The sequence below is a fragment of the Amphiura filiformis genome, chromosome 8 (assembly GCF_039555335.1).
Source record: "Amphiura filiformis chromosome 8, Afil_fr2py, whole genome shotgun sequence".
NCBI lineage: Eukaryota > Metazoa > Echinodermata > Ophiuroidea > Amphilepidida > Amphiuridae > Amphiura > Amphiura filiformis.
Genome location: NC_092635.1, coordinates 23,731,257 through 23,803,345, shown reverse-complemented (window position 1 = coordinate 23,803,345; position 72,089 = coordinate 23,731,257). Strand labels below are relative to the sequence as shown.

At 35.7% G+C, this 72,089-nt stretch overlaps 1 protein-coding gene across 1 annotated transcript; it reads right to left on the bottom strand.

Annotated features, from left to right (window-relative positions):
- Window positions 1–26,904: 26,904 nt before the first annotated feature.
- LOC140158824 (phe13-bombesin receptor-like) lies at window positions 26,905–46,740 on the bottom strand. Its single transcript, XM_072182054.1, has 2 exons — window positions 44,120–46,740; window positions 26,905–35,502 (listed from the first exon to the last, which is right to left on the bottom strand). The coding sequence occupies exon 1, from the start codon at window positions 45,189–45,191 to the stop codon at window positions 44,133–44,135; it is 1,059 nt and encodes a 352-aa protein (XP_072038155.1). The 5' UTR covers window positions 45,192–46,740; the 3' UTR covers window positions 26,905–35,502; window positions 44,120–44,132.
- Between the last annotated feature and the right edge of the window lie 25,349 nt (window positions 46,741–72,089).

Below are 72,089 nucleotides of genomic sequence, written 5' to 3'. Positions count from 1 at the left end.
GGGGACCAATCACAAGCCAGATCCATTTAAAGATGTTAAAATCTATCAATTGTGCACAAATTAATTCTAAGTTTTAAGCGTATGCACAATGGGCAAGTGGACTACGGAGAAGTCTATGCCTTATCATGATACTATCGCAAAGGATGTTATCATGGTTATAAGCAAAATATTAAAGAATATCCTAGAGAATTTCTTATCAATAAATTCGTTTAATATCAAAGAGTTTGAGGTGTTACTGGTTATATAATACTCAAACTCATGTCTTTAGGAAGGTTCCACCTAATAAGTGTTACAAAGCACTAGATAGATACTCATCATGTGTCTATAGTCAAATCATTGGCAGTGAGCAATTACAAACAAATGAGTAAATGGCGTTCTTTAGTAGTTAAATTTTGCTCGTTAATTTCCGTATGATTGAGTATGCATTCCGATTTTCGAATGTTTAGATTACATAATTTGCAGCGTGTATATTGATATGTTTCTTGTAAATGTACAAGCTGTTATGACACCATTTTTTAAATATGTGTAAAACAACTGTAGTTAGGTTTACAAAACGACTGGAAGTCTAAGACTAATTCAATTAGTGTTGACCAGGTCAACTTTTACTTTTACTTGTCAGTGTTTTGTGTCACATAACGTAGGTTTGTCAACTTTTACTTTTACTTGTCAGTGTTTTGTGTCAAATAACGTAGGTTTAACTTCAGTAAACTTATAGTATCAAGTTCGTTTCGGCAAATCGTGCTTTTTTGGGGGGGGCGAGAGTATTACAAACATTAATTTTAATTTTAATTAGAGAAGCGAAGACAACGTCACTTGCACAAATAATTGTTTGAAAATCAATCAACATACCAACAAGAACAGATTTATATCTTACATGAAACAGCTCTTAACCAATAAGTAAAGTAAACATGTGTGCGGCAATTATGATGTAAAAGACCGGGATAAGTTTTTAGAACGGAATGATCTAAACTTAACCTGTTATGTTAACCTAATTGCAAAATTGATGGTTCAAAATTATTACGAAACATCATATTATCATTTACCGCCAAAATTCAATGTTCAATTTAATTGAATATTGTACATTCTAATGCACAGTTCAGAGAACAGACTGCGATACTCCAACTAAATTGAACTCTGCGGTTTGTGACATAGTTGATATACGAATAATTTCATGCTGACATCTACAAAATTTATTTATCAGTTGAACGAGTTACTCTGACATATTTCAAATCAATTTTAGCATAAACTACTCAGTTTACTTACCTGATTGCGTTGCATATTTAAAATTGTCTGAAAATGCAGTTGAGAAAGTAAAAACATGCCTAGCAGACGGTAAAAATAGCTTTTAAACTTCTGTATTTGGTAAACTTATTGAAACAATATGTTTCATAAAAGGGAAAGAAAGCTGAAAAACGTCACAAGTACGTTCACTGCATGCTAAACATGCTAATAACATGTCTTAACATAAACCGGCGGCAACAAGAGTGGAGACATCCATAAGTAAGGATTTTCTTTAAGATTTGTGAAATTCGTGAAATTCATTACAAAATCTGATATATGTAGTATATATGGCAACCGGCATGGCCGCAAGCTTTTGTACTAAAATCTGTATATAAAGATGAGAAAGCAACATTTGAGATGCATTAATAAAATATTTTGTTTCCAATTTAGCATTTAAATATCCCATTGTTTCTAATCTTTGGAGGGGAAATTAATTCCAACATCCAAGCTGCTTTTTGCCTAATTGGAAGGAAGGGAGAGAGAAAGAAGATGAAGAGAAAAATTGTTTTCTCCGACCCGGTTTTGAACCGACCACTCGGGTGCCAATCACCACATGAGAAAGCAACATTTGAGATGCATTAATAAAATATTTGGTTTCCAATTCAATATTTAAATATTCCATTGTCTCTAATCTTTGGAGGGGAAATTAACTCCAACATCCAAGCTGCTTTTAGCCTAATTGGAAGGAAGGGAGAACGAAAGAAGACGAAGAAAAAGTTGTTTTCTCCGACCCGAGTTTGAACCGTCCAGAGGTAGCAAGCCTCGCGTGTGATCGTCGCCCGGCCAACGGTTTCGTGCGTATATGGCAATTGACAGGATTATATCACGCAATCGGATCACGTGGTCGCTTCGTGATGGTTTTGTAGGGTCTAATAGCGTAAGGGCTAGAGCAGACCTACACGAAGGGAACTTTAGTCATAATTAACCCAACATCCAAACTGATTTTTGCCAAAGTAGAATGAAGGAAAGAAGGAAGGGAGATGGAAGGGAGGAAGACAGACCCAGCATTGAACCACCAACCCCTCTTTGGTATTAGGTAAATGAGAACAAATCGTACATGCTAGACATTTTTGTGATACAAATTCGCTAAAAAGTGAAAAACATGGGATCTCGTTTGCTTGAGATCTCAATTAAAACAACAAATGTGTCACCAAACGGTATCAATTAATATTTGGAACGATTGCCGAATAGGGTGCAACTTTACCAGTCTTATTACAAGACTGCACTACCCCAACCCTAAACCCTAACCCTAGTAACATGGCAAAGAAGATCGAATTCCATTGAGCCCTGTTGACCTAGACCTATTTTGTATTGTTACCTTTTATCAAAACATCCAAAACATTGCAACTTTTTAATTTTGATTTATTTTTGCGAAAGAAACAATTTGAGACCAGTTAGATTAAATTTGGAGCACATTTCAATTGTAAACGACTGTGGACTCCATTTGACCTTTGACCTTTTTGCCTATAACTTAAGAACTGTACGTCGAAGACTGGTCAAACTATACTTTTTCTGAATCCCTATAATAAGAGCAATATATTGGTATTGTTTTAAACAAGATTTGACTAACTTTGAAATTCCACCCTCTGCATAAACGGCCATATTGGATTTATGCAAATTAGGCACTGTTCCACTACTTTTGGGGACGTTTGATATATTCTTTAATATACTTTTCTGAAACGAATGGTAATTAAATGATTTCTGTTGCAATTAGTGGTTGGTTAAACTCTGATGTCCCTTAGTTTGACTAGCCTTGCTTTTACAGTCTATTGGTGGGATTGGCCTTCATGTGTACAACATGTTGTCAGTGATGAGTTTTGAACCAATGGCGTCGAGCTGTCCTTGCCATTTTAAGCCAAGGCATTATAATTTCGCAAACGAGGCCTTTTTATGCCCTTGCAAAATGACATTGACCCGGGAAGATAAACCCTCAAGACTACCTTACATTAATGAAATATCACTTGATAATAAACTACGTGATAAAGAATATATATATTGTTGATGATGGATTCAAAATTACCATGATAATCGTAAAATGCCGGAAACCTTTCATGTCTTGACAATCAAATTTCAGTTAAATGCGTGCTGCTCATCCCTTTTAATGTCCCATGTGTACGAGCAGAAAAATTATGAACTCACCATGCACTTTATTTCAGTGGAAGCCGCGAACTTTACAACGAAAAGTCCTGTTTGATGTCAAGTCTTTAAAGATAAACGTGCTAAAGATGTTTGTTGATTCAATGCGGATAGATAATAAGATAAATTGTTCAGACTCGAAACCTCTAAAGGTATATAAGTTTGATCATAAACATTACTATCGGGAAGGTAATTTGTCTCGGCAAATGCTGGTAGAGAGATATGGGATGTTGGGAGAGCTAGTGTTAACCAATAAATGGAAGTTGAATGTATTAAAGTGTTGATTTAACATCTCTAGTGAAGTGAGATTAGGTTGCTTCAAAGCTGGTAAATCTCCAAAGGCGCAACCTTGACGAATATCATCAATAAAGCTTTGTGTTTGATTAAATGATGCACAGACTCTAGAATCTATGCATTTAAGGGCTGGGGTATGAACGTTTGGACAGTATTTATTTTGGGACATCAGAGCACATCAGACATATCGAATTGCATTCTGAATACGAAGAATGTCATTCTGATATCAAATAATTTTGATTTTTTGAAATTCGCAATTTAATACACATTTTATGGCAAATCATTAAAATTGATATTTTTGATATTTAACAGTACTTGAAGTAAACTTTATAAATCTGATGATTTATACTTAAAGTGTATGTAGGTGGGATGAAAAGCCGACGATCAATTGAAAATGTTGACCTTTTGTATTGAAGATATGGATTTTTTTCCCCAAAACACCACAAAAAAATAGGTCTTTTTGGGAAAAAAATCCACATCTTCAATATGAAAGGTCAAAATTTTCAATTGACCGTCGGCTTTTCCTCCCTGCTACATACACTTTAAGAATATATTATTAGATTTATATAATTTACTTCGAGGACTGTTATATATCAAAAATTTGAAAAATATCACATTTTTATAATTTGTCATAAAATTTGTATTATATTGTGATTTTCAAAAATGAAAATTATTTGATATCAGAAAGACATGCTTCGTATTCAGAATGCAATTCGATAGGTCTAAGGTGCTCTCATGTCCTACAAAAAATACTGTCGAAACGCAATAAACGCTCATTTTAGATCCCTTAAGACTCCCTCATTTCAAATATATAGTTTTGGTTTCTCTTTTGTTCAGAAACCAAAAATCAAGGGATTAAAAAGTAGAGCTGATCTGATCTGCAATCATAACACTATTATGCTACGAGGACACAGTATAGGGTATATAACCAGAAGTATACAATAGCCTATTGTGCTAACATAGTTATTAGGCCGTGTAAAATTAATATTTTGGTTCTCGTCCCTCCCTCCTCAATTTCTGGGATTTGACAGATTTTTTATTTTTTTTTAGATTTTTCAATTTTTTTAGACTTTGGAATGATTTATGAAATCTTCATACATATAAATAAGTTTATTAGAGAACAAGCATAACTTCCAAGTCTTTTTGTGGTACTCTAGGGGGTTTATCCCTCAGAATCTCACATTTGAAAAAAAAAAAAAGCCTCATCGTTTCCTCGAGCACTGTTGGAGAAGACCGAAAACTACTGACAATGCTAATTTTACATTGAAAAAAAAAAAAAAAAAAAAAACACCTCCCTCCCTCATCAATTCATGAAAATCCTCTGGACGAGAACCAAAACATTAATTTTATACGGCCTTATCATGATTGATATCGGAAATCTATCCCGCGGACGACAGTTGATGCTCTCTGTCGAAGGTATTCAGTATCGAAGTTACGTAATGTTACTATGTCAACGGGATCACGCGCTAGAGTAATGAACCACGATCGAAATGATCACCACATAAAGTATATGGCACTCGAAGGCATACCAAAGTAGCGTGATCCGGTAACCAAGAGAATTACGTAACCACTTCGATGCTGAATAGGTGGCATATTACACTCACGAGTTCTAGGCCTAGAAATCATATACATGCGCGTATACTGAAGGATGGGGTGGGGTGGGGGAATTTGTTTGTTTGTATGAAACATAAACGATGCATGGAGATGATTTGATTATGAATTAGTTTATTATCCCCGGAAGCACAACCCATACCTCTTTAAGAGGGGCTCCCTCCTATATAACCACCTCTTTCCTAAATTACCCCTTCCCCCTCCTCCTCCCCTACATTCGATATCTTCATCTAGAGCTCTCCTCCCCCTTCTCTTTCACTTCCAATGCTCTCTCTCATATGTTCTCTCTCTCCCGGCCCATATCCCTCTTGCCTTCCAACCCCGCCCCCCACACACACACCCCAATCTTCTCCCTCTATCTTCTACTTTTTGCAGTAAAAATTGCTTCAGTAAAAGTCATTAGGTTATTAGAGGTCATATAATGGCCTTCCATCGATTCTGGTACATGGGATTAAGGACATGAATCGATTTTGTTTATAGCACCTATACAATTACAGTAGTAGCCCTTTTGTAATGTCGAATGCAAATATTTCGATGGTCTATATATTTTCACAGTGAAATCAGCTTAGGCTATTTCGTAGTCTCAAGCCAATGCTTTCAAACTAAATCAATGCTTTCAAATGTAGACTGTTTTGTTCGACTTCTCTGCTCGTGAATATTGCACTGCGAAATTTAAACATTTCTTTTGTATACTTAGATGAGGTAACTCGAAAATCCTGTAATTTTATTCGTCACACCACTTATAAGAAACTGAAACCAAAACCGAAACTACCTGTCACAAATGTTTAGTTTTAAACAAAAGGTAGAAACAAAGAGTTCGATATCTTGTGATTCAAGTGGTTAGGCAGGACAATAGGAAACCACGTGACCAAAACCAAAACCAAAACTAAAACTATATATTTGAAATGAGGCATTCCCTCATTTCAAATATATAGTTTTGGTTTCTCTTTTGTTCAGAAACCAAAAATCAAGGGATTAAAAAGTAGAGCTGATCTGGTTTGCAATCATAACACTATTATGCTGGAAGGACACAGTATAGGGTATATAACCAGAAGTATACAATAGTCTATTGTGCTAACATAATTATTATCATGATTGATATCGGAAATCTATCCCGCGGACGACAGTTGATGCTCTCTGTCGAAGGTAGGTGGCATATTACACTCACGAGTTCTAGGCCTAGAAATCATATACATGCGCGTATATTGAAGGATGGGGTGGGGTGGGGGATTTGTTTGTTTGTATGAAACATAAACGATGCATGGAGATGATTTGATTATGAATTAGTTTATTATCCCCAGGAAGCACAACCCATACCTCTTTAAGAGGGGCTCCCTCCCTATATAACCACTTCTTCCCTAAATTACCCCTTTCCCCCTCCTCCTCCCCCTACATTCGATATCTTCATCTCGAGCTCCCCTCCCCCTCCTCTTTCACTTCCAATGCTCTCTCTCATCTGTTTCTCTCTCTCCCCGGCCCATATCCCCTTGCCCTCCAACCACCCCTCCCTACCACCACCACACACACACACCCCACACACAATCTCTTTTCCCTCTATCTTCTACTTTTTGCAGTAAAAATTGCTTCAGTAAAAGTCATTAGGTTATTAGAGGTCATATAATGGCCTTCCATCGATTCATCGATTCTGGTACATGGGATTAAGGACATGAATCGATTTTGTTTATAGCACCTATACAATTACAATAGTGACCCTTTTGTAATGTCGAATGCAAATATTTCGATGGTCTATATTTTTCACAGGTGAATTAGCCTAGACTTATTCGGTTTTGTAAACCACGTCTTTCAATGTAGATTACCATGCTCGATTTCTCTCCTCGTGAATATTGCACTGCGAAATTTAAACATTTCTTTTGTATACTTAGAGTAGGTAACTTCAAATCAAATAATTTTACGATCCACACCACTTATAAGAAACTGAAACCAAAACCGAAACTGACTGACACAAATGTTCGGTTTTAAACAAAAGGTAGAAACAATGAGTTCGATATCTTATGATTCAAGTGGTTAGGCAGGACAATAGGAAACCACGTGACCAAAACCAAAACTAAAACTATATATTTGAAATGAGGCAATGACTGCCTCATTTCAAATATATAGTTTTAGTTTTGGTTTTGTTTTGGTCACGTGGTTTCCTATTGTCCTGCCTAAACCACTTGAATCACAAGATATCGATCTCTTTGTTTCTACCTTTTGTTTAAAACTAAACATTTGTGACAGGTAGTTTCGGTTTTGGTTTCAGTTTCTTATAAGTGGTGTGACGAATAAAATTACAGGATTTTCGAGTTACCTGATCTAAGTATACAAAAGAAATGTTTAAATTTCGCAGTGCAATATTCACGAGCAGAGAAGTCGAACAAAACAGTCTACATTTGAAAGCATTGATTTAGTTTGAAAGCATTGGCTTGAGACTACGAAATAGCCTAAGCTGATTTCACTGTGAAAATATATAGACCATCGAAATATTTGCATTCGACATACAATAGTGCCACTACTGTAATTGTATAGGTGCTATAAACAAAATCGATGCATGTCCTTAATCCCATGTACCAGAATCGATGGAAGGCTATATGACCTCTAATAACCTGATGACTTTTACTGAAGCAATTTTTACTGCAAAAAGTAGAAGATAGAGGGGAGAAGATTGGGGTGTGTGTGTGTGTGGGGGTGTGTTGGAGGACAAGGGGGATATGGGCCGGGAGAGAGAGAAACATAGGAGAGAGAGCATGGGAAGTGAAAGAGAAGGGGGGAGGAGAGCTCGGAGATGAAGATATCGAATGTAGGGAGGAGGAGGGGAAAGGGGTAATGAAAGAGGTGGTTATATAGAGGAGCCCCCTCTTAAAGAATGGGTTGTGCATAATTTTCATAATCAAATCATCTCCATGCATCGTTTATGTTTCATACAAACAAACAAATTCCCCCACCCCACCCCATCCTTCAGTATACGATGTATATGCTCGTGATCAGAGAGCATCAACTGTCGTCCGCGGGATAGATTTCCGATATCAATCATGATAATAATTATGTTAGCACAATAGGCTATTGTATACTTCTGGTTATATACCCTATACTGTGTCCTCCCAGCATAATTTAGTGTTATGATTGCAGATCAGATCAGCTCTACTTTTTAATCCCTTGATTTTTGGTTTCTGAACAAAAGAGAAACCAAAACTATATATTTGAAATGAGGGAGAGCATGAAAAGAATACAAAAAGAATATGGATTAGTTTATGCAGCAATGCCAGGTGGTGATCAGTATGATTAAATGTATTTTTCATATCATCGTTTATTTGAAATTTAAAGTCTAGAGGACTGGTGGTGTGAAAATGGTTAACTAGGGGGAACGTCCGTTCCCTCATTTCAAATATATAGTTTTGGTTTCTCTATTGTCCAGAAACCAAAAATCAAGGGATTAAAAAGTAGAGCTGATCTGGTTTGCAATCATAACACTATTATGCTGGAAGGACACAGTATAGGGTATATAACCAGAAGTATATACAATAGCCTATTGTGCTAACATAATTATTATCATGATTGATATCGGAAATATATCCCGCGGACGACAGTTGATGCTCTCTGTCGAAGGTAGGTGGCATATTACACTCACGAGTTCTAGGCCTAGAAATCATATACATGCGCGTATATTGAAGGATGGGGCGGGGTGGGGGGATTTGTTTGTTTGTATGAAACATAAACGATGCATGGAGATGATTTGATTATGAATTAGTTTATTATCCCCGGGAAGCACAACCCATACCTCTTTAAGAGGGGCTCCCCTCCCTATATAACCACCTCTTCCCTAAATTACCCCTTTCCCCCTCCTCCTCCCCTACATTCGATATCTTCATCTCGAGCTCTCCTCCCCCTTCTCTTTCACTTCCAATGCTCTCTCTCATCTGTTTCTCTCTCTCCCGGCCCATATCCCCCTTGCCCTCCAACCACCCCCCCACACACACACATCCCCCACACCCCACACAATCTCTTTTCCCTCTATCTTCTACTTTTGCAGTAAAAATTGCTTCAGTAAAAGTCATTAGGTTATTAGAGGTCATATAATGGCCTTCCATCGATTCTGGTACATGGGATTAAGGACATGAATCGATTTTGTTTATAGCACCTATACAATTACAATAGTGACCCTTTTGTAATGTCGAATGCAAATATTTCGATGGTCTATATTTTTTCACAGGTGAATTAGCCTAGACTTATTCGGTTTTGTAAACCACGTCTTTCAATGTAGATTACCATGCTCGATTTCTCTCCTCGTGAATATTGCACTGCGAAATTTAAACATTTCTTTTGTATACTTAGAGTAGGTAACTTCAAATCAAATAATTTTACGATCCACACCACTTATAAGAAACTGAAACCAAAACCGAAACTGACTGACACAAATGTTTGGTTTTAAACAAAAGGTAGAAACAATGAGTTCGATATCTTATGATTCAAGTGGTTAGGCAGGACAATAGGAAACCACGTGACCAAAACCAAAACCAAAACTAAAACTATATATTTGAAATGAGGCAATGTTTTAACCCCTTCGAAGTATACGTTATAATCCGTCGGTCCCGTATACGGAGAGAAATGCATGCTGGTGCATTTAATTCGTAGTCTAAGTGTTTCCCTTGAGTGTTGATTGTCACAATCCAATTTATCCAGAATTTCATAACCTGATTTAAAGTACTTATCGCGAGTTTGTAAAAATATGATACTAGCTGTGGTGTAAATATCTGATGGACAGTGCTCAGGTAGATTAAAAGCCCTAAATTTAAGATATGCATATGAAGAGATAATTCTGTATATACACTTACTGGCGTAGGATAAGTTACCAAGAAATGGCCCCATGTAACGTGTGTTAAAGCAATATTTGTAACATTTACTGAGGATGACGGCCTCAATGATTTTCAAAATTGTTATTTTTACACAAATTATTGTAATCTACTTTAAAAAACTAACATACTTTGCAAAAATCAAGGCTTTAGGTGCTGTATTTGTGACAAAACAAGAGATGTTGAATAAATGACGTGTTTTATTCATATGAACATTATTTCATAACGCTATACGTACATGACGTAAAGGCTGGTCATGAGACATCAAAAGGACCGCCCTCAGTCTTGATCGACGGAGTAACACATTGGCGATATAGAAGCTGAAATTAAAGAGCGGTTACTGTGTTTTGTCTCATTTGTTCGGCTAACATTTAGAGGGGACATAAATTTATCTGACAGTGAAAACGTGTGGAAAAGAAATGCATCTCTATAGGGGGCTGTAATTTTCTTCGGAAGGGAGGGGTCATGAATATACTGGGGGTCATAGAATTTTTAGACCAAATATAGGGGGTTATAATTTTTTTTTAACACCCAAATTAGGGGGGGGGGGTATAGAATTATTAAGGGCTGGTGGCTCAAAATTTTCGCATTCTTATAATTTTATAATGGTATGACATTTTTGTTGTAATATTACCAAAATTCATCCGCACGGCATCGGTTTTAGTAAATTTTCGCCCTACCATATTGTAACTTTCAGCTTCGAGGGCGCACTGTCATTTTAAGGTGTTTACGGTTTAGTGCGTTATAACGAGAAAAGTCTCAGGTCAACCTATGTTGAGGTTTTGATCATTTGACATCTAAATCATATAATGTCACCTGATATTAGTGGCGTTTAGCTGTGAGAGTTCTGAATATGAGAAAAGTCCACTCGAAATAGACATTTTCCCATTGAAAACTGTGTAATCATGGTAATAGATAATTAGTGGTATTGAACTACTAACAAGCTTTTAGTAAATCAGGTTGTTTAAAAATTTGTAGTGACCCGTATTAAAAGCAGCCGAGTTTTAACAATTTTGCATACTACATCATTTCGCTTGTTACTGCCACATCGCCACATCTACAGACTAAGATTTATCACCAGCAAATTACGAGTAAACATGTTACCGTGGTTTTGAGACTCATAATATTAAGGGATAATAACTGAAAGTAAGAGAATAAACAGTGATAAACGATGCTCGTGGTGGTTGTAAGTAGAATATTTGTTACAGCCAAAAATGGGTTGCGTGCGAAGAATGTTTACTCGCGTAATTGCATACCTCTTCAATGAATAACTCACTGACAAAATTTCAATTACATTGTCTTTTACCAGAATCAATTTTATATGCATATTATGTTTGAACAGGTTACATAAGCTTACAAAGACCAGTTTAATTTTCTTATTGCCTTCTCTGTCAAGGGTAAGAAGAAGTTTGTTAGTTAAAGGGGACATGTTTAGGATATGAATTTCCTCCATACTCGCAATGTAAAACAATACAATTAGAAAATTAACATGATTTATCATTATACCAATATTTCATTAATTATAATGTAATTCGGTGAAGGAGACTGTCGATCGGGTCAATGATTAGCATATGGTTAGATGGGTTTTTGGTAGGGCTCATGGATAATCATGATAATCACCTAGATAGAACATTAGAGAAAGGAGAGGTGGCAATGCATGTTAATGATAATAAACTTATTTTAGTCCTTTTATACTAAATTTCAAATTTTACACGTTTAAGAGGTCCTGGAAATGAGTATCTCAAGACGTCTTACTCTGTGCTTGTTCGAGGATGGTTACGCTTAAGGGATTGTAATACATGATTTACCGACAAGTGACTCGTTTCTGAATCAAGCATTATGAAAAATTATCATTCGAAATCGACAAAAGATATTTCAATAATAAATGGTCCCATTCTTTCTCTGGAGCTTTTTTTAACATGAATGTGAAATAGCTTCAACAATGGTTCACTGGAAAAATAGTAATTGGCCTAAAAAAGGGCGAGAGGTATATTGACAAATTCATGCAGGCTAAATTCAAAATTGATAGAAAACGTATGTTTGTTGAAGACAACGTTTGTGCGTAGAACATTAAAACAAGCCAGTGTGTGTGCGGGGGTGGGGTACATGTGAAACATGAACTTCTTCAAGTAATTATCTTTACTAACTGCATCCTTACCAAGAGAACACAAATGTGAAATAGCTTCAACAATGGTTCACTGGAAAAATAGTAATTGGCCTAAAAAAGGGCGAGAGGTATATTGACGAATTCATGCAGGCTAAATTCAAAATTGATAGAAAACGCATGTTTGTTGAAGACAACGTTTGTGCGTAGAACATTAAAACAAGCGTGTGCGGGGGTGGGGTACATGTGAAACATGAACTTCTTCAAGTAATTATCTTTACTAACTGCATCCTTACCAAGAGAACACTATTAAACATTGTGGTTAAAAACCTCTGAGGGCATCGTTTTCTAGGTTAAGGTGAAGTTTTACACCACATTTATCACTGTCGACAATCAATCATAAATATGTCGATAGTGAACCAGATAACAATTAAAATCTAGAGCTCGTGAACACAAGAACTTAGGATTTAAAATGCAACAGATGGTTTGTCTTTTTGTTCACGATTTGCCATAGATATGCCAGCTGGTGCTAACATGTGGATTTCCGTGTCTCGCTTACTACTGTTCGCAGTTTATTGGTTACTTTATGTGTTGCTTTTAGGTGACAAATGAATGTGAGGGTGTAACATTATAATCATCATCACCATTATCATCATCATCATCATCATCATCATCATCATTATTATTATTATTATTATTATTATTATTATTATTATTATTATTATTATTAGTAGTAGTAGTAGTAGTAGTAGTAGTAGTAGTAGTAGTAGTAGTAGTAGTAGTATTATTAGTGTTATTATTATAATTATTATTATTATTATTATTATTATTATTATTATTATTATTATTATTATTATTATTATCTTGATTTTCATTCCCAATCATATGAGCACGATTTATCAAGTAAATTGATAACTTGATTGGATAGAGCTTTTTCATATATTATATAACAGAATATTATTTGTTAATTTGAAAAACTTCTGTATTTTTCTGGGATCTTTGTTTTGTTTTCTCACAGAGATTTTTTGTTTGACATATGACCGGTCATGAGCACTCCTATGGTTCACTAAGAAGGCTTATCTTCGGTGTACTTCTGAAATGTTATTTGCATTTCTTTATATAAATACCTTGTCAATGATTTGTATTTCAAGGCGAATTATTGTAGCAATGCAATATGCGAGGATTTCTTTCAATAACACATTCAAATTATTTTTGTTTTGCAAGCTCGGTTACCTGTATCATATGTCACTATTGTTTTGTGGGTTTGCGGTTATATAGATATACGCTTTAAATGATCTACTCATATTTGAATAGAAACTTCACAAAGTAAACTATTCAGATGGATACATAACAGATTTCTCTTCAATATTTCTCTATCGGATATTCTAATCAAAATGACAAGAAACTCGTAAAATGTGGCAAGATTGCCTTGCCGTTTAAAACGGCGATCTGGTCAATAGGATGAATAGATTCTTGTCAAAAATGAACCAACTTCAAATCAAATCAAATTTGAGTAGTCTTGTCAGTACAGAGGGAGACTAATAATGAGTTGCCGATCTTGTCAATATGAATAGTTACTTGTTAAAATGAAACGGTAACTATTAATTTGGAGAATATTGTCGGTTCAAATCAAGTGATAAAAAACCTAATGAACAGTATATCTCATTAAAATGAATAGATCAAAAATAAATGAGTAGGGATTCTATTCAGAAACTGAATAGTTCGAAATTAGGGTGTAGGCGGTAGAATGTCATAAACTTACGATATCCTAATAAATACAATCACACAAATCAGCGTTTCTTTATCTTTTGGAAACAGATATATGTGACGTGTCATGTCAAAAGGAGACACTTTTGGGCAGGATCATAAATGGAGAAATAACCAAAAATCTGGCCGGGGGTGATTTTTTCACAATTTGGGTTTGTTGCGAATTTGTGATGTTATTAATGTTTAAAATATTGTCTGATAGTGTCAGACCGGAATATAACTGGCATCTTGTATTTTTTGAGACATTTTTCATAGTAATTCCTACTCTCAACATTGTCAATAATATTTTTAAAGACCGATATCTCAATTTCCAATTTTATAATACCATAACTTAACAACTCAATATCTTCACTTAGGAATGACCGATTTCAATGGGGAAAATGGCGTTGTGGAGCAAATTACCTCTATATTTAAGATATGTAAAAACCTCCAAATTGATAACCTGCCCAAAAGTGTCTCCTTTTGACATGACACGTCACATATGTACATATTGCACATGAGTATACCATTTGGCGAATTAGATGCATTATACACTCAATATTGTAAACTAATGGGTCAGTCCATGTCGAAACAGATTGAGTGTACACCCACCCTCTTGGATTTTGCTCTCTTTTGGCTCAGGGGTACCTTTCATGGATCCCTAGGTGAGGTCACAAGAAAAAAATTCAAATTTCATTTCGTTTGCGAATGGCGGGCAATCAAAGTTTGGCGACCTCGACCAAAATTGTGAATTTAAGGGGTCCAAATGACAAAGTGCTCTCTTTGAGGGGCACTTTCTTCTTAATTGAATCAGTTGTGATCCTCTTTTTGAATGTGGTCACTCACTGGCTATGTCTGAAATACCTAATGCCAAAAAAGATAGATTTCGGAATTTCGTTGGGATTTCAGAGGGGGTCAAAATCAGCACTTCGTACTGTTCAATCAAATTATCTTGATTTTGAAGGACACATGATAATGTCACAGTGCACTTATAGGTCCTAATTATGTTCAGAATGGATTAACCATATGCCAATGTCTATGAGCAATTAAAAAAAAAGAGAAATTTCTAGACCCCTACAGAATTTTAGGCCACCCCTAAAGTGGTTCAGCCACAAATGGCACTTAAAGTCGGCAAATTTTGACCCTAATAACTTTAGGTGTACACCAGATATGAATTTCTAGTCTTTTGCATCTGAAAGAATGTAGTTTAATGTTATTAGGAACATAAGATTTGTTTTGTATTTTTGTGTTTTAGTATTAAGTTGACGCTTTCAAAAATAGTCATTTTTGCCTAACATACCATGCATACAGGATACGGTACAAAATGCCAATTTTAGTATGATATTTTTTATATTTTTGATCACTTTATAGCCATTTGTATTATTTATCCTGATATTTCAAGTTGCTCTTGAGTCAAGTAATAAGAAAAACTACTTTCTAATCCTCTGTATGGATTTTAAGGGGTCAAAAATGCACTTCCTGGCAACGATGCACATGCAAAGTACAGGTTATGGGGGTCAAATTTTCAGAATGCTCCCAATTATGTCAAGTAATATATCAAATTACTCGTATGGTCATGAGGATTCCAAAAATGTATAGTTTGTTATGTGTCAGACCTTTCAGGAGGGCGCTATGACGAAAAAATGTTCATAGGTCAACGACCTTTTGAAAGTATCAAAACACAAAAATACAAAACAAATCTTATGTTCCTAGTAACATTAGACTACATTCTTTCAGATGCAAAAGACTAGAAATTCATATCTGGTGTACACCTAAAGTTATTAGGTGTCAAAATTTGCCGATTTTAAGCGCCATTTGTGGCTGAACCACTTTAGGGGGGCCTAAAATTCTGTAGGGGTCTAGAAATTTCTCTTTTTTGAATTGCTCATAGACATTGGCACATGGTTAATCCATTATGAACATAATTAGGACCTATAAGTGCACTGTGGCATTATCATGGGTCCTTCAAAATCAAAGATAATTTGATTGAACAGTATGAAGTGCTGATTTTGACCCCCCTCTGAAATCCCAACAAAATTCCGAAATCTATCTTTTTTGGCATTAGGCATTTCAGACACAGCCAGTGAGTGAAAAAAAAAAAAAAGAGGGTCACAACTGATTTAATTAAGAAGAAAATGCCTCTCAAAGAGAGCGCTTTGTCATTTGGACACCTTAAATTCCCAATTTTGGTCAAGGTCGCCAAACTTAGATGGCCCGCCATTCGGAAACGAAATTGAATTTGAATTTTTTTCTTGTGACCTCACCTAGGGGTCCATGAAAGGTACCCCTGAGCCAAAGGAGAGCATAATCCAAGAGGGTGGGTGTACACTCAGTCTGTTTTGACATGGACTGACCCTAATGTAAAAAAGACCTGATAAATGTATTCATGAATGTTTCCAATCACATCATTGACATTTCTAATGATAGTAAATCGGTAATAATATAGCCTTATAATATAGATTTCATGAATTTATTTATGAATGCTCTGATTAAGTTATTGACATGTGAAATGATAGTGCGTTGGTATTAATTATACTCCTGTGTTATGGATTAACTGATAACATTTAGTAAAGTAGGTAATGGGGCTACGCATCCTGCACAACAACAAGTAAACACAATGTGGAACGATTGCTAGCTACGAGAGGAAATTGAATATAATCAATAAGAAACAAAGAACGGTTTACCTACCCAAAGTGTTACTATTAAACAAGACAACAAATAAACGCAAAACCCAACTTGAAAAAAAAAGCAAGAGAATGGGGAGTACCAAATGAACACTGCGTTTTTACTGGGTTTTACAAATGTCTTATACACACTTGTCTAAGATATAAATGTCATGGTGTTAAAACAGATCGTAGTCCAAACGTTAACAACTCTGTGGAATTTACATTATTCATTAATCATTTGAATAACGATGGTCACGAGGTGAATAAGCTCCAGCGAGAGTAACTATGTAAGTGATTTAACTACCAAACAACTTCAAATACAAATCCCCCCACACACATTTCAAGCCAGATTGGTGCTAATGACCATGAATGATAGAAATGATATTTTATGATTTTGGATAAAAAATGCCTCTGGTACCGATGATCTACTGACTGGTACATTATAACCTGCCGGCGCATCTCGCTACATGTCAAGGCCAACAAAAAATAAAAGAATAAACAAAATTCTTTGGCGATGTTAAGGGATGAGTCTATAGGAATAACGACCAAACAAAGAAATTCTTGTTTAAGCCGTAATATTGTAGTCTTTCAACCCTTTCACAACTTCAGCTGTGTAACTTACAAAAATTCCCGCTAAAAAGTGGTTCTTTTAATTTTAGAAAATACATTAATAATCGCATTGGACTTTTCGTACTGATCGTACTATAAGTGACCACCAGCCTATAATGTTCTAATCACACTATAGACTGGGATTACATGTGACGTCATTGCCAGGCAATTGGTCTCTATTGTTCCTTGTCCGGAAATATGCCCACGCAGTCAGGGACCGTGCTTTTAAAACTCCCGCCAGATCACAATAAGGCCATTGAACTGCGTAGTAGCCATACGTACTCATTGAAGTATAACGGTAGCACGTTCCTTACCGACTCATTATTAATGTGTGGAAAGGGGTCAGGGACGGCATTCTGATCATTCTAATCCTTTCTTTTGAGGTCAATAGATAAAAGAAAGGCCTTGAACACAGGTGCCGAGTTGTAGATAATATTTAATCATCAAAGCTGATGGCATAAGAAATTTCGAGGAGGCAGCGCTTATTATTTCTTGTAAACACAATCTAATGTGGTACTCACTACATGTAGAAGGCCGAGCGGTCTGCAAATTAGTGCATGAAGCTAGTAAAGATATAGCTTTATGTTCAGTTTAATCAATTAAAATACTATGGCTGGATATCAAAAAAATCGCGAGGCATTAAGTATTAATTTTTATATTATTATGACAAAATCCAGTCCCTTCTCAATTGAATAGGCTCCGAGATTAGACTTTCCTTTCCAAAAATAAATTATATGGCCTAGAGGGACATGATATAGGCCTAATCTAAACCCATATTCGGTATCCAGAAACCTTCACAGTCTGAGCGGCGCTTGCACTCGCATCGCATTAAACTAGACAAAGTTCGCTAAACTGAGGCCTGCTTCAATTGCCAACCTTTATCGAGGGGCGAGTTTGAGGTTTCATAGTCATCTATTACCTATACCATTTTTCACCCCGATGTGGCAGTGATGTCAACGCGTTGTGAACAGCTGTTTCGCTCGCGCATCTATGCGGTGTCTTTAAGCGCGTGCGTATGCACACCAGCGCGATCGAACTCCATGAGTGTCGCAAAATACATCATCTCCCCGGGGGAGTACAGAGTTATGTTCATTGCATTCTGGAAAACGGACATTTCGGCTGGTGCCTTCATCACAAAAAAGGAATCCCCGATCATCACGATAATGGCGCGAGATCACGAACACCCGGCAAGCGGCAGAGCGTTTCAACCAATGACAAGTCTTGATTGTGTCCGTTTGTCTGCAATGCGCGTGCGCCACGCCGCTCATTGCAACCGGCATGGTAGTATGAAACCAGCACAGAGGAGTAAGATATGTGGAAACCAGCTTTATACTGACGTGACCCCGGATGTGACGTCACTGTCACATCAGGGTGAAATGTAGTCTCGGTACCAGCCGGTTTGTGCTCCTCCGTCACCGTTAGTGACGGAGGAGCACAAACCGGCTGGTACCGAGTCTAGGAGAAATGGTATTGAACAACGCAAACCAGCCAAATTTGATTCTAGTGTAAAATCTGTTCATCACATGTAGTCCGATTTGGTATCTATGGTCTCATCAAAGTCTTGAGAACTCTTTTGGATGTTATGTTGGTTAACAAAAACGATACTGTTAAAAATAGCGGTATTTATGCAAGCGACGTATCTATTGTGTAAAATGCATTGAAAATTGTCGGCTAAAGAGGGCATAACTCGCGAAGAGTAATAGCAACAATAACTATCTACATTCCAAGCGGAAACGCTTTTCAAAAACATACCACCTTTTTCGGGCAATCGCTGAAACCGAAATATGAAATTCCAGGCCATCTGTAAAAAAGTGCGTCAGCATTAATGACCATGAACTTGGGTCACCGAAACAAGTGTTTATATTGGTGTCAGGCCTATTATAGTGATACAACAATTAGCCCCCAATAATGGCTTTCATTTGAACCGTTATTTGTTAAACTGCGATTTTTACTTTTTGAGAAATCAATGAATGTATCAAAAAACTTTTCGAAAGTCGATTTAAAATGGCATAACCCGTTAAGAATGTTTGATAACATAGTCACGTGAAAAATATTTTTAATGTGGAATTACCTGAAAATCATTTTCTGGAACATTTTCAATTTTGATCCCATTCATTTTTGAAAAGTTCCTTGCGTCAATGCGTTCACGAACATGACGAACGGCGAAGAACCTCGCGTCTTGGCGCAATTCTTGGCACAACACCTACAGAACGGTATGAATGTAATGTTTAAGTTGCTTGAATAAGATGCGCAACAAAGTTGTCATAAAGGGCTGCCAAAGTTACGCATCGCGTCAAATCGAGGTTACCACTCTATTGGAACTGAGAAAAAACACATCAACCTTTGCAAGTGTGAATTGTATCATATGAAACAAACAGCTCAATCAATTTGTGACACCAGACACCAGAAGTATATTACAATATGAGCGGAAAATTGATAATATTATATATATTGCTATGTGGGTGTAAAAGTATATAATATCATATTTTACCTTTATGTACCTGTCGCAGCCTCCTAATTGTGATATAGGCCTATATTGAAACACCTGCACATTTGTCTGTTCCGCTTGATTTGAATGTATATAGAGATGCCAGAGCATAAACCAGAAACTTGAATTTGTCTACAATTTGTCAAGATTGATTAACCACCAGTAGCATATGTTTTAAAGTCAGATTGATTCAGATCGTGCAGGTCTATATTCCGAATTGTTTTTGCTTTAATGGTGTTTGCTTCGAAACTATTTGACTAAGTACCTTTTGGAAAAATGACCATTTGGAGCAAAAATCTTGAGGGTTTATGACCTTTCATATAAAAATGTGTTCGGACAAAGTTCCCTTCGGAATAAAAACACTTCGGAAAATCACACTGTTCTTCAATTTAGAGATTGTGATTTCTCAGCCTTCTATGTTAAGCGAACACTGGTTAAAACATTTGAAAATCAGCCACAGTACAAGTATTTTGAATTGATTTAACTGGCGTTTGCGTTGATGTTATAGCGTTGGCGCTAGAATTGTGGACTACGTGCTCTACATGTCAGAAAATTAAAATCAGTCATGAACTTAAAAGTAAGAACAAGTAGCGTACTGAACAGCTGTGAATCAAGCAGGCAATAGTGTGCAAAAGCATTTAAGTTTCCATTCTTCATGTTCTTGACAACTTATAAATGTTTCTAGAATGGTCATTAACGCCGCATTCGGTAATGTGTTTAGAAGCTGTGCAAATGCGCAATACTATAGCGCATTGGTCCTATTTGACGTATCTGTCCATGGAAGTTTAAAGACTGGATGATATAAGATCCTAAAGGACCGTGTGGATAGCCCAATGTAACTTAATCATAAAGTTGATTACAGCTTTCTACCTTCAACGGTTCATGCTTACGAGAACACAAATGTGTCGAACGATGGAAATCACAAGGGAATTTTAATGTTAAATCGTTTTAATTCTAAGAGAATTAACATTTTCTTGAGATTCACCACGGCGACATAACTATAGGGATCGTCGAACTAATTATTTGATAAGAAAAAACAACTTACTAATTGCATTGAAGACAACAACTGTAATGCTGCGTGCTCCTATAATTATGATAATAAAATGATGTTTGTGCGCTTAATACTATAGCCTCTCAGTAATTATGTTGAACCCCGGAGAATGAAAGCAATAAAAATTCTTTGTTGCGGTATCTTCCCGTAACCTAGGGTTTTTTGTTATTGTCATTTTATCTAGGCATTCGATAGTAGGTACGACACTTCATATTTGTTTTGTTTTTAAGGAAATAGAGCACGTTGCACAAATTACAATGCGTGTTATTGATTATTTTAACCTATTTTTATGGCAGTTTGTTAAACATTTCTTAATACAATTATTGTTTAAGGGGTTGGTCACCCACCTTTGTACAGTATTTTTGTGGGACCTGAGAGCACATCAAACACACCAATTTGAATTTTGGTTTTATGAAATTGGCGATATAATACAAATTTTATGGCAACTTTTGATTCTTTTTTTAAAAAGTACCTCAACTTTTTAAATCTTTTATGAAATTTCATGTTTATCTTCGATACGAATGGTCAAAATTTTAATTGATGGTCGGCTTCTCATTTCAGTTATATCTGCGCTTTGAGTTCATATCATTAGCTCTATAAAGTTTACTTCGAGGACTGTTTAATGTCAAAAATATCATTTTTAATAATTTGGCATAAAATTTGAATTATATCGCAAAACTGTTTGATACCAGAAGGATATTCCTCGAATGTAATTTAGTGTGTCAGATGTGCTCTCAGGTCCAACAAAACAACAAAATACTGTGCAAACGTTGCTCTCCGAGCCCTTGAAACCCGTGTCATTTTGCTTTGATGTGAACCGTTTGTTTGTCGCAAGAAGGTGTAGCAATATCGTTAACATTTACATTACTTTCAGGGGACATTTCCGATTACATTTTGGAAATGCATGTTGGGAATAAACCTTTGTGATCTGATATTTACAATGGGCATAGATAGAAATAATAATATTTTGAAGATTACAGGGAAAATGAGATGTTGTCTGACGATATTGTGTCATTTTGTCGATTTTCTTTTATTTGGTGGCCTCGGTTGATCTAATTTGAGTCCGCTTCATCATCTATTTATTTCTTTTTTCCTTTTATAATTTGAAAGTTAAACTTTTATTTTGGTTTCTTCCAAGGTTTTTCATATGGCTTAGGGATCTCTAAAAATCACAATTCTATATTTGCAACTTGTAATTTGTGGCTTGGGTACTAATTCTAAAGACTGAAGAAAATCTGAATTATGTATCGGCAAAAAATAAAATAATTATTTGTTTTCATTTTAAAACATAAAATATTATTCAGACCTGTAACTCATGTAATAGATTAAACTTGTAATCTGTAAATGAGCTCATCTGTACCATTGATGAGAATGTTGATCCAATGACCTTGATTCTCCCTTGCGGGAAAACAAGGTTTGGTAACAACAAAATGCAATCAACAATCTCATAGCTACTTGTGAACACTTTCATCAGGCATTACTAAAAGGCTTTTCTTTTATATCAATGTTCAGTAAGAAAATATCGCTTCTGATCTGTCATCGAAAAGGCGTTGATTGGTGCAAACGGGGATATTCAGAGTTCGAAAATGTACCAAAGTGCCCATAGCATGTCATTATGTCATTATTCTTTGTTATTATGTTTCAAACATAAAAGTAAATTATTCGTTCTGTTCAGTCAATGTCAGAATGTGTTTATTGCTTTATTGTAAATTTGCATCGACAACGCTTCTTGATGTAAAATAATTTATTGAAATTACCCCAATACTTTAAGGGGTCAGTTACCCACCTTTGCATAGTATGGTGGAACCTGAGAGCACATTAGACACACCAAATTGCATTCTCAATACGAGGAATGTCCTTGTGATATTAATTCTTTTAATGTGCGATATAATACAAAATTTTTGACATTAGTCCTCGAAGTAAACTTTATAAATCTAATGATATAATACTTGAAGTGTATGCAGCTGGGATGAAAAGCCGATCATCAATTGTAAATTTTTACCTTTCGTGAAGATATACATTTTCCCCAAAAGTTCTACATTTTTAGTGTTTTTGGAAACAAAATGTATATCAATACGAATGGTCAAAATTTTCATAAGATGGACGGCTTTTCATCTAAGCTACATACGATTTAAATACATTCCTTCAGATTTATACAATTTACTTCGAGGACTCTTAAATATCAAAAATGTCATTTTTTATGATTTGCCATAAAATTTGTATTATGTAGCGAATTTCAAAATATCCAAATTATCAGAAGAGCATTCCTCGTATTCAAAATGCAATTTGGTGTGTCTGATGTGCTCTCAGGTCCCACAAAAAATATGTGAAAACTTAACTATCCGAGCCATTAACATACTAATTTACATAGACTTATTATCAATATAAACTGAGCTCAAAAAGAAACTTATAATTTTTCACAAGGTCATATCTTGAAATCCTGTCTATCAAATTCCACCAAAATTACACACAAGTTTACTTCAATACTCTACTCTTAAAACATGTCAGTAACCACGCAGTTATCCAACTGACACAACAGCAAAATGTACTGACATGGAACAGCTTCCTGGAACACATTCACAGCCCAGCCCTGTTTCATGAAAAAAGTGTATGAAAAGCAGAAAGCAGCACCGTTTTATCATCTGTGCAAGGATCTTGTGTGCATTCTCACAGATTTTTTTGTGCTGGGTGCCAAATGTTGGGCTGTGAAAGTGGAGGAAGTCCAGGAAGCTGTCCCATGACAGTGCATTTTGCTGTTGTGTCAGTTGGACAACTGCTTGGTTACTGATATGTGTTTTGAGTAGAGTATTAAAGTAATCCTGTGTGTAATTTTGGTTCATTTTGATTGACAGTATTTAAGATATGACCTTGTGATTCACGCGTTGTAAAAAATTATAAGTTTCTTTTTGAGCTCAGTTTATTATGCTAGAGATAAAGTTGTCCTATAAATGAACCTGTATTGATATGTCGCTATTGTTCACTGTACTTAATAGAATGGGAACGAGTGAGTGTTATTTAAATGGAGTAATTGTGACAAAAAATTATATCCCTGTGTCTAACAGGTGCGTGATTATTCCCAATTTCCATGAATCCATTGTTTTTCCTGTATACGAAGTATTGCATTAAAAACCTACGTGCCATTCATCTGCTTCATTTAAGGTAACACTTAATCTCAAAATCAGTATTACCGTCATGTAAGCATGCCCAGAATTAGCTTAATAGTAAGACAAGGGATTATATAGCTTACTGTAACGATAACGCTGTCTAAAACCTCAATTAATTCTTCATAATAGGCTAATAATATCGTGTGTGCTAACAGAAAGGATATACCCTAAAAGCCTTTGGTAGCTTCTGGACGTATTCTGGGAAGCTTTGAAATATACTTTGCTTTACCCGTACCATTATGTTGATACAACAGTTCCATATTGTGTGTAAAATCTTGTCGATTCTAATTTTGCAACAAAATGAGGTACTATACTGGAAATTAATGCTAAATTTATTGAACTGATTAGCACTGCAGAAGAGTGTAGCCATTAAGAGATACCGACAGACGTGCAATATTTTCGAAATCACGTCTGAATTTGGGGTAAATGGTAAAAAGCTCAATGTTTCTGAAAAAAAAAAGACAAAGAACAATAAGTTTTATTTTAACACATTTTAAATCACTCAATTTGAATTCAGCGCTATACCTCTAAATACAGTATGAAGGAAAAACCACCTGAAGCACTGATGTGTTTGTTAGCGCAGATTGCTTCAGGTTTCATCCTACAATGATGTGAATAGAAAAATGTAAATTACAGGCCAAATGTAAGAATGTTTCTTTTACCGTTCGTATAAGATTTCATGTTATCATGTTGCCCCACTGTGTAACATTCTAATGTCATGAATGTAGTTAAGCACATCGACGTAAGAGTACATGATTAGAAGAATATATGAATAGAATTTTATATCGATAAGAACATAAGAGTTGCTGCCATTGAAAGAACATTGTTTGAGTTATTTTGAGTAAAATGAATCTTTATGAATTCCTTACAGCTAGTTTATTTTTACAATGGCGTGTAGAAAAGACACTTGTCCTTTGTTTTTATCATACGGCCTGCAGGAAAGATTGTATGGTTGCAACATAGAAGTATTGAGTAAGCGTTATAAACTCTACGATTCCTTGTAAAAGTTGCATTACTGTCTGTAGGGTGCTACGAGAAATAGCCGGGTATGCGGTCAGACACATGACGGACCCGGATCTGTCACAGACCTGCAAATTCAACATAGAACCATTTCAGGCATGAATACCTCGTTGGTATTAACATCAACAGGCCCGAAGACGAGGAATACATTTTTGTAGTCACGATGGACCCGGCTGTAGGTGGGTGTGGGTGCGATGGGTGATTGAAAGTCACTTGATCTTTTCAGTTTTCGTTTTCAGTTTCGTTACGGTTTAGGATATCATTGTTATTTGAAAGTGTCAGCCTGCTATGTGCCTGCGATGTCGCCCAATAGAGCTTCATAGAGCTTTAAAGACGCGTGCATGGTGATATGCAACACAAAAGGTAATTGATTCCATACATTTTCGTAACAATTACGATTACTAATCTGATAATTGCTCCAGCCTGCATGCTTTACTCGACTTTATTTTAAATGTTTATATTTTAAGAGGCGGGGAGATTAGAGGAGCGGGAAAGGAAGTGTAAGGATTCAGAAAATGTATATGACCAGAGGAATACATTATGGAATGAAGCAGACGGATTGACAACACCCTTGATTATCCAGCCACCTCTATCGAATTAAGGTACATTGTTACTCCAAACCTAACAGTCGGTCGAGCTACGTACATGTCACGTGGTTTCCTTTTCTTGACTGACGTTATGACCCATATCTTTGTCTGTACCCCATTACCTCGAGTGTTCATGTCAGAAATTTACATAACTCACGAAACCGAAAACGAAAATCCACTTCCTTCAACATTTCAGTGAGCTACAAAACACGAGAATTAAAGGATTGATCACCCTTAACAGGCTAACACTACAAAATAACAATGACTTCCGAAACCGAAACCAAAAACGGAAACTGAAAAGATAAAAAGGAATTTAGTATTATTAGGATACTAAAGCAAATTCTGGATTTTCTATTTTTTCTATTTACAATCCCCCAATGCTCATGATACCTCACATATTATGTGATTAACGTTGATTTGAATAAATAAGCGTGCTATACTCTCGTTGTTTACAAAAATATACCTGATCACGTCAGCATTTTCTCTCACAAGTCATTAAACAAAAGTGTCAGCAAGTGCATGCTATATTAATACCATCCTCTTTTTGATGAGAAAAGTGATGCGTTTTTGTTTATGTTGTTTCCATTATCTTTGATTTATAGAGTTAATCGTGATGAGCACTCAGTGATACATAAATGGGATGGTCAGCTTATAAGCGCATTTCTTTTACGAGAAAAGTGAAAGTAAAGGTTTTGTGTAATTTCCTGAAAATGAAGAATTGTTCCCTTTATCATATGTTAACCTGTATTCAACGGGAAATGTGTCAGGTTATACTGGTTGTTCGGTAAAGTATTATTCAGATTTCCTTTTACCAATTAAGCGTACTGCTAGCCGTCCAGCGCGTATTATTTTGCACATGGTCCAATGCACACGCTTGACGTCGCGCACGTATACGCGATGGTTAATTTGTAAAAGGAAATCTGAATAACACTTTAGGTCTTTCAATCCACTTCCTGAATACAAGCAAAAACATAATCCTGTTTCATAATTTATACTGACCCATATCACGTCGACGAGCGATTGTTTTGGGCCAATGAGGTACAGCTCCTTTTGCTTCTTTGTACACTGATTGGTCGAAAACATTGAGTCGCTCATCGCCGCTTAGTTACTGAGTACAAATTCTCTTTTTCTTAATTCATGCTGCTGTTGCAGTGATTTCTATAAAAGGAGTTCCACAAAGGTTAAATAAGAACCCTTGCTATCGAATCCACTGGAAGTGTTGTTTTTGCTCATTTGATTTGAAGCACAGACAGGGTTTAATTACAAGAAAAACACAATTGTACGAGATAATTCATTGTTTGTTGTTTTAATTTTTCTACAACGTGTATTGCACAATTTTGACATTGACACATTAACATACGATATAGCAAGTGTTATGTAATAACACTTATATATACTACTACGTAACTATATACATGTCGAAATGTAAAACGCTAAGAAAAAACATTCCACATAAGCCTGCTAATGTTTTGCAATGAATCTTCACCTTTAAATTCAATGTCAAAACACACGCCCCCAAATTTGGGTTTTAAGTCGTCTATTGTTTAGTCGATTCACGTTTTGTATGAGACAAACATTCATAATTACGTAAACTGTTTTAGTGCCATGTCACAAAATGGCTTGAATTGTATTTAAAAATTCTATCGACCACTCTATTGACGCAAAATCACAAACACTACATCAATAGTTTGTGTTCTACATGGCTTTATTACTTGTCTTGTTTAAACTGCGGCTTCTCTACTTTGATTGCTCAGTACCAAAAGTGCAATAGCTACCATAATGTTGCTGTCATGTGTAGATGTATACAATATACGGTGTGTAATTTGCCAAAGGTTTACAGGGCAGCTATTGCACGGGCACTGAGCAGTCGACTTATGAGTCACACATTGGCTCGCTCCCGGTTCGCATTTCGGTTCGCGGCAACATTGGTTAAGGTCCTTTGGCATTTGCCGCCGCGCGCGAGTAATCATTTTTATATTATATATCCGGTTCACAGCAACATCACGCGATGCTACCGGCTTCAGCAAATGAGGGGTCCATGTATCCTATCGTGGTCCATTCAGCTATTCAGAGCTTTTTTCGTGTTTGCGCAGTCAACACGCTACAATGGCAAAAAAGATGCCGAAGAAAGAATACGTTTCACGTTATAATCACATTCGTTAGGACATATTAAAATAACGTAACAGTTGCCTCTATCTTTAATCTTTTAAGAAGCATAGAATCACTGTCATGTCTTTCCCATACTCCGGAAAGTTTTTTTTATAATATTATATATTTTAATAAAGCCATAGAAGCTTTACATAACATGTTCTTATACAAAACACCCATCTTAGGGCAAACGATTTGTACACAATATTATTATCCTATTAACGATTAAGAGCAAAGACAGATACAATAATAGTTCTTGATAAATTGAGGTAAAAAAACATATGTTACCTTCGTTATAGGAGATTGAATTGATGTCCTCTAATTGGACAAGTTTCACTTTGCTATGAACTAAAAAAAAATTGTGACCATAACTTATTCCATGGTTGAGTAATTGTCCCAAAACAAAATGTGCCAAATCTGCTATTGTCTGCGCCATTTGCATCACTAAACATGAATAAGGAATATCACACTGTTTCATTAAAAACGGTTTCAAAGTGCTGCCAGTCTGATGTACCGGTCTTCTGCAGCCGTTGTTTTTCTTGGGTGGCCACTTCTGGGTCTGTCTTTGACATCTCCGGTCTAACGAAACTTGGCTTTTAGCTTGGAGATCATACTGTAGAGAACTCCAGAAGTTGCCGCACTTTGATTCTGAGGTATGCCAGCCTCAAGCTGACCAATAGCTCGAGCCTTATCCAGATCTGATAATCGAACCATGGTAATATATTTGAAATTACATCTATTTATTTACTTATTATATATTCACAATAAAAAGGTATTACAAAGACATTTCAGTTATATATATATAGGATAACAATGACCACTATGAAAACGTGACCAGCAAGAGAGATTGACTTGCATTGATCCATTTGAATCCACATATAGAGCCATCCTAGCACTTTTTAATTCATACGGCAAACAACTGATCATTCATTCTTTTATTCATGCATTAAACTACTCGGTCATTCATTCAAAGAAATAAGATAAGCGCAGATAATGGTCAGTTTGGCACATTTCTTTGAGACCTCTCTGTCTTTCAAAGAAAGTTACTCAGCCGTGGTATAAGTTATCGTCACAAATGAGGTGTCATTGTTGACAGGAAAGAACAATGGTTTCACTGATATGAAACAATGTGGAGATAGATTTCACAAAAAAATCCGATATACAGCCGTTTTTGAAAGTTTCCAAACTGAGGAGTTTATAATAATAATAATTATAGAACAAAAATTGGCACTGACACAATTACATACACGTCACCACTTTTCAAACTGATCACGTAGATAGGCTTTCTCAACGATAAGTTATAGCATTTCTATACGAGTATGCCAACGGTTATCACAGGTACCGCTGCACCGGTACCTGTGATAACCGTGTGTGAGTGTTTGAGCTTTCGTCAGATGTGTCTCTGACTTCATCAGCACTTATAAAGTCAGACACACATCTGACGAAAGCTCGATCACTCAAACAAGACTGACTGTAACCAACGGCGTACTTGTAAAAATACTATAACTTATTTTAAAAAAAAACCCTTTTTAACATCCCTTCCAAAAACAAAAACAAATACAAAAATTCCGTGAACCATGTCTGGTATCAGTAAGAAAACTCCATTCTTAATATAAGAGAGAATTTGCAAGGTAGTAGATGCACTTTAAAAGTTAAACACCCTTCGATCTTTGCCTTATGATATTAGTCAATGGTTAGCGTTACAAATGTGACGCGATAGAGGTCAATGAGTCGTTTTTCGCACAATGTTGAATGTTATTTTGATTAAATACGATGAGTATGATAGATGCTCAACAGAGCCAGAAAACAATACATTTATTCCCTAAATTCAATACTTTGTACATTTATATCACATGAATTCGACATTCTTTGAACCTTATATTAAAATCGATTTCAGCGACAAATGATTCCTTGTGCATGGTTGCGTCATAAATGTGTTTCTTTTGCCATATTGTTAACCCAGGCTTAGTTAACCTATCTTTGAGATAATATTTAGTACACTATTTCTAGTCTTCTTCTGTCCTCTTGGCAATGTCCTGGAGCTTACTATGGCTCACTTATTGATCGTTTGATCATGGTGCAGTGCAGCAGTAATTCATCCCTTCTTACAGCTTCTATTTGAGTCGGTATTTGGAGGAGTATACAGAAGAAATAGATGAGAGATTTCGATACAAAACCGCTTTTAAAATTCCTTCTCATCACTTATCTTCATTTATACAGTTTTTGTCTTAAGTTTCTTAAAGGTCATCAAATGTCATCGTCATTGTACCCGTTGAGCCAATTTTATAGCTATGAGGGACTATTGACCCCGGCTATTGACTTTGATTTGACAAACACAACTTTCCGCGCAAGAGGAAACGATCTGTCTACCTAGTCAGCGTGGTCAGTGACATTCCAATCGGTAGCAATGGGGCAATGGAGCTAGCAGTTCAATACAAAAGGTGAACAGGTGTGTGATTACAAACCCATGGACAATCATGGTCTCAGGCAAAGTCGATTAAAGCAAGCGTCTCTATTTTAATGTCTTAGGGTATAATTTATAGGGAACATCATGTAGTGTTTTTGGTTGGTTACATTAATCTGCAGTCATTTTCGTCAGGGAATATGCATGTTTAGAGTCCACACCACTATATTGAATGTTGATTCGTTCTTGTTAAAATAGCATCAGTGGCCCTCTCCAAATTGAAACAAAAGCTTTTTGGAAGGTTTGAAAACATCGATCCATTTGACGGATAATATCTCAAAATGTTAGCCTTGACCATTATGTTTTATTTTAATTTTATTTTGTTGACTGCTAGATCTCGGTCTTCTAATGTAGATTTGAAAGCAACCAGTCGCCGAGAATATTTCATTTGAATGGCTATAGCGTATAGGTGATATGGACCCTTAAATTCACAGCTTTAGTCAAGTACAGTATTAATATTAAAATAGTTCCAGTCCTTTTCTTTTTTTTAAACTGTTTCCCTTTCTATTTCCTTCCGCATAATGTTTTTTGTATGTGTGCGTTGTACAAAGTGTGTGTTGGAATGTAAATTTAGTCTAGGTTTGTTGTTGGCTTTAAGTTGTATACGTTTAGGCTAACAATTCCCTGCTTTATACCAAAGTACAGTTAAGTCAGCAGTCAAGTTAAATATGAATCTAAAAACCTACGCGTGTTTATAGGAAAAGATCAACGCAAACCTTACAAAACCCTTCAGACAGACTTAACCACGGTGAACCTCCGTACTTTAATTTCTCTCTCGATGTGATTTCATTTGGTATAATTGGCCTCTGTCAGTATAAACATTCAAAGACCCGGTTTTGGCAATGATGCCTCCGAATGTTATGTATTATGACATCTATGCTAGGTCAACTGAACAAATAAAGCAAATGAAAATAGCAGTTTGGATTTGTCATGTATCGTCAGTAAGAGGAGGTACGAGGGAGGGACACAGAAAAACGCCCGTATAGTCAGAAACGTGCTGTATTGTGACTGTTTTTCAAACTAAACTTGCATGGTATCAAATATGCCGCCATTCCATATGTTAAGAATCATATATCTCCCCATAAGAATGGTAAGCAGCATTATAAACTTGGCATGCTGTACTCCAGAGGAATGAATAACCTCAATGCCAAATTGATTATCATGTGATGCTATGGTATGTATGGTAGGCATATTCAATATGTTTTCAAGTGTATGTTGACATGCAGTTGTTGGTGTGTGAACATAGTGCTGATCTACTATACGCTGGAGAAGTTATGTAATAATCGGATTAACAACCATAGCAATAGGTGGAAACAATTTGTATACCGCGCTGCACTGGTATGTTCACGCGGTACCTCTTCATTGAACCATATCATGCTGATCACTCGCACCTGTAAGATTCGTATCTTTGGAAAGACCGGCATTGTATTCAATCTATGATTGCAAATATACCCAGGTGATGAGTGCAACCTGCTTGTAGTGCAGTGTGATATATTCAAAATTGTTTTCACCTATTGCTATGGTAGTTAATCCGATTTATTACGTCACTTAGCCAGCGTATATTGCCAGCGTGTGGGGGTGGTCGGGTGTGTGTTGGGTGTTGATAGAGAATAGGATGAGAGAGTGGAATGTATTAAAGGTTACATGTGTATTTTTTCAGTGTTTTGTGCGTGGTATATTGTAACAGTTCGTAACAACTACATGGCACTTATGAAACAATATTTGTCTTCTTTTCCACAGTGGCGCTGGATTGGTGTTGTTTTCATTTAACCTTCAAATCGAACATTTTTAATTAAAAATGCAAAAGTTGACATTTAAGACAAACGTATGCACCTGTAAACTTTAGACATTCGTATGAAATCAATACAGTTTGATGAATTGGATTTCATGCAATACGTAAGGCGCACGCGGATGTTTTATAGCAAATAATCACTTCTTCCGCTTATCAATAAAATAGACGTCATAATGTGATCGTTACAGGTGCTTACTTGTGGTATATGTTTGTGCAGACTCACAAGAAATGATGCTTTGGTTGCAGACTGACGTATAGTCACGTATCCACGATACGCAACACGTGCTTATCTTGTCCAATATTCTTTGTGTAGAGATATAGTCCAACGTTTTTGCGGGAGTATTTTTCGTTACCATTGTTTGTGGCTTTGTTGGCTTTGTTGACGTCTGTCTGTCGAGGACAAAATATAAGCACAAAGACGTTGGACTATAGGCATATACCCCAGCCTTCTTTGAAGTGTTTCAGGAAAAGTGTTAAGTGTGTTTATGACGCTACGGTAAAAGGAAATCAGCATACTTTTATGCATGCAAAACCATGATATAATACCGTCTGCTTGAAGGGGTGTATGGGGTGTGTAGGGGTGTGCATGTATGTGATGTGTAGACTGTATGCGTTTATTTATGTGACTACAGGGTGGGTGAACATATTTGTGACATGTTAAAATGCATGTATACTGTGCACAAAAAGTATCCATACACTTAAAATAAAACCAATATCTTAAAAACACAAAACTTAAATTTATCAAATAAAGTATTCAATAGATGGAGAATTTTGTTCTACGTATTTTGATAGGGGTACCTCATGCTGCGCAATGCGACTTTATCTCAACTTCTATACCAATTTGAAGAAGAAAAAAACAGAGACTGTTGATTTGTTACGACGTTATAATGAACCCGTTACAAAAGCTGGTGGGAATCGCCTTAGAGGAAAAAATCTCTCAAATGTGTTACTTTTGAAATGCTCTCTTTTTCCATTCAAATGTGTTTAACTTGAGAGAATATTAAGTCACAATGCGCTGAATGCAGGTGTCAAAATACGCAGAACAAAGTATCCATCTATTGATTACTTATTTGGTAATTTAGGTTTAGTGTCTTTAAGATATTGCTTTTGCTTTATGTGTTTGGATACTTTTTGTGCCCAGTTTTTATGGGTGTGTATGTGCTATATTTTGGGTGAACGGCTTGTCACAGTGCCGTTTGATATTATGCAGGTGTGTGTTTAAGTAATATGGTGCTGTGGGTGGGACGTATGTGTGGGTGGGGAGTTGTTGGGGTATGCTTGTTGAGTGTTTTCACATTATCCCCAATATAACACGTGTTGTGGAATATGCCGGTCTATTAAAGGTCCAGTTATGTCGAAAGTCAGTAAGTATTTCAAGTCGTCAAGGCTGAATAGCAAATTCCTCAAAATGTAGTAGTAAAGGGGAAATATGCACCGAGTAGCCATGGTCTATTTGACAGTGAAATGCAGTCCACTTGACCTAAATTTAAAGGAATTAAAGGGATGTTTTTTGTATAAGACACACTGAGTACCTGCACAAAAGAGTATACTTGACCCTCAGCTCCTGAGGTATAATTAATGCAAACTGTAATGGTTTCTGATTTTTACAGTGCAAATTAAGAAGAAAAAGGGTCATGACACACCTCTTAGAGATTATTTACTACTTCTTGCAACCACAACTATTAGTACCCGGCGCTGTGTGTTTGGGGTATTATATTGCTACATTAGTGGAACCAATGTTTTTTGGCATCTTTACACCTCAAATAATAAAACTAGAATTAGTTTCATTTTTCTGTATGCCCCATTTGCTTTCCACAAGGGGTTGAAGGTCACAATGGGGCCAAAACGTAAAATGGTCGCATCATGTTGTAATGTATCCCAAATTGTTCCTCTCATCGATAGGAATAAAGAAAAGTCAATTGTCCTATTGTTTAGTCCAGGGGTTATATCGTCGAATAGGTCATATGTCAAAAATGTTCATACGCAGAGGTCAAATTTTAAAAATGGTACGATTTAATCAAAACTGGTCTCTAATTACTCCCCCTTAACTTAAGAAATCTCAAACATATACTAATTCACAACTTTAGTGTAATTTGTATTACCATGTCCCCCTTCAGAGTTAATACAGCCAAAGGCCAATAGAAAAATTGTACATGCACAACCTTTGACTCATGATTTCATCCGATTCTGAGATTAAACATTTCTCAAACAAATTAATTTCCTATTTCGTTTGCCAAGAGGGGTAATCTGAGACAAGTTACGATTGAATCGGTGGATTTTGAAAATTGGACCACTGTGCATGAGATACATGTACTGATAGTAATTTTGACCTTTGAATTTTTGTAACTCCTGAACTGAACACCCTAGTGACACATGACTATTGACTTTGTTTGATCATAGCAATGAGAGGCGCAATTTGAAGTATATTTTAACATGATAGAACAATTGTTAAATTTCATGCGAAGCATAGGGGGCATAGAAAAAATAGAACCATGGTTCCACTTATGTAGCAAGACAAAATGCTAACTCAAATGTCACCAGCGCCATGTACTATATTCCACACCAATGGCCCGCCCCCATTAGTTTTCTTCACCTTAACTTGTATTACTTGCCGTTCCTCCACGAACAAGCCTTCAAGTTTTGCCGTATACACCATCATGTAATAAAGTTCATCCGATTTATGAAAACTTAAATCAAACCGGAAAGTTATAATTTGGAAAATATCTACAATGTAAATGTTAATTAACAGGTTTAGTTTATGTTGTTTTTATGTTGTTTCCCTCAAAGTTTCTGATTGGTTGAATTATGTTGTGTTCTAATCAATAACCACTAAAGAAAGGAGGGCAAACAAGCAGGGTGTTTGCCGCGATTATCACATCCAATGATATCAACTATATGGAATGTACGTCATCTTAACAGAATACCAAATATGCTAATCTCACCGTGCACCCCATGGCACAGTTTTGTAATTCGCAAATAAACATATATTCTAAGGTAACTTTGGCAAGTATTACATATTCGTCATGTTCGTACTTCAAAACACGAGGTTAGTTTGAATGATGTTAGCGATGAATGCATCGGTTAAAGTCGATTGTTGACGTGAAACTTCAGTGTGTTTTGGCACATGTGGTGTTTCATTTCGATGATGCAATTGACGGTTTAATGGCTGAACAATGTTCACGTTGTGAGTTGATACCAAAGTCGATACTTAAAGACTTACGAGCTTAACCCAATTTTACGAAACTTGATATCCCTGATTAGCACCTTGTTTGTACTGTGGATTGTATGGATCCGTTTTTTTCGTTGAAAGGTTTGAAATACAAGAAGAGACATTTTACAGTTTGTGTAAATCAGTTCAATCCGTTGTAGAATTCCATTCACATCGATTTCTGCAATGGAATCCCCAGTATTAAGCGGTGTCGGGAAAGAACAATCCTGGGGAAAATGATGAGTGTGTTGATTGATGCTTGGTGAGAGCAATACATCATGTTAACCTAATAAAAAAACAAAAAAAACAACAAAATGTTTGGTAAATATTAAAATAACATCTCAATAACATATTTTCATAAGAAACTAGTTTCTGCAAAAGAACTGCGGTAATCATTATATGCATTGTGCACCAATATTATCGAAAAACAACATGAAATTTATTAAAAGTTGTTGACGCAGCTTGACTCATGTACTATAAATCACATTACAAAAGATGGCACACATAAACTACACAAATCAAATTTTATTCTCGCCTAATTGTTACCTTCTAAGCCTAAGGCATTTAATGTATGTCTGAAACAATTGAAAATATCGATAGTTTATTTTCAATCCTACACACTCTAAATAAAACAATAAAAAGTACTCAAAAATTGCTCTGTTCCTTTTTTTATTTAACATTGAATGATTTTTATGTACTGTGCACTAGCTTCTAGAGAAGAACGCCATTCTCTTCCCCGCGGTGATTTTACAATAGGGTGTGGCAAAAAACAATTTTAGACTTGCATGGAACTCTCGGAGAATTATACTAAGGTACATACTACTATTATAGTGAAGTGTCGGTAAGATCGGACCATGTTTCGCACAGGCAGTAGATTTTCACAAAAACCTTACTTATTTGCTATTTCTTACTGTGTAACTCTATAATTATAGAGAAATCATCAGGCACACCCCGGGGAAAATAGGCATTCAGATGACACCATAACCAATATTAAACACTGTGGGTACTTTGTTTGGACCCTCTAAAACATCACCAGGTTGTATATAATCTCAAATTTGTTACAAATATAGTTACAGACAAGTATGTAAGTAAATATCTGGTATTAAGGGGGTACTACACCCTTCGATAAATTTATGTCTATTTTTGCATTTTTCTCAAAAACTAATAACACACTGGTAACAAAAGTTATGTATGTTATAGGGGCAAGGAATCCAATCACTACACTGGAATTTCAGTGACCCAAGACAAGCAGTTCGTTATTTATGATACGAAATAAGGTACCGCTGGGATGTACCTCATTTCCTATCATATATACTGAACCGCTTGTCTTGAGTCACTGAAATTTCAGTGTAGTAATTGGATTCCTTGCCCCAATAATATACATAACTTTTGTTACCAGTGTGTTATTATTTTTTGAGAAAATTTCAAAAATAGTCACAAATTTACCACAGGGGTGTAGTACCCCCTTAAGAGTGGCTAAATTAAGGGGTAGGGGTAGTATTCAGTAGCTTTGTTTTACTCATGCTGCTCGAACTGCAAAAATACACACAAAATGATAAATGATTTTAGAGCAGCTCTGACTTGACCAAGGATTAAAGGGTCATGTGACATCTGATTTGCAGTTTTTTCAAGGCCATGTGACCTTTTGACATTTGGTCAAAACATGGCTATCCAAAAATCATATAATCATTAATTATTTGGCAAATGCTGCAGTTCATATCTTTGCAACAATACCCAAAGTGTGAAATTTGACTGAGTAGAACTGGGGAAATGCTCCATAATGCTACCCCTACCCCTTAATTTAGCAACTAAAATGTCATCAATATTTAACTACATACCTGTCATTAGCAAAAAATAATTGTATCTAATTGGAGACTGCTTGCTGTTTTGTGATGTTCTAGAGGGCCAAAACTGCAAACAAACTAACTAAAGTGTTTAATATTGGCTGATGTCATCTGGATGCCTACTTTTTCCAGGTTGTTCCTACTGATTTCTCTATATAGAGTTATACAGTAAGAAATAGCAAATAAGTAGGGATTTTGTGAAAATCTACTGCCTGGGTGAAACATCTTACTGATATTTCAGCACAATAGTGACATGTATCCAGTAAAATTCTCCGAGAGTTCCAAAAAGGTGTGTTTTTTTTGCCACACCCTAATGTACACAGCGTAAACAAGAAAATGGGGTTCTGATTGGCTGATTATTTAATCATAACGACAGACTGGTAATCTGATTTGTCAATTACGCCTCAAAGCTGCGTCTAGCTCATAGCAGTGATCATGAAGGGCGCACACCACTAAATAAAGACCCATTGAAATACACGTATGTAAATATACATAAAAGTAAGTTCGATTTTCTACCCCATGTAAAACCATTTTTCATATTTTGGTGGCACCAATGTCTTTAATAAAGACTAAAATTTAATTTAACATTGGGTTTTTGGGACCTGAACAGCGCCACCATTATTTTCAGCTTGTACGAACGCCTCCTTACCATGGCCGCACGCGGATTAGTTTCAGAAGCCAAACTTTTGACCAGATCGAGATGTACCATTTTGTGATATTCTGAACATTTATCAATATTGAGCATATCTATTAATTTAATTATTATAACAAACAATGATGGCTAATCATCTAGCTCCCAAGGGACACCCACTTGTTTGCACTACCGACATATGTTTACCGGAACTATTAAGGGTTACACCAAATGCCGAAGGATTTAGTGGTGTGCTGCGTATGTCGATCATTAACAGGTCGTGCGTCGATCAGAGCAATAGAGTGTCGTACTTCTCTGGAAGCTAGTGTAGGATTAAGAGATTGCGTCTTGCATTTACACTCGACACTTCAAGTATTTTATGATGATCATGATGATTGTTCAATTTCCGTCTTATGTTAGTTCCTCCTTAACCGAATGAGGCTTAAGAAAATATTTCCCGGAACATTTGCACCTGCATTATGAAAAACCAGCCGACATGGAAATCTCCCTGCTAAGTATGATTTGCTTTTCAATCTGCAAACAATAAGTTAATATTACGTCAATATATTATTAAACAGCTAAACTAATCTTCTACTTCTTCTTTTCAGCCCTACCAATGAAAATGCGATGTATCTGCTCCGTGAATGAGCGGTTCGATTTCTTACTCCATCTAACTATTCAAAACCACTCTCACATGACGTTATTTTGAATAGTTAGACAGGTGAAACCATCAAGGCGTAAGAAATCACAAACCTCTCAAATTAACAGCATATACTGCCTTCTATTTTCGAAGCTCACTGATTAAAATTATCTACTTCACAAATAAAAGGAACATTCAAGAACATCTGTTTCCAATGTAGAAAGACAGTATCTATTTTGTTAATAGTTTGCAGATACTTCGAGCGAGAGGAGAGTGAGCTCCGAAAAGAGCTTCACCCTCTTTCGCTTCCTTACACGGTTTGCCACATTATAAGATGTTTCTTCCTTCATTCCATTTTTTGACAAGCTGTAATTGATTATAATAGTCATGTCAAATGCTCTGTTAACCCTGATAAGTTATCATGTCAAATGCTCTGTTAACCCTGATAAGTTATTTTAATTATTTACAACCAAAGAAACACAAATATTAGAAGACAGCTGGGTAATGTAGTCTGTATTTACTACCGAAAAACATATCTATCTTTAATATGGTGAACACGAATATTATATACTCGTATATCGTATTGCGCAATGTCCGTGCTCTTTATTCAAAATGATTATAGTGTCTGAGACAGCAAGGTAAAACACAACGCTCATAATATATTGCTTAAGGGGGTACTACACCCATTGATTTTTTTTTGCATTTTTTTGCATTTTGTGAAGAAATTACAAAAAAAAATTGGACAAAGTGGTATGCAAAATGAATGGGCAAATCATCTCGTTTTATTGGTGGCATCGGTATCAATGTAGCTTACATGCTTTTGAAGATAGAAGCCAAAAGGAGGTACATCACTGATGATTTAAATTCACTTCATTTTGGAAAGCTTACTATCAACGGATTTCGTTAAAATTTTGGATATGTGTTGCTAACACATTAGGGAAATAATGTTGATATGTAAAATGGGAATAAGTGGTCCCTGATTTCTTTTATGACTTCATGAACTTGGTGCTCCACAACTATCAAAAAACGAACCGGTTAAAATGCTTCTATTTTCAATGTCGAGCTATATTTTGTATTTTGAACTTGCAACACTATGTCACTGAAACTTAATTAAGCCATAGGTAACAGGTTACCACAACCACACTACAGCAATGTTGAAAAAGATTGTATTTTTGTCACCTATACCACCATATTAGGTAGTTTTCTGTAAGCTTCATTTTTGTGACTTTGGTAACTATTTTATATTTACTTGCCCAATCCAACTCAACTAGGCAATCTAAATTGTACTCACCATTTACATCCCAAGGTATTTTAGTATATCCACCTCACACATTTCCATTATATATCCAGTAACAGACAAAATATCAAAATTGATACCTCATTATGACATGTATGATATCACAGACTATCACATGTATTCAAAATTGATGCCTGAATTTGACCTGACCCAATTGACCTATAACCTGACCTTTGATGACCTTATAGCCTTTTTAATCTCTTTTCCTAACAACATATTATAGAAGATACATACATGGTGTACTATTAAATTGTCTATGTGGAAGAGATTATTTAGGCCTATTTAATTTATTCAGTGTTATAATCTGAGTATATTTCTATAGATAGTATAACAAAGGATTTAATGTATTCTATTCATGTATTCTACTTGGACAAGTTCAATAGAATAAATTATGGTTTGTTATGAAACACACATCTCAGTTACCAGGATACAGTAAACAAAAAAATATATAGGGCTAAAATGATTTTCTAAAATGGTTTAAAACCACTTTGTATGTAGAGATATTTTATAAGTTCAGGACATGAGATGATGAACATATTTATATACTTTATAAATTTGCAACAAAAAAAGAAGATGGGTTCTGATGAAAATCAGGGTATTAAATCGCCTTAAAGCATCGAAAATTAAATATGATATAACACTCCATGTTTAATGCTAAAGCTGGTTATCCGTAGTTGCACGTTTTAGTGCTAAAGGACAAGGATAAACATTAAAATATTATTGAAAAATTATGTTCAATGGTTGAAAACGGCTTAAAATTATGTATATTAAGAGAAGTGGCTAAACCCAGCAAACACAAAACGTTTTGGACATCATTCGCAAAAGGTTAGAAAAGGTGACCAGAAAACGTTTAAATGTCGATTTAAAAAAGGGCATATCAAAAACATTTGTTGATAACCTACTGCAAATATTCTAACATAATGTTATTTAAGTGTTGACAAAATATTTGGCAAAAAATGTTTGTAAAAATATTTTTCAATAACATTTAGAAAACATTTTTAAATATTGTTGTTGTGTCTTTTCATACAAAACGTTTTAAAATAATTTACTTAACCTTTATATAATCCGACATTTAATGTTATTAAAATTATTAAAATATTTTATCTAAACCAAAACCCAAACTATAACCTGTTTTTAAAATGTGTTTGTGTTTGTTGGGAACCTACGACATTGCTCTAAATTTGCCGACTAATTTGCAATTAAAAGAGACATCATTTACATCATCGGTTACCTGCCATCTCATCACGCATGATAAAGTAGCATTTAAACTGAAATACCGATTATCCAAGGTTTGGATCCGGAACCTTCTGAGATTTGGATCCGGAACCTTCTGCCTGATGTTGCTAATGAGTAAGGCGGAGAAAGTCGGGTAGTACTATTTTTTGTTCAAATTTGTAGCAGAATCACAGAAATTTGTTTGTGTTATTAAATCTAAGTTAAGCCTAAGTTTGGCAATTTAATTTTGGAATACAGACTTATGGATATCTTCCCAGCAAACACAAAAACGTTTTAAAAACGTTTGAAATAAGTTATATTCTGGCTTTTGGTTTAGGTAAAAACGTTTAAATAACATTAAAATGTCGGGTTATATAAAGGTCATGAAAACACACTACAACAATATTTATAAATGTTTTCAAAATGTTATTGTAAACTATTTTTGCAAGCTTTTTTGCCAAATATTTTGTCAACACTTAGATAACATTATGTTATTTGCGCTCAGCAAATACAGAAATGTTATAAAAATTTTTTTAAAAACTTCTTACTAACATTTAAATGTCGGGTTATATAAAAAAAAACGTTTTAAACGTTTTGTATGAAAACGCACTACAACAATATTTTTAAAATGTGTTCAAAATGTTATTGTAAACTATTTTTGCAAACATTTTTGGCCAAATATTTTGTAAACACTACATTATGTTAAAATATTTGCACCCAGCGAACACAGAATTGTTCTTAAATGTTTTATTAACATTTAAATGTCGTGTTATGTAAAGGTCATGAAAACGTTTTTAAAACGTTATTGCAAATATTTTGGGCAAAAACATTTCGCAAAATATTTTTTTTAACCCTAAATAACATTCTCTTTAGAATGTTTTATATCAAGTTTTCAAAAATGTTTTGGAATGTTATTAAAACGTTTTAATACCCTTTATATAACCCGACATTTAAAGGTGGGTGACCTGATTGACAGCCTCATCCTCAACTTTACCCTATCAAAATGCAGATTTTGGTATCAGGTGAAAGCTCATATTTTTTCTCATTCACATATTGAAAGTAAGCGTTCCAAATCGGTATATTAACGAAGAAATCGTAAAAAAAACCTGCCGAATTACTAGTAGTCTCAAATGTGGTATACCACATTTTTGACTAATTCAGCAGTTTTTTTGATGATATCTTCGAAATACACCGATTTGGAATTCATAATTTCAGTATGTTAATGAGAAAAATAGGATCTTTTATTTGATATCAATTTATTACATGATCATGATGACTATCATTAATAAAAACACTACAGACTACCAGTTTTACGCAGTATTAAATGTCAGTAATTCCATGAATAATTAGTCGCCTTTACAATGAACATTTACATGATCTTTTTGCGTGAATGCTTGAAAGGGACAACAGTTTATGTTGTACATAAGTTTTGATAAGAATAAGAATTTGATTTTTCAAATATATCAGGTCACCTTCCTTTAAACGTTTTCTGTAAAACATGTTGTGTTTGCTGGGCAGTAGATTATCAAAAAATGTTATGAAAACGTTTTATAACCTAAATATACCCTTTATAATATAACCCGACATTTAAACATTTTCTGACAACCTTTTTATAACCATTTGCGAAACGTTTTGAGTTTGCTGGACCACGTCTCTTTTTGATTAGATTTGATCATTTGAGCGAAGGCTGGTTGCTGATTGCTTAATCTTCTCTGGTCAGCATAAACTCAACTGTAATACAACAAGGGTCTGTTAGTAGGTTATTGCAGTTTCACGCATAAGTGGATTATACGCAACTTTACACCGATTTCACCCGCCGCTCGCCTTGTGATCTGGTGTTTGATTATTCTTAATTAAATCTATGATATTAAAAGAGGGAATGCGTTAACCTGACTCTAATTAAATTCAACGCAGTACCACAGAGTGATCACAAACTCCAAATGGTCATTTTGAAATATGATGTGATATAATTTTGTCAAATACGCCACAAATATGACATTGACCAGACGTTAAGCGTAATGTTACAAGCACTGTTTAAGGAACATAGACAGAATCCTCCAATACATTGATAAAGATACAAGAAACATGATGTTAGATGTTATTTCTAAATGGATTAAAGTCTAACTTCAGATTTACATTTACATTGGAAAACCTGTAACTTTACTTTCCAAATACAAACGACGCACTGTAATCGCACTCCTACTCATCTGTGGTATTGGTCAGTTGTTACGAGTAACTGTATACAACTGTTACCCACTCCCACACAACAAGGACAAGTCATATTTTTCACATTTACAGCATTTAGTATAGACGAAACATCAGCAAATAAGCTTTTAAAAGACACCAAAATCATATATTATTTTATAAACAGCATAAAAAGAAGAAAAAAAATTCAAAATATGATTGCTTTTGTTAATTATATCGCGGTTCTTCATCGTCAGTAACGGGAATGTATGTGTATATCGTGATTAGCATAATTTAACTAATATTTTGAAAAATTAAATTAAATTAAAGGCTGTTGTATGCATTTGAATGGAACAGAAAGCCGAATTTTTATCTCCAAAAAGATCTTGCACACACTAACACGGTGCCTCATATTTGGAACGTTTTGCTTCACCAAATATGAAAATGAAGATAGCTGATTTAAATTTTACTTTTGTCTGCCGAAACTTTATTAAATTCTCAAAAAGTTGCAATTAAACGCTGTAATTCATGCGATGTATATAATGTACTTTCATTGTAACCCTGATCCTATAGTATCTACTCAGTTGGAAAATTAATCAAAAAATCTTGATGTTGAAATCGATTTCAATATCTTAAAGTGGTTTAACTTTCCTTTTTGTCTTCAAGTAATATCAAAATTTTCAGTCGTTAGTGGCTAAGGCTGAACACTGTTTGCCACATGCTAAAAATTTTCCTCCTAAGTGGGCATACTTATGAAGACGATGGTCAATATTTCACAAAACAATAAAACAAAAATGACTGTGGGTTTTCTTTTGTGTATAATAAATTTACAGTCGGGTGTTTGGATTGGAAGTTTTACGGCAAATTTTAGGCGAAATGACCAGGGTAGAAAAAAGCTCAAAGATAAATTTTGCATCCTCTTGCAATAATCTATTGACAATTGGCTCGTCTCTTTTGCAACTTAAGTACCTGCCAGTTGATTGACAGAAAGCAATAAATCGTTCTTAGCTAGAGAGTGAACTATGAAATCAGGTTAACATCATTGTTTTGAATTGTTTTAAGTAAACAACAATACTTTTACCCTTTACTTACCCATACATTTTCTTCATATTTGTGTCTGCTGAACCGATGTTGAGGTTTTGACTCCCGCTCTATAGGCCCCAGTTGTATTTGACATGGAGATACCATTGCTTCGTGAGGATCCCAACTCATGTGGTTCTAATCTGTCTTTATGCACGCATCCCTTGCATGGTTTTAAAAAGTACCGCCTGTGGGTTGTACTCAGTACAAATAACAACCATGGAGACATAGCAGAGTTAACAAGAGCCATGAAACTTTGAATGATGCGGAAACTCTCCAGAATGGCAGCAGGTTGAGTGCCTCCATTGTCTTCCGTAAAGACCGTACTCAAATCAAATTGGGCCCACATTGTGTATGCATAATGTGGCAGCCAGAATATGGCAAAGAAAGCTGTGATGGCAAGACAGATCATTGCTAATCGTTGCCGGTTAGCTTGTTGCCTTGTGTTACTGGTATGACTGTCCTGCCCTTGTAAAGTAGATGCACTTTTCAGAAGCGCTGCGGCAACTTTCGTATAAAAGATGGAAATAAGTATGACGGGTATAAGATAAAAGAAGAGCGCTTTATACATTGCAAACACGACATTTATTAAGTCATCGGCTGTATCATAACAACCGTACATGTCAAGTTGAGCAAAAACTGCAGCTGGTACTGCCAAAAGTATCGATAATGTCCACACTAAGGCAACGGCTAAAAGAGTGCGAAGTTTTTTACGAGATTGGCGAGTTTGCATTCCACGTACAATAACGCTATAGCGTTCGAAACTTAAGACAGTCAGGGAAAAGACGCAAGCACCTTGGCTGATTAATGTTATGAAATGTTTCATTTTACATGCAAATTCGGACAGTAGAAATATTGGGTCGATTTCCATTTCGATCCACGCTGGTCCGACGCATATTATGTAGAAGAAATCACCGATCGCTAGATTAAGAATAAGAACATTTGGAAGAGTTCGTAGTTGTCTATATATTAAGACCACACCAATTAATGCTAAATTGCCGACAACTCCAATTGAACCTAGTATTGCAATACTTGCTATACTGGCTACGTTTGGAATATATTCTTCGGTTTCGTTAAAAAACATGTTTGAATGGTTTGAATGTTTCAAATCATAAAAAAACGTGTTTAATTGATGAATTGTACAAGGGCGTATATAGTAAATGTATAAACCCACACCAGGGCAATCTGCGCCAAAGAAGTCACAACCGTGGAGAATGCTCCTCAAGTTCCCGCTAGATAAAATGAATAAAATTCACAGAATATGTATAAAATCTCACAGCATCCATCTGGTTATATTGATGAGTGGAAATGTAAAGTCGTACTACCATGGCGCATCCCAACGCGTATGTGAGATTTTCAGTGGACTGCTGTCGAGCTGTATGCAAACAGTTCAGTGACAATGTCTCCGCCCTGTTTAAATCAATGAATGAAATGACAGATGAACTACCATGGCGCATTTCATGTCTCTAAATAAAGATACACGCTAATTCATTTCTTCCTCCTGGCATCTGCTAGATAGCCGTACTCATAAGCCGCAATCAATTGCATCGGGCCAGCAAAAATAGTTTCATATGAAAGATTCTTGTCTTTTTACACTAAGTGGTATCTCCGCCGATCCACCCTAATCGAATCAACTATGGTTAAATAATACCGATAATTTATACGAATTTATATCACAAATACTTTGCCAAAAATCCACATCGATAAAGAAAACAATCAAAATGTATCTCCTCTAGGCGAAATGTTTGAAGCCAAAATGCAAATCCGCTGAGCGTGTGCTTGATATAGCAACTACATTAGCACACAGAATGTGCAGCTCCTTTACTTCGCGTGTCTGATCGGAGATTTGAGGGTCTCAACAAGTTGTTTAGCACAGAAAGCGACCACGCAATTACACAAGCACGGCGTATAATACAGGTTTTTACTCTCTTCCAATACCTTGCTTGTTAAATCGAGTCCTTCAAGCGTATCAACTAGGACCAGCACGCTGTATCACGGTTATTAAAGTGAGTGTGATGTCTATATAGAAATATCCATCAGGCAGAATGTGAAACACTAGAATCCATGTCCTCTAAGTGTATGTTATAGCCTACAGTTTCCAATCGGCTGCGTTGATAATGTCTTTTTTCCACTATAGTGGAATGAGTCCAGTATAGTGGAATGAGCTCTTACACTCGTTTCTTAACACCGAATTGCCGACCTAGTGATTCAATTGGTTAATTGGTAAATTGTATCATAATTGAACTGGAACTAAACAAAGCAATAAAACGATTTGTCCATTGGGCATTCAAATCATCAAACAGTCTACAAATGCTGCTGCAATACGCTCTCATAAGCTCAAATCGTTTCAGGTTATAAGGTGATGATGTTGGATGACGGAAAGATCACTAGAGCATCAAATTAATTTTTCAAAAGGTTTAACAAATTGCTGACAAATCAGATGGTAGCCTATATAGTTTCGATTTGACGTGCGAGTGAAACAGCGTGTCGTAAGCTCTGAAGTTAAGATGTTTTTGACCCACAATATCAAGTATTTGATTTCAGTTTGAAAATCCAATTGACCCGGAGATACGGCTCACAATAAGATGAAGTCCATTAAATGATGAAGAAAGGAATCAGGATAACCAAACTAGACGGAAGAAAGTGATATTTCCTGTAAATGGGAAAAAAAGAAAATGATATTAGAACATTCATCTGTAAAATTAATTCCGTTTCAGCTCTGTTTCACCTATTTATCCGTTTTCTCTTGTCATTTATTTAGTTATTCATATCTCACCAAAATGCACGCTATTGTACGTGTAACGCCTAGTACAAGGTGTTGCTGAAACGGAAAAGATTATGCTGTTTCCATTTATCCATCCTACAACCAATCCACACACACACCCAACATACCTGCACATCCACACAGTTTACACACCCACCCCCACACACCCCCACGTTACATTTTTATTGTCATAGTTGAAATTGTAGATGCTTTAACGGATAAACCATAGCAAATTGTAGGCACGCCATTCTGTTTGAACAACTAATGGTGAATGTCATGTGCGTGCATGGATACATTATAAGGTAATCAATTATTAAATGCAAATGGTCTAGTGTGTCCCTGAGGCAAAAATACTGACATATTGTTCAGCCATGCTCCCTGGGTTTTGCACACAAGCAACGTGGGAGTGTTTGTCACAACGATATGTCATTTTTTCAATCTTATCTCATGGTGTTTTTGATTACGTGTATGTATTTTAACATTTGCTTTCTAAATGTTTTATATGTTTGCTCGTCCCCCTATCCATTCTCTTTCAAGGCATGTACCATTTCGGCGAAAAGACAATTCTACATGTGGGAGTGATACATTTTCAAAATAATGACATTCTTCCAAATCATTTTGAAAATCTGTGAGAAAGAGAGAGTAGCGTGGGATGTGGTTTAATAACGTGGGACATCATTGAAGAATAGTGTTTGAGCACCGATTGGTTCACTGGGTATAATGGCCCTGTGAAGTCTCGGCAATTCAATAAGTAAGAGTGCCACAACTTCTTAATTATTCACGCACGACATTCGAAGGTATGCCTTTCGAAAGGATAAGTGTCAAGCAAGAAATCTAAAAAAAAACCCATAGATTTGGTGTCAAACCCCGTCATTTTGGCGAATATCACACACACTCACCCCGACACAAGATATTGCTTGACCTATTTTTTTGGAACAAGCTATACAAAATGTTTTTGGGTGATCGTTGCCTTTTTTTCTTAATCTTAGGGATTATTTAAATTTTGTTGGATATTGGCCTTAATATTTGAATTACCGGCAAGTACCAAAAAAATTTCTTGGTCAAAAATTTGGCTTATTTGGTCAATTATTCAAAATAAGGCTAAAACCTAAAATATAGTTTGTGCCTTGTTCGAAGCAATAGATCAAAAGGTGTTTTTGTGTGATATTCTCCAAAGCGGTTGATTTTACATCCAATTTGGGTGTATGTTTACATTTCTTGACTACTTGTCAATAGAATTAAGAAGTTATGACACTTTAACTTATTTCTGAGATTTGACAACCGCCAAAATAATGAATGAATGTGATTACGATTAACGGCTCCTAGAGATGCATCTGCAAAATTCCCCTCTAAATTATGCATCTATAGACATGATAGATATCATTATGGTTATGACTTGCAAAATACCACAAGTGATGTACTATCGCAACATGGCAACCTTTCAAATGCACTTTCAATTATTCTACTTCATAAATTAGAACATTTTGGATTCAGAGGAATTGTTTATGACTGGTTCAAGAGCTATTTAAGTGATAGAAAACAATATGTGAACTTCAATAATAAAAATTCCAAATATAAAAGTATAATTTGCGGAGTCCCTCAAGGCTCAATATTAGGTCCTTTACTATTTATTTTGTACATAAATGATATAACGAATACCTCGACTATATTAGACTTTGTATTGTTTGCTGATGATACGACAATTTTATACTCAAGCAATGCTAATCAAATGTCATTAATAAATAAAGAGTTATCCGAAGTGAGTAACTGGTTTAAAGCAAACAAACTTTCTGTAAATGCTAGTAAAACTAATTACATGATTATGGGTACCCCTAGAATGACTTCGATAAATAATTCACAAGAAAACAGAGATATTACTTTGGATGGTACAGACTTGCAAAGGGTAACCGAAACCAAATTTTTAGGTGTAATTATCGATGAAAATCTCACATGGAAAAACCATATCAACGGAATCTCAAAAACAATCTCACGGAATATAGGTATGATAAACAAGTTGACATTTTTTATACCTGGGCGTGTTTTGCACACGCTTTATTGTACGCTTGTCTTGCCTTATATTAATTATGGTATACTTACATGGGGGAATGCATGTAAAACATATCTTGATAAAATACATTTGCTCCAAAAATGGGCCATGAGAACTATTTCAAATAGCCATTATCGAGGCCAATCTGGACCACTATTTCATAAATTCAATATGCTCAATGTATATGATATATTCAAACTAGAACTAGGTGTATACATGTATAAATATTCTATTAAACAACTGCCATGTTCATTTGACAGTTTCTTTCTAAAACGATCCGATATTCATAGCTATCACACAAGAAACAGTAATAAGTATAATCAAACAAGAAACAAGAAAGTATTCACTGATCATTCAATCAGGACTACCGGCCCACTGTTATGGAATTCCCTGAACGATAACCTTAAAGTAGCAAACTCAATCAAACATTTTCGAAACAAATATAAAACACAGCTAATCTCATTTTACAACTAGTTCTTGGAGCCCCGTTTTTGTTCTTGTGTGATAGGCTTAATATACTCTGTTTGTTTGTTGTTGTATTAATTTAGTTCTGTAAGGGGATGTTCAATGCTGGCCTTATTGGCCTTTCGATCATCTCCTCCATAATTGTCTTGTTTTATTTTTGATGTTGAATTTCTTTGTATTTTGTTGTTTTTTATTATGGAAATAAAGATTCATTCAAAGATTCATTCATTCATTCATTCATTCATTCATTGCACATGTTCCACTTCATAAAAACGCTTCAGGAAAGAATGTGGAACACATGTTTTGCTATGTCACAATTATGGGGTTTATGTATCGTGACATTTATTATTTTCAACAAATTAATGTAGCGCGAAGTACACTGCAATCAATGTCAATTGAAAGATTTTTAAATATATATTTCTCAGTCACGTTCAAACCATGAATCACAGCAATACATGTTTGTATCCCGTTTTATTTTGAGTTTGCTTGGCGTAACATTAAACAAAACAGGCTAGATCGGTCAGCAATTATTATTATTATTATTATCATTATTATTATTATTATTATTATTATTATTATTATTATTATTATTATTATTATTATTATTACTATTATTATTATTATTATTATTATTATTATTATTAGTGTTATTATTTAAGAATATTATTATTATTATTATTACATTTAAAGCTGTAAATTGTGTATGATAAAGGCTTTGGAACTTTTATCTTTTTTTAATCTATGATTTTTTTTTGCAAAAAGTAAGACAAAATGTCTAGGTCGGCCCTTTTTAAGGGTCGGTCGGGTTACGCCAATCAAACAATTTTGTAGGCCTTAAATGAGATTCTAAGCAGAAACCAAATAGGTGTTTTGATGTGTAGCATATGGAAATTAGACAGTAGTCTTCCAGTTCATTAAACCATGTTTGTTGGTCTGTAAATGTTTTAATTTATTTAAACAAAAAAAGGCCTTTCTTCTATAAACATTTGATATTGCCAACAATTTCCGGAAATTTAAGTTTTCTTGCCAGTTCTATTGACTAATCCCCAAACATTAAAACGGGAGTCTCCCTAGAAAATATTTGAATCCGTGATTAAAATATAACTGTTATTCTACTATTGTTACATTTGTGTGATCATTGCGAAATGCCATGAAAACAATCCATATATGGCGTCACAAGTCAACTCTTATTACATACTGACCCACCCTCGTAATTATTAATATCTAACGCACAAGATTTAATGGTATGGGTTTTATAAAGGAGATCCCAAGGCTTGACATAAGGTGTGTTATTTCCGCCCCATGTGGAGGAAGAAACTGTCGAAAACTTTCGTTTTGGTGTTTTATTAGCCATAATTCAGGAACCGCAAGACCCAGTGGAAATAGAAATGTGATTATTGGCCTCTTTATCATTCTTCATGTATAAGATTAAGTTATTAATATAAAAAGTACACGGTAGATTTTTTAGTTAGAGCCATATTATAACATTTGCTGTTGAGGACGCCCTCACTGATTTTTAAAATTCATTTTTACACGATTCTATGGTACGTTATTTAACCAATATACCCTGCAAATGTCAAGACTCTAGGTGCTGTAGTTTTGTCAAAATCCGAGATTTTGAATAAAGCGCCGGAACCAGAACTTTATTATTACTATAGAATTATTAGTCGAACGCATACACGATGTTCACAACACACAGTACGTACACGGCGTGCGGGACGGTGATATACACAAACAAAGGGTCGTACCACAACATGACCGAAGGAGTGGTACGTATTGGCGACATGTGCGCTGGTAGTAAATTCCAATTTTCTTTGCTTTGCCGTAGTTGTTCGGCTCAAAAATAAAAGGGATATATCTGACAGTAAAAGCTAACATTTTATGGCAAAGAAATGCTAATCCATTTTGTTTGAAAATGTTATAATATGGCTTTAAATGACTAAAACAGGAAAAATATGGCTCTTGCCATATTGAAATATTTAGGATCTGGAAAGTCTCCATCACGATTAAATGATTAAACGTTGCACAAGAAGGTGGTATGATATTGTTATCGTTAACATTTTTCAGACCAGTCGTAGAATCTTTCGAAAAAATATTCCATACTAAATGTCAAGTCTGTATAATTAACGAAAATGATTACGATAAACGACTCTTAGAGTTGCATACCCATCATTTCCCTCTAAATCCTTCATCTATATAATGTCATTATGGTTATGACTGGCTAAATACCTCAAGTGATGTTTTATTGAAACATGGGCAATCTTTAATGCCCGCTTCACTAAAGGGAAGAATGCGGAGCATGCCTTGCTATGTCAAAGTTACAGGTATCGTGATATCTATTATTTTTAACAAATTAATGTAGCAATGTCAATTGAAATGTTTTTAAATATATATTTCCGAGTCACATTCAAACCATACCATCAATCATAATAACAAAAGTTTGCATTCTGTTTTTTTTTTATATTTCAAAATGATTTTGCTTATAACTTACTCCAAGAATATAGTAGTTGACATGCTAAGCAGAAACAAAATCTTTTTAAATCTTTAGCAGGTGGAGATAAGGTCTATCTTAACAGTCATTGCGAAAGTAGTCATTACCTGACCTACGTATTAGATAAAGGGTGTCTTGTATGGTGAGCATGTCAGTCGCTCAGAAGTTGAGATCAGGTAGAAAAATAGTGGTTTTTATGTGGGATTTTCTCCAAAAAGGTTGATTTTACACCAAATCAGTGTTCATAATTATGAAGATTTCCTGACACACAAGAGGAATGATATTTATGCAGAAGGGAGATCCAAAGGCGTGATGTATGTGCTGTTATTTCTGCAACATGTGCATGATTTTATCTGGAGTGGGAAAATGCCCAAAACTATTGTTTTGATATGTTATTGGCCTAAATTCAAGAACCACAAGACTTACGGAAATAACAAATTTGATTATTGGCTTCTTTATCATTTCCTACATGTGTAATACCAATGCAATGTATTAATATTAAGAAATACACTGCAGTTTCTAAGTTGAATGGCTAAAACGGGAAAATATGGCCCCTGCCTTATTTGAAATACTAGTATTTACTAACTGAAATGTCTTTTTCACAGATTAAATGATAAAATATTATTTCGTTTTAAAGATCATTTATTTTCTTTAATATTCAGATAAAGCAATCAATAAGCGATATTGTGGATAATAATGAGAAATGAGAGCAATATGTAAAAATGCTTTCTACTAGTGTCTTGCACATTGCTTGGTCTACAGCCTACACACAGCAAAAGAATTAAGGTATCAAATATGTTCCCCTGTGTTTCGGGACTTATGCTTGGATAACAAATGACACAAATCACACAAATGATTGTTTAAATGTCTGCCATGTTGTTAACAAAGATTTACCGTATCATTGATGCATAACTATACCGTGCACTTGATGTTTTACTTAAGGGCGCACAACACTGGATATTACATTTCTCCCTTTTTTTTTTTATTTGGCTTCCAAACAAAATGTTAACCTTAACATCACATGCCTGTTTAAATTTGGTTCCAAATACATTTATCTCATAGTCCAAATTCTGGTTCTGTATGTATAGTCAATAACAGTAATATCTAGATACTGTTTTAAAGTTCTTGATGCTTTAAGACAATGTTTTGTCTTGTAAAATGTTCTCAATAGCTTGGCTTGATTATCTAAAAGTTCTTCAAACTGATAAATGTTTGAATTTCAAAATGTTCATAACTTTTAAGTATAAAAGTTTAACATGTAACTTCAAATGTTCTCAACTTTTAACTGTTAAATCAGCAAGTAGTTTAAAGTTCTGCTTTCTTTAAAGTCTCTGTTTGTCTTGGGTTTTTTCAAGACATTTCTTATTTCAGTCTTTAAACATGTGTATTTTCACATGTATCATTGTGTATTTTCACAATGTTTACATTGTTAAATAAACTGAAAGTAAGTTTCAACTTAACTTGATTGTCTCTTGTATGATTATTTCACTTTTCTGGTTATTTTGATGGCTTTTCAAAATATTATGAGAAAAATTTATTTCCTGAAAACTAAATTTCTTTTGCCTTTTAAAGAAATTAAAAAATATTTGCAATTTTTTGTTTGTTTTGCAAATAGCTTAGGCATTTTTTCCTGCCTATTTTTTCCTTGTTTTTCTCTCTCCTGATTTTTTTTTCAGGATTTTATGATGAAGTAAGTGTCCTTTCACAGTTCTTCATCCAACAATCTTCAATCTTGCACTGATGATTCTCAGGTTTCGTAGTCACTCAGGTATGCTGGTTTCCGTCGACTCCTTTGTAGCCTCGGTGTCTTTGTCGTAGCCACTGGTTCCGGATCTGAAGTTAGTTGTGATGGTTCTTCTGTTGTTTCTTGTGGTTCTTGATTTTGCTGAACCGTGTCTTGAACAGGTGCTTGAATATTTGCCAACATGTGTTTTCTCCAATCTGGCGTTAACTCAGCTTGAACTTCATCTTCTCTGTTTTGCACTACAGCATTTGCCAACTTAAATCTAGCTGCATCACGGTAGATCTCTCTTCCATCCGTGACTCTTCTGGCTGCAATAGATGATCCATCAATTCTATATATAACATAGAATGCTGGTTCATAAGCTGTTGTCCATTTAGTCTTCTTTGTTTGCTTCAGCAATACATAATCTCCAACAACAAATGTATGCTGTTTAGTGTTCTTGTTTTCTGCCCGGTGTTTCACCTTGTCTTTGTAATCTTGATCTCGCTTGTTGATATCTTGCTGAATGTCTTCTTGATCAGGATTTGTGATTATCTGATCTAGCTTTGTTCTGACTTTTCTGTTCATGAGCGCTTTGTATGGTGCTATTCCAGTTGCTGGGTGTGGTGTTGAGCGATACCCAATTAACATGTCTTGCATAGCTAGAATGCTATTTCTTCCTTGTAACTTGGCAATTTGTTCAGTCTTATTCACCATCTTCATGAAACTCTCTGCTTCACCATTAGCTCTAGCATGCTCCGGTGTCACTTTGTGATGTGTGAACCCCTCTTCTTTTGCAAAATCTGCAAATGCTTGTGAGTTGAACGGTGGGCCGTTATCACTTTTGACTCTTCTCGGAGTTCCGTGCGTTGCGAACATCTTCTTTAGTGCTTTCTTGGTAGGTTCCGCACTTGTCGAATAGGTAACCTCAACTTCAGGATATCTGGTCCTCTTGTCAATGCATACAAAATTGTAATGTCCATCTGGATATGGGCCTCCGAAATCTATCGCAACAACATCCCATGGTTTCTCTGGTATCGGTGTCATTTTGACAGGTTCGGTCTTGTGTTCTTTAGTTGTAACTCTACACTCGTAGCATTGGCCTATAATCTCTTCAACCATAGTGTTCATAGTTGGAAACCAGTATTTATCTCTCAGTAGTTTCTTGGTTTTCGTCATGCCAAGGTGTCCTAGACTATGTGCCGCCTTGATCACCTTTCTTTGAAGTACTCTTGGAATAACAATCCGACTCATTCTGAAGATTATATCTTCCTCGATGTACAACTCATATCTGACGTTGTGGAATGGCTGTATGTCTTGATCTTTCTTGTAACAATCCCAGTCATTCTTCAGGATTCGCTGCTTCACCTTCTGCAGTTGTTCATCTTGTGCTGTCTCTTCTTTGATTCTATCTATCACTACTGCATGATCTTCTTCAATGTGCTTAACCATGTGCTCTGTTTCCTCGCTTTCTGTTTCTGGCAAAGGATGTCTTGATAAGAAGTCTAACGGATCTTGCTCATCTCTACCTGGCTCATAGATTAGTTCATAGTCAATGTCTTGTAGATCCATAACCCACTTCTCAATTCTTGGTGGTAGCTTAGCAGTTGCCTTATTGAACATTGGAATTAATGGCTTGTGTGCTGTTATGATCTTGAACTTCGGTGCTCCTAACAGGTACATTCTGAATCTGTTCTTCGCCCACTTGATGGCGAGAGCATCTTTCTCTGTCTGACTATATCTCTTCTCAGCATCTTCCATTGTTCTACTGATGAAGTGCACAGGCTGAACTCCTTTACCAGTTTCTTGAAATAAGCCAGCTGATAAACCTTCATGGAAACTAGCCTCTGCTCTAACTATGATAGGCTTCCTTGGATCAAAGAACGCTATAGTCTCTGCGCTTGTGATTGCTTCCTTGATTTCATTGAAACATCGGTCTTCTTCTGGACCTGAACTTTGCATCCTTATGTGTGATAGCTCTCAGTGGTGCTGTAAGACATCCCGAGGAAGCTCATCACTGCTTGCTTCGACTCTGGAGGTTTGCTTTCTCTCACAGCTCTCACTTTCTCTTCTGTTGGTTCTAGGCCTTCTTTTGTGAACTTGTATCCATAAAACTCCAACTGGTCCACGCCAAATTTACACTTCTCTGGGCTAAATGTAATCCCATATTCTGCTGCTCTTTACAGAACATTCTTCAGTGCTTCATTATGTTCCTCTTCAGTTGCTCCACCAATCAGAATGTCATCTCGTTGGTTCAGACAATTTGGGATGTCCCCAAATATTCTGAAGATGGTCTCATCAAACATATCCTGTGACGATTTGGCTCCGAAAATTAATCTTTTCGGTCTGTAATTGCCCCATGGTGTACTAAATGTAGCTACCTTCCTGGACTCGGGATCTAGCATAAGCTGGTGATACCCTGCTTTCATGTCCATCTTGGAGAAAATCTTACAGTTGTGGAATTTGTAAGCAAAATCTTCCACTACCGTTGCTTGCGAAATTCTGTTACGGTCCATATACTTGTTCGGTACTCGTAAATCAACACTTGCTCTGATCATGTGTGGCTCTTTCGGTGTTGTCTTGAATCTTGGTTTGGGTTGGACTACCAATGGGCTACACCACGTTACCGACTCGCCTTCCGGTACCCTCTCAAAAATCTCTTGCTTTTCGCTGTCATCTAACCATTTCTTCAACGGTGCTTGCAAATAATATGGTACTTGTCTCGGCTTCTGAGCTACTGGTGCCACTCCAGCTTGCATATTCAGCTTTGCGTATATCTCTTTGTCTCCTTTAATGTCTCTAATTTTTCCCTATTCCATTGAAGACTTGTGGATACCCATCAACGATTTCTTGGATTGATGATCCGCTTGTCTTTGCTGTATACTTCACACTTGAAATTTCATCTGGAATTCTGAGGTTATTTATCTTCCCAAGTGATCCATCTGGTCTTATCTCCAGCATGCCTAGATCACGTAGTGTGTACTTGCCAAGGAGTGGTGGTGAATTTATTCTTCCATAAACCACGACGAACTTGGTCTTGACTCCCCGTGTGCTGTTTCTCACCACGGCTTTGAACTCTCCTTTCACTGATAACTCGCTTTGAAGAGCACTCAGTTTGACTGTACTTTCAGTAAGTAATTGTTCATTCTCTGATCTGTGAGTGAATGCCTTGTATTGATGTTCGTTGACATCTGCACCGCTATCTGGGTCTATTTGAACTTCCACGTCATTGATCATTACAGTTACTGTCTCACTACTATTGTCATTGTCATGTATCTTCTTCACCGGTCTGACTAAGTGTTTTGCTGACTCTCTGAAAAACTCATCATCGGAACTGGTTGATTCCGTATCTTGATACGCTTTTCTGACTTTGTGTTTCTTCTTCACACCTTGTGTTTCTTCTTTCTTCTTGCTTGTATCCTTGTGATAACTTGCTTCACAACATGTGGCGAAGTGGTTATACTTGTTACACTTTCGGCATCTCTTCCCGTATGCAGGGCAATTTTCACCTGGAGCGTGGCTGTCGGTTCTACCGCAGTACTTGCATGCTTGCCCTGTCCCTTGCTTGGGGTAAGACTTCTTGTACTTTGATGTGTATGGCCTCTGGTATTTCTTGTACTTTGATACTTTGGCTGACTTGACATCGCTTGACTGCGCACCCATCTCTTTCAGTTGCAGTTGAGTATCTTCCAGTTGACCTGCTTCCTTGAGAAGTTGGCTCAGGTTCCACTTCTTGTTAATTGCTTCCTGTACTAGACTTTGCTTTTCTATCGTTTGGATTAAATGTTCCAAAATACGTTCCTCGTAGCTATCGCCAAACTCGCATTCTGTTGCTTTTTCTCTCAGCCTGGCTGCATATGCCACAACTGTTTCCTTAGGGTTAGGTTTCATCTTCAAGAACAGATACCTGGCATGGTGTTTATTTTTCTTAGGAGTATAATAGTCATTCAACTTTTCTCTCACTTTCTCGTACTCATTACCCTGTGCTGGATCTGGTAGACTCTTTGCTAGTCTAGCTATGTCTTTGCCTCCATAAATTATGAGAGCATCTTTCTTATCTACTGCCTCAGTTATCTTGAAATATCTGAACTCCCTCTCTATCTCTTCTAACCAATCTTGCCATGCTATACCAACGCTAATGTGATCATCCACCGAGTGTGTAAATGGATCTATTTTCAAGTTCCTATTGACTACTGTAACGGTTGCTTCTTGATCACCCATTTTCTTGTCTTCTTCTTCTCTTATTTTCTCTAATTTCTTAGCGTCGACTCACCCTAACAATGCTTCTGGCGATGGAGGAAATATTGCTTTACCTTCCGATGTAGGAATTGTTCATCCTCGTCGCCAATTTCGGGACTTATGCTTGGATAACAAATGACACAAATCACACAAATGATTGTTTAAATGTCTGCCATGTTGTTAACAAAGATTTACCGTATCATTGATGCATAACTATACCGTGCACTTGATGTTTTACTTAAGGGCGCACAACACTGGATATTACACTGTGTGTATCCTAAGCGCAGACAAATATATCAGTTAAAAGCAGCAGCCAATACCTGTACATTTTAAATTTAAGAAACGGTGATCGAAAATCCAATGAAGGAATAAAATCAAAAGTTGCATTTTAATGTTTTAATGCAAAACACATCGCTTGTTCGAGAACACTTTGTATATAAATTGATAGGGTTTATTTCCATGAAGCAATCTGCAACTTTTGATTTGGCATCCGTGTTTTTATTTCTCGTCTGATTTGGTTAAATCCGAGCTAAAAGACGCACCTATTCGCCAATCGCACGGTCATCTCTGAACCAAAATGTACTCTCAAAGTGCGTGTTGCGTGTGCGTACGCCTGTCAAATGAGTGCTTTAATTGCCGCGCTAGACTTCTCCGTAGTCCACTTGCCCATTTTGTATACTTTGGCTATTACATTTAAGCATAAAACTCTGATTTGTATTAATTGTGTGCAAGATGGCAAAGGGTGAATAGTTTGCTGGTTCTATTATAACATATCTGTCTTTTTTATGATATAAAGGGTACCTGAATTATTTTAAGTCTGTATATAAGTATTAGTGTTGGGTGAGCCTGGTTATAGCACTGCCAATGATGTAATTGACAAGTAAAGTCACGTAAAATCCCAACGAGTCGCAGTTTACCAGACGGCCAATGGAGACAATTGTGTTATTTCTCACACTTGATCGTTCTTTAAGTAATATTAATCACAATGCACTATGTTTTGAATTATCACCATCGCTGAACTTGAGCTGTGAATTTACAATAGAGCGTTGAGCGAATTTTGCGAATTGTTCGTCGCTTTTGCATTTATACTAACCACAGCGATTGCGGTTGCAGATAACAAAATGAATTCAAAATGCCAAAATAAACATTTTTACAACATTCATTGCGGTCAATAAATGTTTTGAATTAATTCTTCTCCGAAAGTGAGTAGAGAAAATTAGATAATTAGCAAAATTATAGATCCAGTATGATTGGTTGAAGCATTCACGTGAGAAGCGACATACCAAGAGCAAGCGTTAATTACTTTTAAGAATGGACTGGATCGTTTGTTGTTGCTCTGTTATCGGTCAAAACAATCGCTTGTCGTCAACGATGAACCTCATGTTGATATATTTTCAAAATTCAACATAATATCGTTACATATTATAGACACTTAATGGAAAATTAACAGCAAAAAGGATCCCTTTTAATTGACCTTAAAAGGTCAATTATTTAGACCAATGACACTTTCACATTTACAGAAAGGGTATTCTTAAGAGCTTTTTAGCTCTACATCTCTTCAAGGCTGATAACACCTTGGTCTGGGGCGGACATTTTAAAAATGAATTTAGAAGAGCAGCAACGACATAACTTGCATTACATTACAGATGTTAAATCTACATCATATGCAAAATTTGAGGAAATTCGCACGAGTCCGTTTTATTTTAGGGCCATTTGTCTATAACTGGTCTTTACATGTAGCCCTATGGAGAGAGTGCCCGTTGAGGGCGCTATACCCCCATTTTAGGAACAAAAATGTGATTTTTAAAAAACGGACTCGTGCGAATTTTCTAAAATTTTCAGAGTATGTAGTATGAACATGTAGAAATATAATCAAGTAGTTGCCCTACCTGCTCTTCTCCGAAAAAATAAAAAGTCCTATACCTCAATGATAATGAAACCTAGGTGATAACCCCCAGATTATTGCATGGAATGATTGCATTGCATGGACGGTTCATCGATCTTCTATTATGTAGACATTCAGTGCTTCAACAAAAATGCAGCACCTGTGGTTTGTATGAATTGAAAAGTAACTGTTGATGCAATCAGACATTGCATGGTTAAATGATACGGGGTTTTTTCTTCCCAACCTAAAGCTCAAATTACCGTGAAACATTTGATCCTTTATAGAGTGGAGAATCCTATCAGACAGGCAACTGTGTAAATGCTAGATTGAGTATATTGATGACGTGTTCTTAATGTTTACAGAATGTGTTGACCGTTATCAATGATTTTCAAGATTCCGATGAACGGGATATACTATTAAAGTGTCTTATTGAGTAGTCAATTGACTGCATAAATAACAAATCAGCGTCTGTCATTGCAGCGTTGGAACATGTTGGAGACAAATAAAGGTAGAAATAAAGAGACGCCAGGGAAGGGGGGGAGAGGGAGAGGAATGGGGAGGGGTGAGATAGGGAATGAAAGACAGATCGTGAGCTAGAGAAAACATAGTAAAGGCAGCAATAAATATGTATACTATACATTGTATAGCATATATAAGCAAGCGGGTTAAGTAAGCAAGCAAGTAGGTAAGTAAGCAACCAAGTATAGACAAGTAAATAGACACATAGGTGGGTATAGGTACCGGACGTATATAGGTAGATAGAACGGAAATCCCTGGGTAAGTGGGTAGGTAACTGGGTTATGTAAGTATATGTAATTAAGTAGAGAAATAACTGTTATGTAGGTAGGTCATAAATAAGTAAGTGGTGGAGTTAGTATAGAATTGGTAAGTTGGTAAAACGTAGCAAGAAATAAATGGTATAGAAATAAAAGCACTTGTTTTAAAATACAGTGTGAAGGAGCAGAGCGAAATGAAAACGACACCGTTACCTGAATTCAAATTAACACCCTTCACGTTACTGTCAATAATCTGATTAGTTATATTAGCAGAATTGTCACTATAACACATTCATGAATACGATGGCAACATTATATTTCACAGATTTTTAATGTAGCCAAGAAGTACGTAGAGCTGACTGAGTTTCCTAATCATTATGGTTGTGTAAAACATGTTCCATGTCAATATAAAATTGCAAATTGCAAATTTACATATCCCCAGTCACTAGCTGGCAATGTCATTTGTAACTCAATTAGGTATTGAATTGACAATGTTGCAAATATGATTCAAAGAAAATTGCTTTTAAGCAACGAAATCATCACGAGATGCCAATAAAATAAATGCAATGAAACAATGTATACAGGCAATTGATAAATTTGGTAAGTTTGCCTTAAGCTATAGCACTGTAGCTGAAAAAATTGAAGTCATTTAATAACACCTACAGCTTACGTAGTCGACATTATGATAAGCACAAACCGCAATTTTGTTTCAAGTACTGGTTAAAGTTATTTGATGACATTGTCACAACAAATTAACGCATTACGTTAAACTAATTTTGAAAAATTAGTACAGTTTCCCAGCTGCGCGCCAGTGTTTATATTACCCACTTTCTTTCTACGGAAATCAATGAAAATAGAACCATAGAGCATAAACATCAGTGACGGTAAGAAGTTAAATTGCAAATGTTAATGGAGTCGGAACATGTTTGGAGAATAAGTATGTTTTCAAAACATGAATTGAATTCGTTATTTTCTCGTGTACTTCTTGTGGCTAAAGCTATTCTTGTTCGAATGATAATATATCTGGATGATACCGATTATTGTTTTACAGTTACAACGCTAAAATAACATGCTTTTGCGCGAAGAATATAGATTTATTAATGTCAATGTAGATGGCAACAATTTTGGACAGGACGCATACAATTAAATACAATTTTTCTAATCTGTCAACAGCCTGTTGTAATATTCTTCCTCGTCAGTTCATATTTTGCATTTTATAGCACATTGATCAACGATTTTGCTCTAAAAAGTAAACAGGGTACTATTTATATGATAATGGGGTTTATTTCTTGTTGTTCGAATAATATGCACCATGACGACTTCCAAAGCTTAATGGGTCATCCAACACCAAATTCTGTTTAGACAAATAGCATACACATGTGAACAATACTCATTTTCCAATAGCCCGCAAAACTCAAATATCGCTAATATGGACTGAATGCTTGCGCAATAGATACAACCAGTCGTTTTTGCATATCAGTACCGAGGAAAGTGAGTTCGATCAGTGAAGATGAGAATCTTTTCTGGTTCGATGCACCCAAGGCGAATGAATGGAGCTTCCTATCTCTTTAGATATATTTGTCTCAGCATAGCGCCACCGTGAGCTTATTGCAGTTGTGTTTGAATGTAGACACTGGCCAGTCTGTATGCGGCTATCACGAATATACTAGGAATGACGAGCGTTAGGACAGACACAAAACTGGCTGTGTAGGAGACTAGTTTGTATGCGAACGGCATCTTGACGTTCCACCGCACAATGTCGTTATTCGTAAACCGTATAGCGTTAACAGTGAACGCCTCTTCGCAATTTCTCTATTGTGTGAGTTGTTGATGCCTACAAATGTACGAACCCTGCAGGGGGAGTGCATTTTATAACAAAATTGTCACATAAAATACTGGCAAATATGAGCAAAAATAAATGCATCAAGCCCCAAAGAGAATACACAATCAATGCATGGTTCCCATTATTCTCACTTAAGAGTGAATAAATAAACAATTAATATACTTTTGCTCTGATTGGTTCTCACTATCTAAGAGTGTATGAATTAGTTTAATGACTTTAAACGCAATGATAATCAATCATATGCAGTTGGTGGTATCACAAAAATATCACGAGGGTGCGTTTGTGGCACAGTGAAGAAGGGTTCCTTAAAAAGCGCTAGTCTAGAAGGTTCAAGATCTTCGTTTCCGGTCCTTTTTACCCCGGATAATTTTGCGATCGACAGACGAGGTTGTGGAAAATAATTTAAAAGTTTTTATCCAGTACCATACGTATTACATTATCGGGGTACGCCAATTTAAAACTAGATACATTATGTGTGTCGTATTCAAGCTTTTGGAATATATTTTTCTATACTTTCCTATTTACTAAACTGAATTTGATAACGTTTTTCACATCTTTGATTTCTCCTCGTCATTTTTTTTGTATGCGTGACTTACATTAATTTTGAATCATATAATATGGTGTATCATTTGGTGTCAAATCTTTCTTTGATGATTGTTTGGAGCATATTACAACCGGAAACATGTGCACTAAATTGTGTCAATAGATATTATTGAAAATGGCCGATTATTGAAAATTGCTGTCACCATGTTTTGTGTGTTATTTGTACGAGCAAACACATTGGACATCTCGTTTTCATTTGGTTTGCAACGAAGACAACTTTATTGTTATCGAAAAGTCAGCTTAAAAGAGAATAGAAAACACTTTCACCAAACTTAATGACATCTTTATCAAGCATGTTTCCTGACTGATTCTTTAAGCAACTACATGTTTGACATAAAATAGTAACACGTTTGAATGTTGGCGTAAGGCATTAACAACAGCGAATTTTATACAGTAACGTGTCTCGTTTTTGTATTTATTTAAAACTAGCTGACAGGCGGAACTCTGTCGAGCCCAAGCAAGTCTGATGTTCAAGATAGTAGCCAAATAGCGATGGATAATGGAAATAAAGAAATGTTATTGAATACTTTCAACATGTTCAAGCAGGATACATACGACCATTATTGAGTGTCACAGTGGATATTAAGGAAGGTTTTGGCTTCTCACAGAATTATTAGACTATCGAGATTTAGCTTACCACCTGTAATCGTAAACGTGAGGTGATCATCTAGTTATATATATATATATATATATATATTAAACGTGAGGTGATCATCTAGTTATATATATATGTGAGTTCTTTAAGGGATCCAAAATGAGCGTTTATTGCGTTTCGACAGTATTTTTGTGGGACATGAGAGCACCTCAGACCTATCGAATTGCATTCTGAATACGAAGCATGTCTTTCTGATATCAAATAATTTTCATTTTTAAAAATCACAATATAATACAAATTTTATGACAAATTATAAAAATTTGATATTTTTCAAATTGTTGATATATAGCAGTCCTCGAAGTAAATTATATAAATCTAATGATATATTCTTAAAGTGTATGTAGCAGGAGGAAATGCCGACGGTCAATTGAAAATTTTGACCTTTCATATTGAAGATATGGATTTTTTCCCCCAAAAGACCTAATTTTTGTTGGTGTTTTGGGAAAAAAATCCATATCTTCAATACAAAAGGTCAAAATTTTCAATTGATCGTCGGCTTTTCATCCCACCTACATACACTTTAAGTATAAATCATCTATTTGATATGAGAATGACATTCTTCGTATTCAGAATGCAATTCGATATGTCTGATGTGCTCTAATGTCCTAAAATAAATACTGTCCAAACGTTCATACCCAGCCCTTAAGCTGCAAGCCGATCCTGATATTTTATCATGGCCGGATTCTTCCAGCGGCAAAAGGCGTTCCTACCCTGCTGAATTTATACTTTTTATTGATCAATGCAATAAATCGATTTTTTGTGTGTGGTCAAAACAGTCGTCGCGCAGCATTTTCGATTGAAATAATTATGAAGTGTCTTTGAATCCGCAACGAAAAAAAGTTTTAAATAAACGTATTTTCAAATACCTTACTATGAATACGATTTCTCGGATGTTATCAAAAACACATGTGTCGATCACTCTGTTCTGTCTGAAAACTTTATATTGCTTGTAATAATAGCTATCTCTGTTGTGATTTACAGCACTTTCACCAGAATAGTTATAGAATAGTCTGAACTTGATATTGAAAACCAGTCATTGAAAATTAATTATGGTGTTAATAATAAACCTTTTGTGTTATCAAAAACACATGTGTCGATCACTCTGTTCTGTTGTGATTTACAGCATTCACGGTGTCCATGGGCTGCAACCATAACGGGACGCAAAATGCTATACTCATGTTATAACCCGTAGGAAAGGCATTATGGTTAGGGTTAGGATAAGGGTTAGGGTTAGTGTAAGTGTTAGGGTTTAGGGTTAAGGTTTAGGATGATTCAAGATGCCATTCTCACCGATTTCGTTTGCTAGGTGTCAATAGGGCTGTGAATGTGGTCCACGAAGCTGTTCCATATCAGTGCATTTTGCTATTGTGTCAGTTGGACAACTGCTTGGTTACTGACATGTGTTTAGAGTAGAGTATTGAGGCAATCCTGTGTGTAATTTTCGTTAATTTTGATCGACAGGAATTTAAGATACGACCTTGTGAAAAATTATAAGTTTCTTTTTTGGCTTAGTGTAGTATATTAGTACTAGTAAGTACGTATATAATCTCCTAATCCTAACCCTAACCCTAAACCCTAACCCTAACCCTAAACCCTAACCCTAAACCCTAACCCTAAACCCTAACCCTAAGACTCTAACAATAATGAACCTTGCCTCGGACTGTGCGGTTAGTGATATATTGCGTCCCGATATGGTTGCAGAAAGAAATTAAGCGTCCGGAACGGTTTGGTTATAGAATAGTCTGAACTTGATATTGAAAACCAGTCATTGAAAATTAATTATGGTGTTAATAATAAACCTGGATATTTGATAGTAACAAACATTATTACACAGAGAAAAGGTAAGTAGGTAAACGGTCATGGTTAACTGTCAAAACGTAAGGTTACAGACTGTTCTACTTTCAGCTGTAAATTAAAAGGACGATTTTTTAGGTTTTAAAACTAGTACATATTAATTATTTAAAGGCAAGATATAAACACCTGTTGCTCACAAATAATTGACCCTGATATCTTGTAAAATATTTAAAATGTAGGTTGTCGTTTGCTCTACTTCCACGTCAATAAGTGTTAGCAGTTATTCAGACGAATAAGAATGCCTTTATCATCTAGCAAAGCAATCAAAACCCCTATTCTAACTACAGAACACAATTGAACAGACCTAAACGCACGGTCAGAAATTGAAGTAGTCATTGGTCGAAGGGTCAGACCAAGGAACTTAAGACTGAGAGAACAGAACACATGCATTCTACAAGAAATTGAAGGTCAAGTTAGACCGACGGAAGGAATAACTCGAGGAAGTCCTGAACAGCCAAGTCCTTGTCAGCCAAGACGTACTAGACGAGGAGGAAATTCATGCTGAGGCCAACGACGAAGAGCTAGTACCCATTCTTTCAGAAGTCCAATCAGCTCAGGCATTTGAGAAGCTTAAACAAAGGACGGCTCAGGTGTTTACAAAATGACTGCTGAACTAAGCCGGTGAAACAGAAATGGCGATTTGGATTCATCGTGTAATCCATTCGGTTTTAAAGCAACAAAATGCTCAATAAACTGAATGAAGGATATAATTATCATCTAACACAAGAAAGGAGATTAATTACGTTTTAGAGACAAATATTTTTGGAAACCTTACCAATGTGAGAATTGAAATCAGGTTTCTACAAAAATGTCGAGTTTAAGTTAAACAAGGTGGGCGCTTTTTTCAAAGTGGCTGGCAAAATATCATATAATGGCATTTATATAGCCATTTGAAGTCATTCCTATTTTTTAGAAATTTCTTGCTGTTGCAAATATGGTGTAATATTAACTACACTACTTTTGTAAAGAAAAGCAATTATAGAGGGCGAATTTTTCAAAATGCCTTAAAATCCCATATAATAACAATTTGTAGTCATTGTTAGATTAATTTGTTTTAATTTATTTTATTTGTAATTATGGTGTTTTATTGACTCAAGATTACTTTAGTAAATGAAAAGCAATGATAGTAGGCGCTTTTCTCAAAGTGGCTTCCAAAATGCCTTTTATTGACTTAAATGTACTACAAATAGCTATTTTCAAGTTATTGCCATATACAGCCTAATATATATACAGAGCTAAGACAGCGCCCTTAACGTTGGTGTAAGCATCATGTCACAACGGTATTTTCTAATTGCCAAAGAGGGCGCTTTTCACTTGCACAATTTGTTTTGAGACAGGCTGTAGTTCAGTTGAAAGGAGGGCCTAGCGTGACACCCTCGGAAATATACTTCTAATCAACCTTTCTACATCAGAAAACATGCGTGGAAAGAGTTTAGGGTTGGGGTAAGGCAGTCCTGTAATAAGACTAGTAGAGTTGCACACTATCCGGCAATCGCTCCGTTAAAAACATTCAAAAAGTGTCCCTAGGGGTCAACAGAGGTCAAGTTTCATACAACAGGGCTGAAATCTCAAACCTGTTCAGATTTGCTCAAAAACCACGGCAAAGTATTCCCCTGATCTAGAAATGTTGATTAGAAGTATATTTCCGAAGAAGCACGCCAGGCACTCTGTGTTCCAACTAAACTATATAGCTTTTGTGTAATTCCATTGTAATGCAAGTCATGCTATTCAATTTAAAGGTGCTGCTAGAGGGCACTTTATAAAACTGGGCACTCAACCCATAGAACATCAACCTTCTTGAAGTGTTTCAGAACCAATCCTTAAGATCACTAATGGAAACCGCATTCGAACAGTACAGAACCAATAAGGCATAAATTCAGACAACATCATACGGTAGCAAAGAAGACTACGTTGGTTGGATCGTGTTAGACCTCAGCGGAACATAACAGCGGCAAATGCTTTTCTGCACCATGCTGGGCTCACGACCCAAGGGAAGACCAAAAACCAAATAGAACGACGTAGTACGAAAGCACATTAAGATTGGAAACTCCAAGATTGGTGGAGAAAGAGCAAAACCGTGATGACAGAAGGGAGCTCTAATCTGTAGGTGGAACTAGTCCTAGGATTGGACATCCGTAAGTAACCAAATTAGTAAGCAACTCTGATCTATTTTGCGTGCTACGTATAGGATGGTAAATGGAATACCTCGGATTATAATGCATGCGTGCGGCAACCTTCTATTAAAAGTGTGTGTGTTCTCTCTGATAATGTGTTACACCAAAATTTCGTAACGTTCAAGCTCAAGCATGCCGATTATCGTCCGGGATTATCGTTCGCTTTTCCACTTTGCAGATAACCGCGGAGGTACTCTTCTTTTGGTTTCAGGTGTGGCGATACCTTGACATAGCATGCATAGGGAGATAAACCAGAGAAAACCTCCGGACATACCTGACTGTTTCCATTTGTAATTTCAAGTTTCAATGTGCTAGTGTGTGATGCATGATTCTCCTTTCCCTGTATAATTCTTGATATAGGCCTATATTGAAACATAAAACAAATGGCTATTATAGGAAGTGTGTCTGGGAATTCGAAAGTAAAAAAGGTGTCAAAATGTCCATATTTTGACACATATTGAGAACGCTGAGCTGTAAATGCATTATTTGAATATTCATAAACCTCTAAAATAAGAACCATGCGTTACTTTTCACACTGGTAATGATTAAATTTCAAAAACGATCCTAAAGACTGGTTGCATTCTACCGACACCTCTCTTGATTATGTCTGTACCATATATAGAGCTCTGTTGATAATCGAATAAAAATGTCAAATAAGTAACCTTACCAGTACTTACGACGGTACATAAGTACTTCAAAATAAAGTTCGAGATATTTGGGTCAACTGTAGACAAAATAATTTGTAGACATCCATTTCACATAGGTCAGGCAGTAGTTTTCACAAAAATATTTTGAGGGTCGATTTGTATTTACGATGACACAATATTGCGCAAAACATTGCGGGGCCCAAAGATTTCGGTCAATTATGCTGGGGGAGGGGTGGGGCTTACCAAAACGTGGCACCGCTACTGCATTTGACCAAATGTGCACACCACTTTAAAATGGATAGCTTCTTGGACTTTTTGAAAAGCTTGAAAAATATTTTTCTTATTTAAAGTTGAATATCTTAATCGAGGCGAATGACAGGAGCCATATTTTACAAGTTTTAGAACTTGAATAAAAAAACGCAGTGTACTTTGTAATATCAGTATATTGATCTTACAGGAAATTCGTTGAAGAAGCCAATAATCGCATTTATATTTTCCATAGGTCTTGCAGTTCTTGAATTAAGGTCAATAATATAAATTTAAAAAACAACAACATACACATGGGGGCGGAAATGACAACCTTTATATCAAGCCTTGTAAGCACCTTTATTGACCATGCCATTCCTCTTGTCCTCAAATAGCTGGAAGTTGTTTGTTTCCAATTTCAAAGTATACAAATCATTGTCATCATATCAAGCAAAATGATAATATAGGCATTATGAGATTTTTTTTATATTATACTCGTCTCCGTCCAACTGCCTCTGTGGCCTAGTGGTAAAGACATGAATTCATAAACAAGTACCGGATTGCTAGTTTGAGTCCCATGGAAGCCGCAGAAACTATTTTTCTACACAGCGGGTGGTCTTCCTGTACATTTGAATGCAAAGGCGGTAAACAACACGAGACTACTGTGCAGCAAATTTTTTGTTCAACTTTGTGATTATATATATTTTTATTCCGTCGGCAAATACTTTCAAAATGTTGTTTTTGATAACATATTACAAATTTGGAAAATTGCTTTTCTGTATAGTGGTCAATGGCATAAGGATTTGGTCACGCTTGCTGGTCTTGGTATGTGGTACACATGGATCACGTGCGTATCACGTGCGTATTTATAAATACGCATTTATAAATGTAGTCGAAGCATACTGTTAACACATTATTCACCTGCTCCAACAAAATGAACATAAATTCGACAGAGCACTGTGGAAACATGGCAAAATTCAGTAGAAAACAAAAGAAATTCCAGAGGAGGTATTGATTTTTGAAGACCAAAGCAAGGTGCCATCCTAACATGTTTGGTATGAATTTATAGTGTATAAAGTACGAAATTCAAATCTGAAATATCTCAGAAAGTTACTTTGTCAACTTTATAGTTATTTTGTGATCATTGTGAGGTTTAGGCGTTCTGGTTCTCAAACCTCGATTTGTCACTTTGAATTAAAAAGCTAGTAAACAAATTGAGGATTCGATTTGTCACCTTGCTGAAAGTAAGTTTTTATTTCTTACGTGTTATATCAAAACTGATGAATAAAGTGAGAATGTGATTCAGATTTGTGGTAAAACTGTCCCCAAACAAACTTGTTTTCCTAACATATGTACATCTTTATTTTCATGAAATAGAGCTGCACTAAACCTATACAGCCCTTTTTTTAAATAATTTTTTTCCAATAAAAATCGCTATCTATATCCCAGCAAGTAGGGATTAAATTTCGAAAACAATCGTAAAACGTTTCAAAAACTGAGCTGCCTGCTAAATGGTGCTTTGTCGATTATGTTTAAACTTTCTGTATGTAATATAATGCAAATATTTACTTGCCACCATTGTTAACCGTAGGTATTGCAAAATCTGGATCAACTTTTTGCTGAATCAAGCTCGAGATATTTAGGACAATAGAAAAAATGTGTTATTGTAAGTAAATTTCCACTAACTGTTTCGTCGATACCCGATTGTTTGGGATGCTTTGCATCATGACGCGTACTTGATAATATTGAACGACCGCATTGAAAACGTATTTGACATATTTACTAAATGTATTTGGTACTACGTGGTGAGAAGATTATATTTATATAGAAAACATTCGACACAAGGAGCAACTTTTGACTTTTCAACGAGCTTGCCTTTGGCATTGTTAAAGGACATTGCGAGTATTATGGTTCATTGAGATTTAATCATCTTAAGGGCTGGGGTATGAACGTTTGGACAGTATTTATTGTGGGACATTAGAGCACATCAGACATATCGAATTGCATTCTGAATACGAAGAATGTCATTCTGATATCAAATAATTTTGATTTTTGAAATTCGTAATTTCATACACATTTTATGGCAAATCATTAAAAATTGATATTTTTGATATTTAACAGTACTTGAAGTAAACTTTATAAATCCGATGATTTATACTTAAAGTGTATGTAGGTGGGATGAAAAGCCGACGATCAATTGAAAATTTTAACCTTTCGTATTGAAGATATGGATTTTTTTCCCAAAAACACCAAAAAAAATAGGTCTTTTGGGGGAAAAAATCCATATCTTCAATATGAAAGGTCAAAATTTTCAATTGACCGTCGGCTTTTCCCCCCTGCTACATACACTTTAAGAATATGTCATTAGATTTGTATAATTTACTTCGAGGACTGTTATATATCAAAAAATTGAAAAATGTCAAATTTTTATAATTTGTCATAAAATTTGAATTATATTGTGATTGTCAAAAAATTAAAATTATTTGATATCAGAAAGACATGCTTCGTATTCAGAATGCAATTCGATAGGTCTGAGGTGCTCTCATGTCCCACAAAAAATACTGTCGAAACGCAATAAACGCTCATTTTAGATCCCTTAAGCACGTAAAACCTTTAAGGTGTTTGTGCGTTATTGGGTTACGGCGTGACATTTGACACAAGTACATTGAACTTACATGTGATAACACTCCACCCTATTTAACATCAAATAAAGTATCATAACAATGAATGAAATTATCAATTGCGGTTTTATACGTGTTTAAAAAACAACCTGTTTAAAAAATTTGAATATTTTAAAAATCATGTCCTAAATGTTATTGTTTTCAAGAATTGCCAATGACAACACACGTTCTGTTACAGATTCTCTACAATTAACTACGACAACAAAGATGATGGGTATGGCTGCTTTCCAAACCCGGGATGTAGTATTCGCAATTCAAATTGAAGAATTGATTTATCACTTGTTCAAAATGTTCTATTTCTTATATGTATTCTATCAAAAGTGATGAAATGAAGTGAGGATTTACATTCGGAAACGTGGTAAAATGACTCTAAACAAACTTGTTTTCATAGCATATGCATATCTTTGTTTTTATCTTGGATCAACTATTTGCTTAATCAAGTTCGAGATATATAGAATAATAGAAAAAATGTGTTATTGTAGTTAAGTATCCACAGACTGTTTTGTCGATACCCGATTGTTTGGGATGTTTTGCATCATGACGCGTACTTGATAATAATTGAACGACCTCATTGCAAACGTATTTGAGACATTTACGTAATGTATTTAGTACTACGTGTTGAGCAGATTATATTTGTATAGAAAACATTCGACTCAAGGCGCAAGTTTTGAACATTGATAGCTTCTTTTGACTTTTCAACGAGCTTGCCTTTGGCAAATTGTTCAAGGACATAGTGAGCATTATAGGTCATTTATATTAATCTTAAACACATAAAGCTTTAGGGTGTTTGTGCGTTCTTGGGTTACGGCGCGAGATTTGACACGAATACATTGAACTTACATAAAATAACACTCCATACTTTTAAATATCAAATATAGTATCATAACAA

What these genes read in the sequence shown, in the direction of transcription:
- LOC140158824 (XM_072182054.1), bottom strand. Translation starts at nt 45,191, where the DNA reads ATGTTTTTTAACGAAACCGAAGAATATATTCCAAACGTAGCCAGTATA.